Source organism: Macaca nemestrina, chromosome 15, assembly GCF_043159975.1.
Source record: "Macaca nemestrina isolate mMacNem1 chromosome 15, mMacNem.hap1, whole genome shotgun sequence".
Taxonomy (NCBI): Eukaryota; Metazoa; Chordata; class Mammalia; order Primates; family Cercopithecidae; genus Macaca; species Macaca nemestrina.
This window is the reverse complement of record NC_092139.1, coordinates 62,539,967-62,611,473: the sequence shown is the minus strand read 5'-3', so window position 1 is coordinate 62,611,473 and position 71,507 is coordinate 62,539,967. Positions and strand designations below refer to the sequence as shown.

At 46.2% G+C, this 71,507-nt stretch overlaps 2 protein-coding genes across 2 annotated transcripts; one reads left to right on the top strand and one right to left on the bottom strand.

Annotated features, from left to right (window-relative positions):
* Positions 1-16,738: 16,738 nt before the first annotated feature.
* LOC139358369 (kin of IRRE-like protein 2) lies at positions 16,739-21,462 on the bottom strand. The gene is given in 10 exon segments (XM_071078912.1): positions 16,739-16,854; positions 17,139-17,271; positions 17,358-17,485; positions 17,706-17,854; positions 17,969-18,074; positions 18,696-18,846; positions 19,447-19,607; positions 19,754-19,903; positions 20,793-20,942; positions 21,108-21,462. Coding segments are annotated over 10 exon segments (1,599 nt in total).
* A 5,023-nt stretch (positions 21,463-26,485) lies between these two features.
* On the top strand, positions 26,486-51,117 carry LOC139358870 (nephrin-like). The gene is given in 30 exon segments (XM_071080932.1): positions 26,486-26,543; positions 26,651-26,866; positions 26,939-27,061; positions 27,232-27,360; positions 27,875-27,956; positions 28,674-28,777; positions 28,964-29,091; positions 29,180-29,351; positions 29,536-29,693; positions 29,930-30,074; positions 30,161-30,285; positions 31,500-31,686; positions 31,914-32,043; positions 32,168-32,340; positions 33,686-33,826; positions 33,902-34,042; positions 34,551-34,700; positions 35,590-35,757; positions 35,856-36,012; positions 36,282-36,433; positions 38,138-38,249; positions 38,337-38,518; positions 41,935-41,991; positions 45,895-45,974; positions 45,977-46,019; positions 46,134-46,158; positions 46,266-46,338; positions 46,488-46,581; positions 46,664-46,776; positions 50,986-51,117. Coding segments are annotated over 30 exon segments (3,750 nt in total).
* The last annotated feature ends 20,390 nt before the right edge of the window (positions 51,118-71,507 follow it).

Genomic DNA, 71,507 nt, shown 5'->3' with positions numbered 1-71,507 from the left:
GGCCCTGTCCTCCGCTTCTTGCCTACCACATATAATCTCAGTAATTCAGATTTCTCTAAACCAGCATTAGTGATCATTTCAATAGGGTATGAACAAAAGGCTTATAAAAATAGCTTTCCAGCTTGCCACCAAAAATGCAAAAAATGGTAAGTATGTGAGGTAATGCATGTGTTAAGTAACTTGATTTAGTCACCCTACAATGTGGGTGTGTATATATACAGACATATGTATATATACACATTGTGTTGTACACCATAAATATATAGAAATTTTACTAGTCAATTAAAACTACAAATAAAGTGGCTTTCCAGAAAAATTAGATATTGGACTCTATTACAAAGGAATTGCATAAAAATACTTACAAACATAACTATAAGCAGTTGATGAGCAAATTACAAATGACTGTTTTTTATTAAAGCATTCTTCCAAAAGAAAGGGAAAGCAAATTCCATAGACATCCAAAATACTGAAAGTGACAAAACAATACTTCTTTAAAATGTATTTTATAACATATTGATTGATATTCGAATGGTTTTAAGTAGGATAATTTTCCAAAACCTAAGTGCTACATATTTTACAGTGGAAATATCAACCTTATCATGAGCTAAAGATTTGCCATCAGAATGTTGGTAGTGCATTGCTAAGTTACGACAAGTGTCATAGGACAAGGATATTTGGTAGGTATCCTTAAATATATAGATGCTTACCAGTAGGTTTAATAGATGATTTCTGAAAGGTAACCCAAGTTTTTATTTCATTTTTTTATTTTTACTTTTATTTTGTTTTTTTGAGACAGAGTCTCACTCTGTCATCCAGGCTGGAGTGCAGTGACGCGATCTTGGCTTGCTGCAACCTCCACCTCCTGGGTTCAAGCGATTCTCCCACCTCAGCCTCCCAAGTAGCTGGGATTACAGGCATGCATTACCATGCCTGGCTAATTTTTGCATTTTTAGTAGAGACAGGGTTTCGCCATGTTGGCCAGGCTTGTCTCGAACTCCTGACCTCAAGTGATCTGCCCACCTCAGCCTCCCAAAGTGCTGGAATTACAGATGTGAGCCACTGTGCCCGGTCCCAACATTTTAAAATTAAATTTTGGGGAAGTTCATGGAGATATTTTTGACATATAAAAATAATTTTAAAAACCCTTCCATAGTGTGTGCATATATACACACAACTTTCGGTTTAATATACTTGCCATGCATTAGTCAGTTTCGATTCAGGTTACATAAGGGATAAATTATAAAAAGACGTTTTAAAGTTTGAAATATGTGCTAAGTAGTCAGAGAGAGATTTGGCAGTTTTGCCACATTTCAAATGGGCCAAACATTAAAATAACTTATCCATGAATCTCAGGTTTCAAGGAAGGAGGCATATCTAAGGCTATTTTTTTGTGTGTGAGATTTGGTCTCAGTTTTTTGGTCCATCTGAATCCTGGAGGCCCCCAACTATACCAGACCAAAAGCGTGTCTCTGTTTTTTGTTGTTACTTCTCTGTTCTTGATGTAATGAGTTAAGTAGATGAAAGAGATTAAGGGGCAGGGAAGGGCTCTTAGAAGTTTAATGGTTCAACTTTCCATAGTGATTCATGCTTGTGAATCTTCTTCCTCTTCTATTTCAAAGTAGCCTAAACTTGGAAATTTCAAATTAATCTTTGGGCTCCAAAGAGCAATTAACAGGATTAACAGGTTTCATTCTCTCTAGTGGGAGGTGGCCTAGACAGGTGCCCATTTTGGGGAGAGGTGAGAATACTCAGATGTGGGTGACTATTCCTGTTCCTCCCTGAATGTCAGGCCAGTGGTCTTGAATCATTCCCACAGCAACTGCTACAAAAGTGACTATCTTAATCCTTTGACTAGATGGGATACTTCTAGCTTTTCAGAAGTGAGCTGTTGAGTAGTAATGTCCGCTACAACAATACGCTCCCGGAATGGTGGTTCCTAAGAGCAAAGTCAATTAGTACAATTTCTCCAGGTATCCAGCTATCTCCAGGTGTGTGGTCCCATGAAGCACTCTAAGAACTGTAAACAATACTTCATAGGTATAGAAGGCATTTGTAATACTGTTGGTTCAAATGTGCTGACATGTAGCCAGTGGAGGAAGATGTTTCTTTGGAAGCCTGCCATCTTTCTGTAATGCACCTTCAACCTGAGGTGATTAAGAGTCATTATATTTCCCAGTCCTAAGTCATATTGACCAGTTCTGTGGTCCTATGACTAAGTGGAGGACAAAATCACAGGCTGTGAGTCATGAAAAGGGGGTGCAGGTTATAGACAAAGGAACTCATTAGCCAGTTTACAATGACTCATCAACTGACCAGATATAGCTTGACCGTATGTCCATGTAGAGTTGCTCATATTAGTCTGTAAATAATTCTATGCATAGTGAATGCAGCTACTGAATTATTAAACTGAGGCTACAAATGTGAACTGACAAAACCCACCTTTGGTCTCTCTTCATATTTTTCATGCTGTCATTTCTCTCTCCCTTCAGATGTTTTTCCATCTGACTGTCACTGGATAGTGGAATTGCTCTGATTACCGATGTCTTTTTTGTTCTTCGGTATATTAAAAGAGTAGTAACAGTTGATCTGGTGACTGGTGAATACGGTTTAATCTTTAATACCTTGTGATCCAGATACTTAGCAAACACACATGAAATTTACTAAATGACCAGCACTGCGATAAAGACTTTTAAAGCCTATCCCCTTGAACCTTCATAATAACCTAATGAGTAAGTGTTATTTTCTTCCTTTTAGAAATGGGGAAACTGGAGCACGGGAAAGTTACTTGCCAAAGACCAGTATCTACAGACCGAGTATACCTTATCCCAAATGCTTGGGACCACAAGTGTTTTGGATTTCCAGTTTTTAAAGATTTTGGGATACTGGCATTATACCTACCAGTCGAGCATCCCGAGTCTGAACATTTGATATCTAAAATGCTCCAATGAACATATCCTTGGAGTACATGTTGGCGCTCAAAAAGTTTTGAATGTGGGAGCATTTCAGATTTTTGACTTTTGGATTTGGATTTGGAATGCTCAACCTGTTTTCAGAGTCAGAACCAAGGTCTGAATGCTCATCACCTGGCATATAGTATGGTATAATCATCCCACCAAACTTATTCCAAAAGAAGCCTGAGTCATCTGCTGCAGATGCTTCTGGGCCACTAGGCCAATGTTAACCAAATTGTTATAGATACCATCTTAACTGTAGAGGATCCCACAAGACTGTGACCTAATAAAACCCTCATTTTCCCTATGCATTGTGACTAACACAGTATGTGATACATTGTAGGTCTCAATAGATGATGAATAGACAGATGAATGAGCACATGAGTTGAATGGTGAGGAGCAAGTGAAGTGTCATATTTAAAAGAGTTAATTCCCAGATTGATTCAAATGCGGACCTAACACTGCAGCTGTAACTCTGGGTCCGGGTCTTGGTGGCTCCTGCTTTGCTGAGCTTTAAAACTTTAGTAACTGGATGATGGTGAGATCTGGGGGGTCCAGAGGAGGAAACTGGTTCTGGAGTGGTGATGCTGGTTGTCAGAGGGCTGAGGGTGGTGGCCTTTTGCGAACTGGTATGGAAACATTTCAGTATTTTAACAAGTATGGAAGTAACAATATGCATTTTCCAAATAGAAACCTTGGAGGCCAGGTGCAGTGGCTCACACCTGTAATCCCAGTATTTTGGGAGGCAAGGCAGGTGGATCACTTGAGGTCAGGAGTTCGAGACCAGTCTGGCCAACATCGTGAAACCCCATCTCTTCTAAAAATACAAACATTAGCTGGGCGTGGTGGCACATGCCTGTGATCCCAGCTACTTGGGAGGCTAAGGCAGGAGAATCTCTTGAACCTGGGAGGTGGAGGTTGCAGTGAGCTGAGATGGTATGTGAGTCTTGGTTGGACCCAGGAAAGAGAATGCACTCCAGCCTGGGTGACACAGTGAGAGTTCGTCTCAAAAAAAAAAAAAAAAAAAAGAAAAAGAAAAGAAACCTTGGGAGCCACAACAAGTCAGTCCCAGTGCAATATCCTCACCTGATGATGTTTCCAAGCTCCTACTGAGGCTGCTGAGACACATCAATAATTGAAAAACTTTGTGAAGTTGCGTTTTGTTTCAACCAGGTGTACTTTTTTTTTGCTTTATTCCCATACCAACACTAGAGGGCAGTAGCTACCTTGAAGATGTAAACAAGGTTTCTCCAAGGTTGGCCAGCCCTCTCTCCCCGCCTCTGCCAAGGGGAATGAATGGCTTTTGTGAAGCCTGAGTATTGCCCCTCTGTTGTTTACAATGGGTCTGAATGTGGAGATGATTCCAGAAGGCATTTGCTGGAGGGCCTGGGATGTCCTTTAACCATGGATAATATGTTCTTGTCTGAAAGATGGAAACTTTCCCATCAACTTTAGAGGAATTGTAGATTCAGCAATCATTTATTAAACATGGGGATGGGAACACCCTGCACCATCTTAACAGATGACTGGCTTTTAACCCATGCTTATTTAATTGGGACTTCACCATTTACTGTTGCTAGTTAATTTTATATAGGCAAAAAATTTCTTGGTGTCCCCTGGGATTCTGTAAGAACAATGTGCTATGAAGGAGAACTCAGAAGGGAGTGGTGGTTTGTGTATTCATAAGGTGTCTACTCAAAGACTGAACTCTTCCATACATTGGCTGAAAGTTCCTGGCATTAACTCTATTAACTAGTCACTGTCCTAGCTGAGCTCAGGGGAGCAGATGTTTTCAGCACAACGGGGATCCATACAAAGGCAGTAAAAGATACTAGGAGAAGCTCAGTTTGGAAGCCCTGAAGTTCTTGGCTCCAGCCTTAACTTCTGTGACCCGAGGAAAGGCTGTGAGAGCCTGTACTGGTTGCTTAACCTCATTTTCCTTATCTTTAAAACAGAAGAGGCAGACACAATGGCTGTAGGGTCTCTCCAAGTTTTGATTTCTACAGTAAGAACAATATCACTTGGGTATGCATATAAAGGAAGATGCAGAAATATAATTTCCTGTATGTGAGTCTTGGTAGGTCACAAAGGAAGTGCATGCCATGTGAGCTCTGTTTCGTTTGGAGACACTTGACAGGGTGCACCGTGCTTTGATTACTCCTCACCAGTGGTTTCCACAGAGGGAGTGAGGAGCAGGTGATCTGCCAGTGTAATATGAAAGGCAGTCTAGGCTCAGGGCTAGCTTAAAGGAAAAAGGAAAGGAGGTATCCATAGGGAAAATGGAGTTAGTTTTATATTCAAATCTTACCTGAGATGCCAACAAAGTAATGACAGAAAACTACATTTAGCTATATCAGTGGAGGCTAAAAGAAGATAATCAGAGAGACCAGGAAGCAACTTACTGCAGAAGGAGACAGAGAGAGGGAGGGAGGGAGGGTAAGAGAGAAGGCAGGGAGAGAGAGAGAGAGAGAGAGATGAAGAGAGAGAGAAGGAGAGAGAGAGAGGGAGGGAGAGAAAACAGAGAGACACAGAGAAAAAAGAGACAGAGAAAGGAGAGACAGAGGGAGAGAAAGGAAAGGAGAGAGAGATATGGAGAGAGAGAAAGAGAGAAAAAGTGAGAGAGAGAAAGAAGGAGAGAGAGGGAGAGGAAGGGAGAGGGAGAGAAAGAGAGACAGAAAAAGAGAAAAAGGGAGAGAGAGAAAACAGAGAGGGAGAAGGAGGGAGGGAGGGAGAGAGAAAACAGAGGGAGAAGGAGGGAAGGAGAGAGAAAAAGACGGAGGGCAAAGAGGGAGAGAGGGGGAGTGGGAAGATGGGGGAGGGGGAGGGGGGTAGCGAGATGGAGAGGGAGAGGGAGAGGGAGAGGGAGAGGGAGAGGAATTGATTTGTGGTTGGAAAGTCCCGGGTTTAAATCTTGGCTCCACATGGGTAAGCATGGGCAGGTGAGGAAGGTCCCTGAGCCTCCTTTTTCTCACCTGTTGTTCATAAACGTGAGTTGCCTCTCCTCTCCTTCTTTTTCCTCGAATCTATAGTTCTAAGGAAAAAAAGTGTTTCATGTTTCATGCATTCAATAGAAGCTTTTTCCCCTGGTGCTGAATAAGTAGAAAAGGCACCAGAAAGTGTAGTGAAACAATGAGGGTACTCTAAATCTGGCTTGAAGGGACTTCACCATTTCCAGAATGTTCCACAGCTAAAGATGAGCACATAGAGAAGGAGACCAGAAAAGACAGATGGATGAGGGACCTGGAAATTATTTTCATGTGAGTCCTGGCATGTTTCCTGAAATGGACCTTCCTGGCATTAGTTTGCATGAAAGAATTACTTTTCACTGGAGTGAAACAGACACCAAATAGCAATGGTGATGATGTGGAAGGATCACCTCCAGTGGCTTTGTAGGGGGTAGTAATAACAATGTGGTGAACCAGGGCGGGAAGAAGAACATGGAAAAAACACTTATAAGCAAATGTTTGTCACTCCTTGTGAACTTTCAGAAATAACCAGGTGAAACCCCTAATGGAATTAGAAAACCTTTATTAATAGCCAGGGAAAAGCACTAGGAATCAGAGGTGATTACTGTAAATGAAACCCGGTTTACAGGTGACCACATGCTATGTAAAGAATGAAGGAAATTGGGATTTATTCCATGAAATAGAGATGTAGGGAGACTGAATGAAGTTTAGCAGAAATTATGCCTCTTTCAAAATTCTGTTTTTCAGGTCTCCTTGAGTCTGAGTTAATACGTGAGACACCAATAGGCTGGTTTAGAATTACATGTCTTTATGATTTCATCTTTATGCATTTACTTTTTGGGGTTGCCTCATATTAAAGAACTTCAGCTTCATTTTGTTAAAGTAACTTCAGCAAGTGAAAACAGACTATTCACTAATCGTGCATAAAAAAATCAATATTGTATTTGCATCGACTTCCCAGATCTAATTTACACTGCATATAGGGTATCCCCCAGGGAAGCTTAGCCCAAAGGAAAGAAGTTGAAGAGAAGAGGAAGAGAATGACTAGAATGAGGAGGACAGAAGAACACAGAAAGGGAGGAGGCCAGGTTGTGGATCAAGGCCAGGTCTGAAGGGGACAGCTGGTGGTACACATAGAAGCAAGAGGAAGGTCATCATGAGAAATTCTAGGAGTACAGAAGGAGGGTGTGTTTAGAGGTTCTGATTCCTCCAACAGGGGGAAACAGAAAAAGTCCAGAATCTTAAATAATGGGCTTGGGTCAGCCTCATGTATTCCATCAGGTCAGAGGGAGACAGGGTGTGTGTCTGAGGATCCAGGCAGAGTTTCAGGTGATGTAAATCAAGCCCAGTTGATAGTAGTTGAAGAAGATTCTAGAGAAGGAAACAGGAAATAGCATCTCTTGGTCAGAAATGGGCAGTCAGGTCTTTACTACTATACCCTCAAGAAATGACTGAATTCCAGAACGGCATCTTCCTACCTCTGCCCTACCCATTACTTACTCTCTTGCAGTGTATGAGATACTTCCTGTGCACCACCCCACGTGCTCTTGGCTTTGCCTCTTACTTAAATGGCTGCTGCTGTGGCAATCAATCTATGCAGGCTTTGACAAGCTTCCTGCAGCCTGGGCCTCAGGAATTTTTGTCACACAGCATGGCATGCCCAAAGAATTGCTCAATACTCACAAATGCTCAGCTGTGAAATGCAGGGGAGCTTATGTCTCTTGGGGGACCCCTGGACAAATGTGGGACAGGATCTGATCAATAAATGTCTTCCTTCCCTTTCTTACTCCAGAGACTTTGTTCTGACTTCTCAGGTGATTCCATGAGATGTAAGTGGTCCGAGTGAGGGCCCATTGAAGAATGCAAATGTATCCTGGTATTGACTTGCTTTCCCTCCTGCTCTGTCTGTCCTCAGCCCTGCTGCCTAGAATCACCCTTCCAAAGAAACTACTGTCACATAAGCCTTTATCTCAGGCTCTACTCTGGGTAACCCAGGCTAGAAAAACAACAGACCAAGAGAGTGAGAAGGAGATGGGGATATCTTCCCTGGAGGGCTTCTTGAATTCAGCAAGTCGCTGCAGGGAGCAGGGGCTTCTCAGAACAAATGGTGAGACTTTCCCCATCCCTTGCTTTGGAGGGTGGTGAATACCTGGGGCAGGTACCTCTCTGGCTAATGATACTCCTTTTATAGGAGACATTTTTCTGCTTTTCAGAGATCATTTCACATAAAACTCAGACTTTGGGACTTAAAGTCCTACTCTCTTTTCTAGACCAATGACTCCCTAATTCTCCATGGCTTCATTGTAAGATCCAGAGTGCACATTTGCCCACTGACTTGATCTTCTGCCCCTGAATGTGGATCTATTCTTTATTATTCCCCTGAAATCAGTCTCCTGAGAACTGGCTGCCCCAACCCAGGTGTGGCCTAACTGATGCAAATATAGGGGAATTCTCGCCTCTGGTAGTTTGAGATTCAGTCCTTGGTCAGTTAATGGGAACCCAGATTATAGAATGCAGGTCTTTGCTTTCAGGAAATTCAATGACTGTGTTGGAAGCACTAATTACCTGCCTTAAAAACTAACATTATTAGCCAAGAATAATTATTACTGCAAGGAAAAGGAAGACAATCAGGAAGGAACACATCTTTAAAGCCACTTTCAATTTCAACTCACCTTCTAGCGGAGGGGGAAAGGTGCAAATCCTTATTCTCCTCTCTATTAAAAAGGAAGCCTTCAACTGTAAGCAATCTGCCACTGAATCCCATTTATATTTTTTACCTGTGGTGTGAATAGCAATTAGATGTAGTGACAAAAACACAACATGTGGAGGTTCATACAACTTTGGTATTTGTTATTTTAAGTTCCTTTTCAGGATATAAATGATTATTGGAGTTTGAGTGAGTTATGGTTGGTGGGTGAAGGGTGTGAGGTCTGAAGTGTGTGTGTGTGTGTGTGTGTGTGGTGGGGGGTAGCATAGGGAGGCTTTATGGTTACTATGGCTACACCACACAACTCCCCTGGCAACTTGAACAGGGTGTAAGGGCAACAAACAGGGGGAGTTGGAAAAGCATACAAATGAAATCAGAGGGGGTTACAAATTTCCAAAATGGAAGACTGTATTTCCTTAAATACCTCTACCATCTGGGCACGTTCTCTTTTAAGATTCTGTACTCCAGATGCATTTTTGTCAAACAAAGCAGAGTTATCTTTAGTAATATAAAATTCAGGGAGCAATGGCTGAGCGTAACAATTCTAAAGAAACCTTGGGATCGGCCATAGAGTGATGCCTGATTTAACTGGCATTATTGGGTCGCAATGCTACATAAATAAAATAACCCCCGTAATGGGAGCTACCTTGTTGAACTAGGATGGATGAGTGGGTCAGTGGGAAGATTCTCTTTATTATTCTCCTTTAATCTGCCTCCAACGCTGCACCTGCAACATCTCTTCTAGGTCTGCCTTGGCCCCAAAACCCACCAAACTCTGTGGGGAGATAACAAAAGGAAGGGTGTGAGGATGAAGGGTAACCTTGATGACTCTAATTCTGTTTTCCACTCTCCTCTCTCCTTCCACACAGGCCTAGCTCGTGGGTAATTGGATGGAGGAGAGGATGAAAGCAAGTGAAACTTCCTCCTTCCTTCAGGCCATAACAGCCAAATAGTCTCTTGCTTATGTGACATACACTTTGTGATTAATTCACTGCTTACCCTTCTTTGTCTATTGCTCCATCCTTTTCTCAACTCAACAGAGACTTCTATTTTTCTCTGTTTTTTAAAGTCTTAATTTTTAAAAGTTTTGTGGAGGTAAAATTCACATAACATAAAATGAACCATGTGAAAAGACAGGTTGAGTATTCCCTTATTTGAAATACTTGGGACCAGAAGTGCTTCAGATTTTGGATGTTTTTGGATTTTAGAACATTTGTATGTATACAATGAGATATCTTGGGGACAGGACCCAAGTCTAAACTTGGCATTAATTTATATTTCATATACGCCCTATATGCATAGCCTAAATGTAATTTTTATAATATTTTTAACAATTTTATACAGAAAATAAAGTTTGTGGTAAGTACTTTTATGTGCAGAATTTTCCACCTCTGGTGTCAAGGTAGCACTCAAAAAGCTTCAGATTTTGGAGCATTTCAGATTTTGAATTTTTGAATTAGGGATGCTCACCCTGTGTAGCTTTCAGTTGCGTTTAGTATACTCTCTGTGTTTCACAATAAACATCTCTATTTCATTCCAAAACATTTTTACCACCTCAAAAGGAAGCCTGGTACCCGCTGAGCCATCACTCGCCACTTCCCCCCTCCTCCGCCCCTGCCAACCACTAAAACTTTTAATTGTAGTATAAAATACGTGCAGAAAAATGTGCAGGTCATATGTGTGCAGCTCAGTGACTTTCTCAGGTCACACCCGGGGTCCCCTGAGCTCAGATCAAGATGTAATCTTAGCAGCTCCTCCTGTGGCCCCTCTCACTTCTAGCCCAACCTCCAGAGAAGCCACTATCCTAATCATGGATTGTGTGTGTGTTTTTGAGCTTTCATCATATGGGCTCCAACCTTATGTTCTCCTTTGAATCTGGCTTCATATCTTCATCAGTATGTTTGTATGGGTTATGGTTTGCTTATTCTCTTCCCATCTTCATCAATATGTATGTATGATTGTGTTTTGCTTATTTGCATTACTGTATTGTATTTCCTTGGGCAAATTTACTCTAATTTGTTTGCTGGGTGAATATACTTCACTTTACTTATCCATTCTATTGTTTCATGGTGCCTAGTTTCCCTCTTTAGGACTGCAGGACAAATTCCCCTGCTATCTCAGTGGAGGAGAGCTGCTTTGCCCGGGTCACACTCCTTTGCTGGGCAGTCCACATCCAGTGCTGATTGACATGTGGGGTATGAAGGCCTAGCCCCGTCACCCTAACTTGAGACAACTAGGAAGCGCTATCCCAGATTCAGAGCTCTCCCGTGGGGGTCAGCTGAGGCCATGATGACCTGCATTGCAGCCCACCTGGCTTCTCTCTGCCCAATTCTACTCCCTCCCCTCCCACCATGGGTGATGATTCTTTAATTAATGTCCTGCATGTGAGCATTGCTTTCTGGGTAGGAGTGGGCTTTGGATCATTTGTAATGTTTTGCTTTCACGAAGTGGTGCTGCTATGAACATTCTGGTACAGGTGTTCTGGTGAAGATGTGTGTGCATTTCAGTGGGGTATGTATCTCAGAGTGGAACTGCTAGGTTTTAGAATTAGCACTCACTCAGCTTTAATAGATAGTGCCAAACAAAGTAAAGTGGTTGCACCCATTTACCTTCTTGTCAGGAGTCCTAGTTGTTTCACATCCTCACCAACATTTAGTTCTCTTTTACATGTTAGCTAGTATAATAGGGGTCATGATATTTCAATCTATGCGGTTTTTTTTTTTTTTTTTTTTTTTGAGATTGAGCCTCTCTCTTGTCACCCAGGCTCGAGTGCAGTGGTGCGATCATGGCTCCCTGTAACCACCACCTCCCAGATTCGAGTGATTCTCCTGATTCAGCCTTCCTAGTAGTTGGGATTACACATGCATGCCATCATGCCCACCTAATTTTTGTATTTTTAGTAGAGATGAGGTTTAGCTATGTTGACCAGGCTGGTCTCAAACTCTCGACCTCAAGCCATCCACCTGCCTTGGCCTCTCAAAGTGCTGGGATTACAGGCTTGAGCTACAGTACCCCGCCTTCAATGTGGTTTTAATTTGCACTTGCATTGCAGCCTATATAGTTTTTAGGTACCTCTCTTGAGCCATTGGGCAGATACCCCTTTTTTAAGACTAACTATTTTTTAAAAGCAGCTTTAGGCCCACAGCAAAATTGACAGGAAGTATAGAGATTTCCCATATAACCCCTGCTCCTACATCTGCATAGCCTCCCCCCATTATCAACATGCCCCAACAGAGTGGCACATTGACACATCAGTATCACCCAAAGTCCACGGCTTACATCAGCATTCTCTCTTGGTGTTGTACATTCTATGGGTTTGGACAGATGTGTAATGACATGTATCCATTATTATAATAGCACGCAGAGCATTTTCACTGTCCTGAAAATCCTCCTTGGTCTGCAGACACTCTTTACAATGATCACATCCCCCTTTATCCACGACAGGCATACATTTTCTTGTGCACCATTGGGACCAACATTTATTAAGTTTTTTTTTATTTAGGAAAACTATAAATATAATTTACCACAATTATCATTATAAGTATAGAGTTCCATGGTAATAAATACACTTAAATACTTTTTTCCCCTTCATTCCCCCAAGATATTTATTAATTTTAATACTTTTCTACCTACTGGGTACAGGTAAGACCGGTATGGTTTTATAGTGGACTGGAATATTGTTGCCTTATTACATTGCAGCAGCTCCCTGTAGTAATAAGCAGCTGAAGAGGCTGGGCGCGGTGGTTCACGCCTGTGATCCCAACACTTTGGGAGGTTGAGGCAGGCGGATCACGAAGTCAGGTGATCAAGACCATCCTGGCTAACATGGTGAAACCCCATCTCTACTAAAAATACAAAAAACTAGCCAGGCGTGGTGGCGGGCGCCTGTAGTCCCAGCTACTTGAGAGGCTGAGGCAGGAGAACCTGGGAGGTGGAGCTTGCAGTGAGCTGAGATCACATCACTGCACTCCAGTCTGGGTGACAGAGCAAGACTCCATCTCGAAAAAAATAAAATAAAATAAAAAAGAAGTAGCTGAAGAGTAACAGAAACCCCTGGGGCATGCTATCCTAGAGCAAGAGAGGTATGGCTAGTACTAGAAAGGGGCCTGGGGCCAGGGGACAGGGTAACGATACCAGAAGAAGTTGGCTGAGGCAGAAGAAGGTCAAGGTTGATGCAAGAAAAAGAACATGAGTATACATAGAAATAGATGTAGGTCTAAGCCCTGCTACTAATCAGCTTGAGCCACTGAATTTAGACCTCAGTTTCTACATGTATAAATTAGCAGGTTTGGTATAAACAAAACTTCCAGATTGTTTCCTTCTCATTTTACATTTTCATTAATTACAAAAGTTATATATATAAAACTAGTAATTGGAGTCCCACTTCTGGCATGACAGCATAAGGAACTCCAGTGACCTGCTCACCAGTGAAGTGGGTGAAAATCATCAAAAAAAAAAAAAAAAAAAAAAAAAAGCCAAACAAACTAAAGCCTCTATAAATGGTCCTAATGGCAAATGAAAAGAAAAATATCTTCAAGCAAGTCTATGAATATTCAGCAAGAAAGGAGCGAGTCTCTGGTATCTGCCCCAAGACCTCTTCCTTCCTCTCCCCTCCCAGCTCAGTGAGGCTCTTTGCCTCATCCCTCCTGCTCAGCTGAGTGTAGAGACTCCACTCCAGATGGCTGCGGCCAAGAACACAGGGTTCTCTCTTCCCCCAGCTCCCACTGCTTTCTTCCTGGGAGGAGCAGGATATCAGCATTTCTCATCTTGCCCTCAGCTGCCTGTTGCCCAGGCTTAGTTCCAGGCAAGTGCTGGTGAGAGGTGAGGGCTCCCTTCTTCCTCTCAGCCTGTGCTATGCAACAGAGGAGGCTGAAAATACTAGGGCCCTGATCACTCTTGTGCCACCGCAGCTTGTGGGCTGATGGTTCCATATCAGAAGAGGTAAACCAAGAAGACCCCAGTCTGATGTCACACCCTTGATCCCCCAACTCCACTGAGCACTCAGCTAGAGCAGAAAGAAGCTTGTCATCATCCTCACCTCCAGCTTGAGAGCTGTCTCAGAGACTTTGCCTGGGGGAGAAGCAGGCCATACAACAAGTAGCTCCTAATCTCTTCCCAAAGGAACTGACTTCATTTGCAATAGAGAGTGGAGAAGTTCAAACCTAAGGGCCCTCTCTGGTGAGAGGCAATTGATGCATATGGGTCTAGGTCTTAAGACAATACTGTCTACGTGGTAGGCCAACTTGTCTGCAGGAGAGAACTGGAGAATAAAACAGCTGGGAGAAATCCTGTTGGGGTCAGAACAAATCTCAGACATGAACCTCAGGAACTGTGTCTCCAAAGGAGTCATAATTTGATTGGATTACTTTATAAAGAAATTTATGCCCCAGGGAATTGCTGAAAACAACAGAATGATCAGCGGGCAATTAGCAGAGTTAAACAGCTAGGAGTCAACAGGGAAAGAAAGAGAACTGAACCAATATGATTCATCCTACAGTCATCTCAGGGTGACTGTGGTCATACCCAAGTCTGTATCTCCCTAAGGAGCAACATCAGAGGTTTAACACTATGGAGTAGGGATAGGGAGTAGGGGGTGGGAGAAATAGACTTCACTCAAATCTAATCACTGAAAAATAAACAAGAAAATAACAAACAAGTCTTAGAGGGGAATTCCAGTACCCAGCACTGCTACAATATATTATCTAAAATGTTCAGTCTCAAAAAATATTGCAAGCCACACACTGGAGGAACACTGGAGCAAAGAAGGCAATAGAAACTGCTTGTGAGAATAACCAGATATCATATTTAGTAACAAAATACTTTAAGATAGCCATTATACAAACATGTTCACAGAACTAAAGGAAACTGTGATTAAAGAAGTAAAGGAAGGTAGCATGACAATGTGACATCAAATAGAGAACGTTAATAAACAGAAATTACAAAACAGAACCAAAAGCAAATTCTGGGGTTTAAAATTACATAACTGAAATAAAACATTTACCAGAGTGGCTCAACAGTGGATTTGAAGTAGTAAAAAAAAAAAAATTAACAAACTTGAAAATAGATTATAATTCTTTTATGTTCAAAATCTTATATGATGTTGGCCAAACTGATAACATTTAAACGTGAAGACCACAGCAAGACTTGTATTGGAACAGGTTTAATAGATTTTACCGTCATTTGTAGGGCATGGACCAGCCTAATTTGAATATTTAGGTGTGGGAGGTTATAGTGGGAAAGCAAGAAGCATGAAAAAGACTAACTTGTTCAATATGTCATTTGGTTCAGCCTGATTGCCCATGTATCAAGTGAGATTTTGAAAAAGTTTTAGACTTTGATTGTGTTACTCAGAAAAATAGAGTATGGATTTTGAGGTCTGGGTTTGACTTCTAACTTAGTCACTTTTCAGTTTACCTTGGCCAGAACCTAGTGCTAGGTAGTAACCAATCACAAAATTTCAGTGGCATACAACAGTAAGGACTAGTTTAGCTCGTGTGTTGGTGGGGCAGCCTGGGAGTTTGTTGGGTACGGGATAGATTGATCTAGGCATGGCTCAGTGGGGGTGGCTCTGTTTTATGTGTCTTTTTGGGACCGGAAGGCTAGACTGATGATGGCAGAGGGGCAAGAGAGCAGGTCCAACTGTAAAAGCACATTCTAAGCCTCTGTTTGCATCCCATCTGCTAACATCCCGTCAGCCAAAACAAGACACATAGCTAAATCCATAGTCAAAGGGGCACTGTGAATTTACACAGCAAAGAGTATAGACAGATGATCCTATTACTGGGGGGAAGTAAAGACTTGGAACCATATGACAGTCTACTATAGTCAACTACTAGCAAGTTATTTTGTGTTATCTGAAAGAAGGAGATGATACTACCTAACCTTATAATTTTGCTGTGAGGGTTAATTGCAATATTTTATGTACCTCCCTTGACATGTCATACATAATCAATGGCTATGAATTTCCTTCCTATACAAAAGCCATAATGGCAGGGCGCGGTGGCTCAAGCCTGTAATCCCAGCACTTTGGGAGGCCGAGACGGGCGGATCACGAGGTCAGGAGATCGAGACCATCCTGGCTAACACGGTGAAACCCCGTCTCTACTAAAAATACAAAAACTAGCCGGGCGAGGTGGCGGGCGCCTGTAGTCCCAGCTACTCGGGAGGCTGAGGCAGGAGAATGGCGGGAACCCGGGAGGCGGAGCTTGCAGTGAGCTGAGATCTGGCCATAGCACTCCAGCCTGGGCGACAGAGGGAGACTCCGCCTCAAAAAAAAAAAAAAAAAAAAAAAGCCATAATGGATATTATAATTCTTTTATGTTTGAAATCTTATACGATGTTGGCCAAACTGATAACATTTAAAAGTATGAAATAATTAATACATTATTTTTGTAACACGCTAGTAAAATAATGGATTTCTATCTATTATGTTCCCACTAGGTTCCACTTGCAAAAATATTTTGGCATTGTTGAATCCAGAGTGTATGGCCATTCTGAATATTGCTATTTTGAATTTTCTTACATCAAAACATTATCTGAAGCTTCTACACTGCTTTTCTGTGAATCCCTTCTTGTGGTTATATGAGAGTTTGTCATTTGTTGGACCATAATGGGGCAAACTATTTCATGGAGAGGTTTCAAGGCCTCTGGGCTGGGCATCCATTACCTGAGCTGGTGTCCTGTTGGTTTTAGAGTGTTGGCACCTGCTGAGTGATTGAGGCAAGGATCTTAGGGTGCAGGGCTCTCGAGCTCCATAAATCCTCTCTTCCCTGAGAAGAAAAGCTAGCATACTGGAAAAGCAACAAAGTCCTCCATGTTTTATTAGTGTGACTGCTGCCCGTGGGAGGAAAAACAAAGCCATCTGCAGGTGCTGTCAGTGTCAATAACACATGACACCAGGCTCCAACCCCACTGAGTTGATTTGGTGGTCTAAAATATTTTGGCCAGACATAGGACTGCATCTGTGGCTTTGTATATTTGTTGAAGGAGCTACCTAAGCTCATTTGTTAAATTTTTAAAAAGCAAATGAAGCGGACCTAGAATTGGTTTAATGAAGATGTGGCTCACAAGGGCAATGAGCAGCAGGTGGGCTCTGCTATCTGGGCAGGGTTAGTTCAATTAAGAAAAGCTTTGTCAGCAAGCTGTTGATCTCTTTGGGACCCAGATGACAACCCACTGTTGTCGAGACTAGTTCCATGGCTAGACTCAAGGGCTGTCACTACTAGGGGAGCTGGGATGGAGACGGTGGGTCACTCAGAGGAGAGGCCTTGCTCTCCCCAAAGGCTGTAACAAAGCCTGGTCTGGCCAGAGCACTCTCCGCTAACCTTAATCAATCAGGCCATGCTGCCTCCAAACTCTGATTCCTCTAAAAGCCTCGCCTTTAATAGGTCGGTCTCCAGGCCCCGCTGGGTGTAAGGCTCCTTCCAGGCCACTCCCACTGCATTAGCCCTTGCCCCCTCTGTCCACTCCCTATCCCAGGACGGGCTAGATCCCCTAGAAGCCCCGCCTTCTCACCGTTCACAGTCAGCGGAGCCTCCGCGGCGCAGCCCCCCTGGCCCGAGAGCCCAGGCTCAGCCCTGCACACATAGTCTCCTGCGTCCTGTGGTCCCACCGACGGAAGGCGCAGTGCGTCTCCAGAGCCCAGCACCTGCGACAGGGAAGGGGCGTCAGAAGCCGGATTTGCAAGGAAGCCTGGTCCCCCGCCAGCCACCGCCTCAAGATTTAGGGCTGCACCTGCGCGCCACAGCGGCGGGTCCAGATTACCCGTGGAAGCGGGTTCCCGCGCCAGGCACAGCTGAAGGAGGCGTCTTCCCCCACGTCCACGGACACGGGCTCCGGCTTTGCCTGCAGAATCGGCCCAACTGGACGAAGGAGATGAGGGGTCACAAGGCCGGAGAGGAATGCAGTCCCTGACCCGGGATCAGCCCCATAGAAACACCACACCCTCTAGGGGGCAAGAATATGCCCCAAGTCCACTCTCTTCCTCCTAATACCCCACGCCCACTCTCCTGACCCCGCCCCTCAGCAACCCTGAAAGCCTCGCCCACCTTTGACCACACCCACAGCCCCGCCCCAGCTCACACAGCACATCCAGCGCAGTGCTGCGGTTGGCGCTGCCCACGGCGTTGCTGACCTCGCAGGACACGGGCTCAGTCAGGAACGAGGCGCCTGCCACGACCTCCAACCTTGGCCCACGGGTCCCGAGCACCGAGGAGCCCCCTTTTGCCCACCTGAGGAAATGGTGGCGCTGTTACCGTTGTCCCTGCTCTCTGGCACACCTACTCAGGTCCCAGCCCTTCCCAAGCTCACTCTTGGGGCTAGGGAGAGGTGGTCTTCGTCCTCACCTGTAGCCTGTGACTGGAGGCTGGGCTGTGGCCTGGCACAGGAAAGTGACCTTCTCTCCCTCCTGCACAGTGTGTGGTGAAGCAGACAGAGTCACCTCTGGGGGGTCTGTGAGGGTGGGACAATGGTCAGGTGGGCAAGGACCAGGAACACCTCTGTCACTGGCCTAGGGGTCCAGTGCCTGATTCCTCCACCCCAGGAGTCTGGGCCCCTAATCCCCTTCTCCCTTTGAGTCAGGAGTCTGGGCTTTCAGTTCCCAATTCCCCCAGTTAGGGAGTCAAGGCCCAGCTTCCTCTTTCCCCAGGGACCCCCAGCCATCTGTCGTCTCCTGCTCGGAGTCTCACTCTGTTGCCGAGTGGCAGGATCTCAGCTCACTGCAACCTCTGCCTCCGGGGTACAAGTGATTCTCCTGCCTCAGCCTCCCAGGTGGCTGGGATTAAAAACGTGTGCTATCATGCCCGGCAAATTTTTGTATTTTTAGTAGAGATGGGTTTCGACATGTTAGCCAGACTGGTCTCGAACTCCTGAGCTCAGATGATCCGCCCGCCTCGGCTTCCCAAAGTTCTGGGAGTACAGGCATGAGCTACCATACCTGGCCCTCTCCTGCTCTCTTAGATCCAGGAATCCAGGTCCCAGTTTCCTCATTCCCCAGGGGCCACAGTCCCCTCCTTCCTCATACCCAGGAGTCAGGGCCCCACACCCCTCTTTCCCAGGGCCAGCTGCACTCACACTGCAGGCTCAGTGTGATAGCTGTGTCCCTTCCCGCAGGCAGGGCCTGGCTCCAGGCCCTGCAGACCAAGGTGGCTCCATCATCATGGCTGGAAGGGGTCAGGGTTAAGGTGCTCTCCACTGATCCAGGGGTCCCTTCCTTCAGCAGGGTCTGGAGGGATGGATAAGAATAATAATGCCATCAGAGGTGTCCAATCTTTTGGCTTCCCTGGGCCATATTGGAAGAAGAATTGTCTTAGGCCATACATGCTAACACTAATGATAGCTGATGAGCTAAACAGTTACAAAAAAGTCTCATCATGTTTTAAGAATGTGTATGAATTTGTGGTGGGCCACATTCAAAGCCATTCTGGGCTGCATGCAGCCCACAGGCAACAGGTTGGATAAGCTTGCCTTACTTATATAGGGTTCACTATGTGTTGGGCACTCTTCTGGGCATTTATAGGTATTTATTTATTTAATCCTCACCATACCCTATGACATGCATGCTATTATTATTCCAATTGTATAGATAAGGCAACTGAGGCACAGAGAGGTTAACTAAACATCAATCAACTAGCAAGTGGCTGAGACATGATTTGAACCCAGGTAGTCTGGCCCTAGAATCTTGACCCTGCATCATATTTCAAGAGTCCAAACCCTTGAACCCCTGCCCTCCCATGTCTTCTTCTCCTCGGGATGAGCCTGTGGTCAGAGTGTACCCCAAGTTTTCCTGAATGGGCAATGGCTAGCACAGGAATTTGGACCTGACCTGATGGAAGGTGGTTCCATCCAACCGGACCCCATCTCGGAACTACAGCAATTCAGGGGTAGGGCAGGCATCCCCAAGGCTCCGACGTGTCAGGTTCACAGGAACTCCAGCAATGAGAGACACAGAGGGGCCGCCCAGCACCTGGGGGACTTCTGGGGGGACTGCAAGGTGGATTTGGGGTCAGAGATGGATCCTGATCCTCTCAGCTCCAATTGACCACTCCCCTGGGCTCCCTGGACTCTGCTACTCATAGCTAGTACTGGCTGCCCCCTTGGGCTCCCAGGGGACAAGTGGGTGAGGTCCTTACCCAGCACGTGAAGTTGGGCTGGTCTCGAGCGGAGGCCTGCTTGTGTAGCCTGACATTCATATGATGCTTCATCCTCTAGCTCCACGGGCCTAATGTGGAGGTCATGCTGGCCATTGGCTGCATTCCCTGATATCCAGTACCGGGACCACCCTGGAGTCAGGGAGGAGGCAGCACGCCATGGTTCTGACCGGTCCACACATTTGGTGGTAAGACACTATTAAAGAGTGTGTACTGGGCCCATAGAGACTCTAACTCCCTCCCAACCCAGAGTCACTGCAAACTTGGTGGTAATAAATTCAGAAAGGAAAGCAAGAAAATGATTGCCATGAAAGTTAGGTTAGATACTACTTCTGGAGTGAGGGGGAGGGGGGCTATGATAGGGGAAAAGAATACGGGGGCTTCTGGGGAGCTGGCAGTGGACTTGGGTATTGGCTGTGTGAGTGTCTATATTATTTGGTAAACCTTCCGTTTATGTTTACTGTATTTTTTGCATTTATGTTCTCTTTCTTTCTTTTTCTTTTCCTTTTTTTTTTTTTTTTTTTTTTTGAGACAGGGTCTCACCATTACCTGGAGTGCAGTGGCTTGATCATGGCTCACTGCAGCCTTGAACTCCTGGGCTCAAGCAATCCTACCACTTCAGCCTACTGAGTAACTGGGAATACAGATGCACATCACCATGCCTGGCTAATTTGTTTAAAATATATATATTTTTTTCTAGAGATAAGGTCTTGTTATGTTGCCCAGGCTGGTCTCAAACTCCTGGTTTCAAGCTATCCTCTGGCCTCAGCCTCCCAAAGCGTTGGGATTCCAGGCGTGAGCCACCGCACCTGGCCTGTTTACTATTTCGCAATAACATAATAATTCCAAAACTCTATGGGTCACCCTCAAAGAAGCAGCTCAAAAATCAGGACTCCTAAATGTTTACCCAAGCCCATCAATTTCCCAGACTTAAAATGTCAAAATAGAAACTGCAGGTACAGCCGAGCCCAGCAGCTCTACCCCTAGCCAGCCCGTCCCAGGGTGGAGAGAACCGTCTTACCTCGCGGGTCCCTTTGGCCCCCTAGGGCCAGCCCACTCTAAGTCCCCTGAACTAGCCCCCAGTAGGCGCCCAGAGCACACCGCAGCCGGGCTTCCTCCCCCAGCAGCACCACCAGGTCCTCTGGCTGTTGCAGGAAATGGGGCGACCGGTCTAGGAAAGTTGGGGGCAGCAGGGCTGAGCTTAGCACCTTCAAGAGCCCCCTCATTCAGGACCCAGGGGTCCCAGCCCCCAACTCCCTTCTCCCTAGTGAAGGGGCAGCCCGCAAGCAATCCCCCCACACCCACCCCATATTCATCCGCTCCCTTCGTGCGGTACCTGCGCTCCCTCTGAAGCAGAAGAGCAGGACGAGGAGGGCGGGGACCAGCATCCTGAGCGTGTGTCCCCCAAGGTTCACGAGATTTGCAGTCGCACGGGCCTCCCTGTCAACTTCTTCCTCGGAAGCACTCCTCCTGTCACCCTGGCCCGGAGCCCCCTTCGCGCTCGACTCTTCTCCCCAGCCTAGAGAACCCCTGTCTCTGGCCTGGAGTCCTCCAGGTGAGCTCATCCGCAGCCTCTGACGCTCTGAAACGCCTGCCAGTTCCGCGCCCTGGGTCTCTGGGAGACCCCAAGAGGGCCCAATCCAGCTCGCCCCGCCCGGGTCCGCCTCCTGGGAGCTCCGCCCTCTTCCCATTGAGAAACTCCCGGGGCTGGACGCGGATGAATGGGGGATGCAGGGCGGGGTCCCCGGGCGGGTGGACGCCCCCAGTTCAATTGGGGTCTGGGAGCCAGAACACCTGGGTTCCAGGAGGGGGTCCGGGCTGGGTTGGACACCTGCGCCCTGCCAAGGTTGAGGGGCAGGCATGGGGGTGAGGAGGAGGGAAGGGAAAGAGTGGAAGAAACTTGCTCAGCCCAGGTCCTGGAGGGACTGCGCTCAGTGGAAACCGAGCTATTAAAGGGGGCCTCTGGGGCCTCGCCACTTTCCGCGCCCTGGGGAGGCGGGGTCCGGGGCTCCTCTGGCCTGCGGGTCGGGAAGAGGGCACGCCGATACCTGGGGGACAGTTGGGACCCCTGCCTTGACTCCCCCAGCCTCAAAACCCCTCCTCAAAGTGGGGAACAGAGGGCTGTTCCCTTGTTATGGCTGCAAACGTCCTAAGACCGAGGAATCCAGGACCCCGGCCCCTCCTTTCCCAGGACCCCGCAGTCATGGCCCAGCCCCTCTCCCCACTCCGCTGGCCGGGCACCTCGGCCTGGTTGCCTGGCGACGGCTGGGAGGCGGCGGTGCCTGGCCAGGGCAGGCAGGGAGGCTGGGAACCGCGCAGCTTGTCCTGACGCTCCATGCAGCCCAGCCAGCTGGGGCGTTCCCAAGCTGCGCAGCTGGCCAAGCAGGTGGGAGGGACCCCGAGCAGCCTGAAGGAGGGCTGGGGAGCTGGGACCCTGATCTGACATTCCTGGACCTGTAAGAACTGGGGGGTCCACATTCAAATTCTACGCTGTTCTTAGGCTCAGACTCTGTGTCCCTAATGGCGGGGTGGGGTTGGGAGTAGGGGTTGGACTTACAGGATTGTAAGGGACCGGTGGTTGAGGCCTTTGCTGGCTGAGACGCTGATGGCCTGATCTCCTGGTTCCTTGAGAGGCTGGAGACTCAACTCCTAGGTCTCCTGCTTGCAGCATGGTGCACTTGGAAGAGGGTGACAGGGGTCAGAATATCTGGTCTTAAGTCTTAGAGTCGGTGGATTTAACTGCCAATCTCTCCCCACCCCCACATGGGCCCAGGAGGATTTGGAAATCAGACGGTGAACATCTGTCCTAAGTTGTGTGTGTGTGTGTGTGTGTGTGTGTGTCTGTGTGTGTGTGTATGGGGCTGGTGGGGGGCGGGGGGATGCAGGGGTGGGTAGGGTGGCCAGGAGGATCAGAGGCCCAAATTCCTGAGTCCTTGGAGAGAAGGGACTGAGACCCCAGGGTCTGAGAGGGGAGGGGTCTGGGGGCCTACACTCCTGGCTTCTATGTGGCATATCTAGTGCATGGATTTTGAAATAGGATGGCATGGGCCCAGAACTCCTGAGTCTTGGGGAGGAACTCAAGTAGTGGGACTGTTTTTCCAGGCACTTGGTGCAGCTTCCCCTTCCTGGCTCTCTGGGGCCATGTACATGGAAAGATGGAGAGCCCAAGGTCCCAAGAGCACTGGGAGAAGGAAAACAGACAAGGTGGAGGGTGGAAGGTTTGTGCTAATTAAAGGCCCCAGCAAGGGACAGCTCCATGCTCTGGCCCCTTGGGACACCATCTGGCAAGGGCCCCCAGGAAAGAGCCACCGCCCCCCCCAGCTCGGCATCCAGCCCATTTCCCAGGGGGTGTAGGGGGCAGTTGGGAGAGGGGAGGTGGGAGCAGGGCAAGGGGTCAAGCATGTGAGGGAAGAGGGAAGGCCAGCATGGAGGATGAAGCTGGGGGCTGGGGCCAGATGCCTCATCTGGTTCCTGGGGAACGAGACGCAGGTGGGGCCGAGTTCTTGGGGAGGCGGGGAGAAAACTAGCATTTCCGATTCCCGCAGGAGATAAGCAGGCAGAAGAAGCTTATCCCAGGCGAGTGTATGTGCACGCGGGGAGGGCAGGCCTACCAGCATATGGTTATAAAATCCAGGGATGTGATGAGGGGAGCCACTCAGAGATGGAGAGACACATAAGAGAAAGAGGCGTGGTCAGAGTGTGGCTAAGAACAAATATTTATGGAGCTCCTGGTGTGTGTGAGACAGAGTGTGGGGTGAGGGGAGCGACAGAAGTGAGAACAGAGACAGAGAAACAAAAGAACAGAGACATGTAGAGACGGAGAGACAGTGAAATAAAGATTGACTGAGACTTAACCACTTAATACAGAGAGAGAGAGAGAGAGTCTCAAACAGATGGAGAAACATAGAAAGATAAATCGGCTGGACACGATGGCTCACACCTGTAATCCCAACACTTTGGGAGGCTGAGGTGGGTGGATCACTTGAGGTCAGGAGTTCAAGACCAGCCTGATCAACATGGAGAAACCCCGTCTTTACTAAAAATACAAAAAATTAGCCAGGCGTGGTGGCGCATGCTCGTAATCCCAGCTACTAGGGAGGCTGAGGCAGCAGAATCACTTGAACCCAGGAGGCGGAGGTTGCAGTAAGCCGAAATCACACTACTGCACTCCAGTCTGGGCAACAAGAGCGAAACTCCATCTCAAAAAAAAAAAAAAAAAAAAAAAAAAAAAAAAAAAAAAGAAAGAAAAGAAAACAAAACAAAAAGAAAAAAAGAAAGACAAATCAAGGGCTGGGTGCGGTGGCTCATGCCTGTAATCCTAGTACTTTGGGAGGCCAAGATGGGAGGATTGCTTGAGCCCAGGAGTTCCAGACAAGCCTGGGCAACGTAGCAAGACACTGTCTCTGCAAAAACATTTTTAAAAAATTAGCCAAGTGACCAGGCGCAGTAGCTCACACCTGTAATCCCAGCACTTTGGGAGGCCAAGGCAGGTGGGTTACCTGAGGTCAGGAGTTTGAGGCCAGCCTGGCCAGCATGGTGAAACCCCGTCTCTACTAAAAATACAAAAATTAGCCTGGTATGGTGGCTGATGCCTGTATTCCTAGCTACTCGGGAGGCTGAGGCAGGAGAATCGCTTGGACCTGGGAGGCAGAGGTTGCAGTGAGCCAAGATCGTACCATTGCACTCCAGCCTGGGTGACAGAGCAAGACTCCTTCTCAAAAAAAAAAAAAAAAAAAAAAACAGAATGGTGATGTGGGCCTGTAGTCTCAGCTACTCAGGAGGCTGAGGCAGAAAGAACACTTGAGCCCAGGAGGTTTGAGGCTGCAGTGAGCCATGACCACACCACTACAGTCTAGCCTGGGCAATAGAGCAAGACCCTGTCTCTACAAACAAATTTTTAAAAGTTAGCTGGAGTGGTAGTGCGTACCTGTAGTCCCAGCTACTCAGGAGGCTGAGGCAGGAGGATCACTTGAGTCCAGGAAGTTGAGGCTGCAATGAACCAAGATCATGCCACTGCCCTCCAGCCTGGGCAACAGAGCAAGATTCCATCTCGAAAGGAAGATAAATCAAGATGGATAGAGGGAGGAAGAGAGAGAGACATGGAGAAGGAAAGAAGAGATGGGGGAGATGGCAAGAAAAAGAGACAGAAGAAAGCTCATGCAGTCCTTGCCAAAGGGCGTCTACTCTGGGCTCACACTGCACCCATACTGGGGGCCGGCAGAATTGGACTCTGTCTTTTACTCCTGCCCACACCCTGTGCACTCCCATGTAGGACTCTGTCACACACACACACGCTCTCCATGTGCTTATTACAGATTACAGTTCACTCTAACCTTCCCCACTCTCACACCCATGTACACACACGGATATCTTCCCTCTCTCCTACAGTCTCCCAGTCTCTCACACTCACTCTTGCATACTCCCCAGCAGAGATCCCTGACATCATTTAGTCGCTAATGTCTACTCAAGAAAGGAAGGGAGGCTAGGTGCGGTGGCTCATGCCTGTCATCCCAGCATTTTGGGAGGCCGAGGCAAATGGATCACCTGAGGTCAGGAGTTCAAGACCAGCCTGGTCAACATCATGAAAACCCATCTCTAGTAAAAATACAAAAATTAGCCAGGCCTGGTGGTGTATGACTGTAGTACCATCTACTTGGGAGACAGAGGCAGGAGAATTGCTTGAACTTGGGAGGTTCTAGCCATGGGAGGTGGAGGCTGCAGTGAGCCGAGATCATGCCACTGCACTCCAGCCTGAGCAACAGAGCAAGACTACCTTGAGAAAAAAAAAAAGAAAGAAAGGGACTTCCCAAGGTCATGTATCAGGGCAGGGAAGAGCTGGGGGCCCAGCTGGCTGCTCCCCTGCTGAGCTGGGAGACCACCTAGGTCTGACTTCTCCCATCCTCCCAGCCTAAGCCAGGCCCTGGGGCCATGGAGGCTGGGGAGGCACCGAGGAACACGCCTGGCCTGTGCTGACAGGGGATTTTATGCTCCAGCCCAGCTGGCTGGGAGGAGCCTGCTGGGCAGAGGCCGGAGCTGGGGGCTCTGGAGGGCACCTGGGGGAGGTTGCACTGTGAGGATGAGCTCAAGTTGGGTCAGAGAGCAGGGCCAACTCTGCCAGTGCCTGCATCAGCCTCATTGCTCTCCTGGGCTCCTGGCCTGCTAGACTCTGGGCTGCAGGTCCTTCTTGAGAGGCCGTGAGTAGTGAGACAAGGAGCAGGGGTGATGGGTGGCAGGAGAGAAGATAGAGACTGAGAGAGAGAGAGAGAGAGAGAACGAGACAGAGAAAAAATGAGAGAGAATGCCTTAGACAAAGAGAGAAAGATGAAAAGATAAAGAGACAGTCTAGGGACACTGGCTCATGCCTGTAATCCCAACACTTGGGAAGGCCATGGTGGGAGGATGGCTTGAGGGAAAAAGTCTGAGATCAACCTGGCCAACATAGTGAGACCCTGTCTCTAAAAAAAAAAAAAAAAAGAAAAAAATTATTTTAAAGGGACAGAGAAAGAGACTCAGAGATTGAGACTGAGAGAGCAAGACAGAGATAGAGAGACACTGACGGGAGGAGAGGAAAACAGAGAAAGGGAGGAGAGTAATGGAAAGAGAGATTAAAAAAAAGCAGATGGCAGAGACACAGAGAGAGGGACTCAGAGAGAGCCAGACAGACGCAGGTGGCTGGCTGCGGGCACTGTGGGGGTAACAGTAGGGGGACCCATGATGGCCCTGGGGACGATGCTCAAGGCTCCTCTCCTGCTCCTGGGGCTGCTGACTGAAGGTGAGTGGGATCCCAGCCTTGTACCCAGTGCCAAGTGGCCCCCATTTCCCACTTACCTTCCCTAGACAAACCCTCTGCCCTTTCCTTGCACCCTGCTGTGTCCCCAGGCCTGACACAGTTGGCGATTCCTGCCTCCATCCCCCAGGGCTTCTGGGCCCTGCCTGAAAACCTGGCAGTGGTGAAGGGGGCCTCGGTGGAGCTGTGGTGTGGGGTCAGCACCCCTGGCAGTGCGGTGCAATGGGCCAAAGACGGGCTGCTCCTGGGCCCCGACCCCAGGATCCCAGGCTTCCCGAGGTACCGCCTGGAAGGGGACCCTGCTAGAGGTAAGGGATCAGAGCCTGAGACCCTCAGCCACCAGCCCAAGTTGCAACCCTGACCTCCGACTCCCCCTGCAGGTGAATTCCACCTCCACATCGAGGCTGGTGACCTCAGCGATGACACGCAGTATGAGTGCCAGGTCGGCCACTCCATGATGGGGCCCGAGTTCGTGTCTCCCAGAGTGATCCTCTCCATCCTGGGTATGGGTGACAGACCCCCAGGACCCACGAGTCTGGGCTTCAAGCCCTCCCTTACCCCAGGACCCAGGAGTCCAAGCCCCCAGTTTCTCCTCTCCCAGACCCTTGGTACCAAGCTCCAATCTTCAAATCCTTCTCAGTGCTGGAAGCTTACCCCAGACCCTTCTCACCAGTTCCTCCCAAGCTGCTCCACCTGACCCCGGAGGCAGGCACCATGGTCCCTTGGGTAGCTGGGCAAGGGTACGTGGTCAGCTGTTTGTCTGGGGATGCAAAGCCAGCACCTGACATCACCATTCTCCTGAGTGAGTGAGGGTGAACTGGGTGGCAGGGGGCAGCATGAAGCCTCTGGAGTGGGAAGGGTGTGTGTCCCTGACCAGTGCCCTCCTAAGGGCCCCAGAAAAGATGTCATCCCTGGGATGGGGACCCAGGAGAAGGTGTGAGGAGATGCTGAGGCCAGTGTGGGACACAGTGGATGGGAGGGCACATTGAGGAGGCGGCATCCAGCACAAGACTGAGGACCAGATAGAGATACGGGCAGTAGTGCTGGTGCAGACATGAGAAGCTGAGGGATGGGGTACATGGCACAACCCAGCAAGGAGTTGAGAGGAGTGGGGAGGCCCAGGACCCAGCACTGAAGATTGCAGCCTTCAGGCAGTCCAGAAAGTCGGGAGGGGATCCAGCTGTGCCCCAGGCCCTTGTCCTCTAGAACCAGGAGGGAGGGGGCATCACATCCACTCTGAGGACTTCCAGGCCATGCTCCCCAGAATCTATCTTGTGGGGAGCCCAGAACCCCTCTAGCTCTCTTGTTGCCCCAAGGTGGACAGACAATATCCGACATCTCTGCAAACATGAACGAGGGCTCCCAGCAGAAGCTCTTCACTGTGGAGGACACAGCCAGGTGTGGAAACTGAAAAAAAACCCCAACCATGACCCCTAATTTTCCCCATGGGAACCACAGACCCCAGGGATGAAAGCATGAAGCTTGGGCTACGTATGAACATCTGCGACCCAATGCTTCTTCATGGGGAACTCTCAAAGCTGACTCTCAAAGCTTCTTCACAGGGAACAGGGGTGGTGGCTCATGCCTGTAATCTCAACACTTTGGGGGGCTGAGGTGGGTGGATCACCTGAGGTCAGGAGTTCAAGATCAACTGGTCAACATGGTGAAACCCTGTTTTCACTAAAAATACAAAAATTAGCCTGGCGTGGTGGCACATGCCTATACTCCCAGCTTGTCAGGGGGCTGAGGCAGAAGAATTGTTTGAACCCAAGAAGTGGAAGTTGCAGTGAGCTGACATCGCACCACTGCACTCCAGCCTGGGCGACAGAGCCAAATTCTGTCTCAAAAGACAAACAAATAAACAAAAAAACTTCATGGGAACCTCAGTTCCAGAGTCCCAGGCACTAAAGTTTGATCAGATGTGGGTCTCTCTAGGCTCCAGTTCTCGCTGCTCACTCCCAGAATCTCTCCCATGGAACCCCGGATCCCAGAGGAGATCGCCATGGGGACTTAGACCAGGTGTGGGGACCAGAGGCAGCATCCCCGCCTCTTCTCCCTGACTCGCCAGATTTCGGATGATGACTCTGACTCCAGAACCGTGAATTCTCATCCCAGGGTGACACCCCAGAGCTCGGATAATGGGCAGTTGCTAGTCTGTGAGGCGTCTAGCCCAGCACTGGAGGCCCCCATCAAGGCCTCATTCACCGTGAATGTTCTGTGTAAGTGGAGAACTGGGCCAACTAGGGCGCTGAGGATGGGGAGCAGGCACTGGGGGGTGTAGGGGAATCACAGGAATTATGGAAATTCAGGCACTCAGAGAAACATGGGGTTTCAAAAGCAGCTTGTGGGTCCTGGAAAGAGTGGATGGGCTACTCCAGGCCCATTGAGTGACTGATATCTCCCAGTCCCTCCAGGACCCCCTGTCATCGAGTGGCCAGGCTTGGATGAGGGGCATGTGCGGGCAGGACAGAGTTTGGAGCTGCCATGTGTGGCCCAATGGGGGAATCCCTTAGCCACACTGCAGTGACTGAAGGTGAGGGCAGTCGCGGGCATGGGAACTGTGGGGAGAGCGGAGGCCGGGAGCTGGTCCTGAGCTGGCCCAGGCCTGTCCCTGTCTCCAGAATAGCCAGCCGGCGTCCACAGTGTGGGGCACAGAGCACACCCAGGCCGTGGCCCGCAGTGTGCTGGTGATGACCGTGAGGCCAGAAGACCATGGAGCGTGGCTCAGCTGCGAGGCCCATAACAGCGTGTCTGCAGGGACCCAGGAGCGCAGCATCATGCTGCAGGTCACCTGTGAGTCCTGGTGCCAGCTGCCCACCTGTCGGTCTGTGCCTCAGAGAACCATCTATGTGTGCCCCCAAATTATGCCTACTGGATGCCAAAGATCTCAGCATGTGTCTCCAGTCCTGTTGTTCTCTCTGGGCTGGTATGTGAGAAATTCAGCTCAGCTTAATGTCTTCCCTCTCTGTCCCTGCAGTTCCCCCTAGTGCCATTACTATCCTGGGATCTGCATCCCAGGTTGAGAACAAGAACGTGACACTCTCCTGTGTCAGCAAGTCCAGTCGCCCACGGGTCCTGCTACGATGGTGGCTGGGCTGGCGGCAGCTGCTGCCCATGGAGGAGACGATCATGGATGTGAGGCGGGGGCCAGGCTCCTGGGTCTGAGCATGGGGGGTGCAGGGCATGACTCGTGGATTGGGAAGGGGATGGGTCCAGCAGCCTGGGGGCTTTCTCCTTGAGGACCATGGGTCCAACAGAGGGGTGTTAGAGATGGCTCATGTGTCCCTGCTGGAGACTGAGATGGACTCAGGCCTCTAACACAATGGATGGGGGTGCTGCAGTCCCCACATCTGAAGCTCATTCCCTGCCAGGGATTACATGGTGGTTACATCTCCATGTCCAACCTGACATTCCTGGTGCGGCGGGAGGACAACAGTCTGACCCTCACATGTGAGGCCTTCAGTGAAGCCTTCGCCAAGGAGACCCTCAAGAAGTTGCTCACCCTGAACGTAAAATGTGAGTGTCTGCCCTTACCCAGCAATGCCCCCAAGCCTCAGGACCCAGCCCAGAGAAAAAGTCACTCTTCCTGCCTCTCCTCTCAGATCCCGCCCAGAAACTGTGGACTGAGTGTGCCCCAGAGGAGCAGAAGCTCCGGGCTGGGACCCGGGTGAGACTGGTGTGTTTGGCCATCAGGGGCAACCCAGAGCCCTCCCTCACATGGTACAAGGTTGGTGCCACCAGGGCTATGGGGGTGGCCAGGAATGTGGGGGAAGGACCAGGCCCCCTTCTTTCCTTCAGAATCTTGGGCAATCTTGGAAAAAGATTAAATTTCTGGAAAAGTACTAGAGATTCTGAGGTTTGGCAGGGAATCAGGAAAGACAAAAAATGCCATGAGAATTAAATGGAATCCTAGGAAAATTCTGGGGAAACAGAGTTCTAGGATAAAAATTGGAATTCTGAATCAAGATTAGGTATTCTAGAGAAAAGGTAATTTCGTTAAAATTAAGGAAAATTCTAGTGAAAAATCTCAGAATTCAGCTGAAATGTCAGGAATTTTAGGGAAAGACTTGAATCCCAGAAAAAAAGAAAAAGAAAAAGAAAATTTGGAGAAAAGCTAGTAATTCCACAGACTATCGAAAACTCATTAGTATTAAATCAAATTCTTGGGATTTGGAGGTAAGAAAATGAAATTTCGTTAAAATGAAAGAGAAGCCTAATTCTAAGAAAATCCTGAGAAGTTAGGGAGCTGGTTGAAAATGTTGGGGGGAAGACTAGGAATTATAGAAATGACAATGGAATTTCATTTTAATAGGATGGAATTCTGGGGAAGTGCTGAGAATCTGGGCAATATAAAGGAATCTGTTAAAAGACTGGGATTATAAGATATAATATCGGGAAATATTCAGAATCTATGGAAAGTTTAATTTGTGCAGCAGCAACAACAAAAAAAAAAAAGAAAGTAATCTATGGAAATGCACTGGAATTAAGGAAAATTTCAAAGGAAATCTTTGGGGACAGTGGGAATTTTAAGAAAAGGAATTGAGGCATTCTGGGAAAGGCCTGGGAATTTCAAGGGAGTTTCCTGCACTTGGTGTTGGGTAAACAGAGCAGAAATAGATTTTGAGGAGTGCGCTGACGGCCCGCAGGTGGCTGCAGAGGCTGAGCGGGGGTTTGGGTGTGGTACAGAAGAGGGATTCAGATCCCCAAAACTGCCGTGCACAGGGATCCGGGGAGGCCAGAGAGACTCCAGGGCAGGGGTTACTCAGTTCCACTCCCCACTGCTTTGCCCTAGGGGGGTGGCGCTGATGACGGTGTTTCTCCGTATCACCAAAAAGGCTTTGTCTGGGCTGGCAGCACCAACCCAGTGGGCAGGGTGCGGGAGTTGGGGGTTGGTGGAAGCAGCAGGGCTGCCTGCGGCCCCCAGTCACTCCCGCCCCATAGGACTCGCGCACTGTGACTGAGTCGCGGCTGCCGCAGGAGCCGCGGTGCATGCAGCTCGGCAACGTGGAGAAATCTGGGAGCACCTTCTCCCGAGAGCTGGTGCTGGTCACAGGGCCGTCGGACAACCAGGCCAAGTTCATGTGCAAGGCTGGCCAGCTCAGCGCGTCCACGTAGCTGGCGGTGCAGTGTGAGGGCGCGCACGGCTGAGGCCCGGGGGCGGACTCCGCCGGGGCAGGACAGGGTGGAGGACAGAGCCAGGTTGGGCAGGGACCCAGCGAACCCTGGACTCGCGGGGTGCGGGCGGGGGCGGGGTGGGGCACCCGAGACTGGACGGAGCCTGGGGTGCAGGCGGGATGGACGCAGACCAGGCCGCCCCTAACCTCTGAGTCTCGCTCCTCCAACCCCCTCTCCCAGTTCCCCCAACTAACGTGACCATCCTGGCCAACGCATCCGCACTGCCCCCGGGGGACGCCTTAAACTTGACATGCATCAGCGTTAGCAGCAACCCGCCGGTCAGCTTGTCCTGGGGCAAGGAAGGCGAGAGGTGGGAGTGTGAGGGACCCCGCCCCTCTCTGGCCTCGCCCCGCTCCACGCATGTCCGGCCGGTGCCTAGCCCCTCTCCAGCCTCTGGCTCTGCTCGCAGCCCTGGCCTCACCCCGGGTCCACAGGCTGGAGGGCTTGGCCGTCCCGCCCCGGAGAGCCCCGTTCAAAGGCTCCGCCACGGCCAGAAGCGTCTTTCTGCAAGTGTCATCCCTCGATCATGGCCAATGCGTGACCTGCCGCGCCCACAGCGCCGAGCTCCGCGAAACCGTGAGCTCCTTCTATTGCCTCAACGTCCTGTGTATGTGCCCCGGCTGGAAAGGTCCTCTTGATGCCTTCCTGACCCTAACCTACTCCTTGCGTCTCCGCCGCGCCCCCTGCCCCCCGCCCCGCCTTTTTTTTTTTTTTTTTTTTTTTTTTTTTTTTTTTTTTTGATGGAGTCTGGCTCTGTCACCCAGGCTGGAGTGTAGTGGTGCGATCTGGGCTCACTGCAAGCTCCGCCTACCATGGTTCACGCCATTCTCCTGCCTCAGCCTCCCGAGTAGCTGGGACTACAGTCGCTTGCCACCATGCCCGGCTAATTTTATTTTTGTAGTTTTGGTAGAGACGGGGTTTCACCGTGTTAGCCAAGATGGTCTTGATCTCCTGACTTGGTGATCCGCCCGCCTTGGCCTTCCAAAGTGCTGGGATTACAGGCGTGAGCCACCACGCCCGGCTGGCTGGCTGGCTTGCTTCCTTCCTTCCTTCCTTCCCTCCCTCCCTCCCTCCTTCCCTCTCTCCCTCCCTCCTTCCTTCCTTCCTTCCTCTTTCTCTCTCTTTTTTGATGGAGTTTCCCTCTGTGGCTGGGGCTGCAATGTAGTGACGCAATCATAGCTCACTGCAGCCTCCAGCTTCTGAGCTCAAGTGATCCTACCTCAGCCTCCTGAGTAGCTGAAACTACAGGTGTGCACTACCACTTTTGGCTAGTTTTTTTTTTTTTTTTTTTTTTTTTTTTTGTAGCAACAGGGCCTCACTATGTTGCCCAGGCTGGTCTTCAACCCCTGGGCTGAAGCAATACTCCTGCCTTGGCCTCCAAAAGTGCTGGCATTACAGGCGCATCCCACTACACTAGGCTGATTTTTTGTACTTTTAATTTTAAATAGAGATGGTATCTCTCTAAGTTGCCCAGGCTGATCTTGAACACCTTGACTCAAGTGATCCTCCTGCCTTGGCCTCCGAAAGTTCTGGGAGCAGAGGCGTGAGCCACTGAGCCTGGCCTGGGTCTTTGCTTTGACACTATCACTCTATCATTAACCCCATCCTGAAACTTGAAACTCCCTACCTTCATCCTGACCAATAGTCCTGGGCCAAATCCTATCCTGTCCACTCCCATATTGCCTTTGTCCTCTCTCCTAACCCCGATCCCTATCATGACCCTCTTTCCATCCTTCAACCTGATGCTGGCTTCTACTCTTTTCCTAAACTGTATTCTAATTTCTATCCCGAACTTTACCCTTGAATTCAGTTCTGAACTTGTTGCCTTGTCCACAACCTTAAACCCTTAGTGATCTCCCCACTTTAACCCTTGAACCTGTGCCTGATCTCCAATCTGTCCTTGATCCTGACCTTGACAACAATCTTGACTCCCTGTGGCGCCCCCTCTGAAGACCGTCCAGAGTTCCTGGGGGAGCAGGTGCTGGTGGTGACCGCGGTGGAGCAGGGTGAGGCGTTGCTGCCCGTGTCCGTGTCCGCTAACCCCGCCCCCGAGGCCTTCAACTGGACCTTCTGCGCCTATCGCCTCAGTCCAGGTGAGGGAAGTGGGCATGAGGAGGGGTCCCGGGAATGGGAGGGCCTGCCAGATCCTTTATTCTGGCCTTCCCCAGCGGGCGGCCCCCGGCATCGCATCCTGTCCAGCGGGGCTCTGCATCTGTGGAATGTGACCGGCGCGGACGACGGCCTCTATCAGCTGCACTGCCAGAACTCCCAGGGGACCTCGGAAGCGCTGCTGCGGTTGGACGGGCACTGTAAGTCCCGCCCACCATGGAAACCACACCCACCAAAGGAACCTTGCCCAATGTGGAGTCTCCTCCTTGTGGGAACTCCGACCATCCGGGGATAGCCACCCATCCTGGAACCCTCCCGCTCTGGCTCTGGTAGTCCCCGCCGCGGTGTAACCACGCCCACGGCGGAACCCCTTCCACTAGAGAGACCCAGTGTGGAATCTCTGCCCAGAGAGGGGGCCGACGTAGACTCGGAAGCTGCTCCCGTCAGGAATGGGAGCCCATTGTAGAAGGCCCCCCCTCACAATTCTGGAAGCCCACCCAACCCACTCTATCACAGAGGCATAGTGGAGGGTGGAGACAACCTCGCTAACCTTGAGAACTCTCCTCCAACTCTTTCGTATTAAGGGCAGATTGGGTCCACATCTCTAACTTTCCTGGAACTCCTAAGACATCCCTCCCACCTGGGGCCCTCTCCCACGGAGACCTGTCTGGTCCCAAGTGCCTTCCCTAAGCCTCTGCCTTCCACCAGATGCTCCCACCATCCGTGCCCTCCAGGACCCCACTGAGGTGAACGTTGGGGGTTCTGTGGATACAGTCTGCACGGTTGATGCCAATCCCATTCTCCCAGGCATGTTCAGCTGGGAGAGACTGGTGAGGACCCAGCCTTTGGTGAAAGGAGGTGGGGTCCAAGGGTTGTGGTTTCTTGACTGTGAGTTCCTTGGGAGTGGGGACCACCTACATCTGTATGATCCTGTATAACTATATACTCGTCAGGGAATGCTCCCAGAACGAATAACTGTTGGTGGCAAAATGAATGGATGGATGAATGGTAGACAGTCAGGAGAGTGAGTGGGTAGATGGATAGATGGGTCGATAGGTAGGTAAGTGGATGAACAGGTGGATGAATGAGTGAGTGGATGGAAGAACAGATGGACAAATGAAAGGATGGATAAATGGGTGAGTGGATGGGTGAGTAGATGATTGAAGGAGAAAAATCAGTGGATAGAGAGTAGATGGATGAATGGATACACCAGCAGAGGAAAGATATCTATGGAAGGATGATGGATGAATTGATGGATGGATGGGTGGAAAGATCAATGGAGAGATGAATAAATAAGTATCTGGGTAAATATCTGAACAGATGCATGCATTTATGGGTGTGCAATCATGAGTGAATAGTTGTGTGAATGGGTGCAGAGCTACAAGGGTGGATACATGGGTGCAGAGAAAGAAGACAAATGGGCAGAGAAATGAGTGAGTAAACCGATGAGTGGATGGAAAGATAAATGGATGAATGGATAGATAAGCAGATGGATAAATGGATGGATAGATGGTTGCAAGCATAAGTGGTTGGGTGAATGGATGGGTAGGTGGTTGCCTGGATTGGTGGATAAAAAGATGGATTGGGTAAATGGACAGATGGATGACAGGAGAATTTTTTTTTTCTTCAGTACCTCTGTGGAGGGTGATTGTGTCTAGGAGAATGAGGCTACAAAAGGGACAGTTTGGGCAGTGATGGATCTGGGGCTAGACTGGGAGGACAATTCTTGACTCGGGCCTCCGGGGAGAAGAGGAGGAGGACCAGAGCCTGGATGACATGGCGAAGATATCCAAGGGACCCACGGGGCACCTGCAGATTCACCAGGCCAAACTGGCCCAGGCTGGTGCTTACCAGTGCATCGTGGACAATGGGGTGGCGCCTCCAGCACGAGGGCTGGTCCGTCTTGTTGTCAGATGTGGGTATCACCCAAACACCTGACTTTAAGACCTGCCACTGAACCCACAGCCCTCATGCCTCCCACATAGCTCATGTTGACCTCCCATCCCCTCCCAGTTGCCCCCCAGGTGGAGCACCCCACTCCCCTAACTAAGGTGGCTGCAGCTGGGGACAGCACCAGTTCTGCCACCCTCCACTGCCGTGCCCGAGGTGTCCCCAACATCGTTTTCACTTGGACCAAAAATGGGGTCCTTCTGGATCTCCAAGATCCCAGGTGAGCCCAGGCCCAGCCAGGCAGCACTCCAGCCCCAGGTCTGGACCTCCAGCCCCATTTCCCCTCCCTGAGTCCCTGCAGAGAAGGGTGCAGAGAAGGAAGATTAATGCATGGAGGAATGAGTGAGTGAATGGATGAGTGGATTAAAAGATTAATGGATGAATGGATAGATAGGCAGATGGTTAAATGAATGGATGTCTGTATAGATGATTCCAAGCATAAGTGGTGGGGTGAATGAAAGGATGAGTGGTGCCCTACCTTCTCTCTAGGTACACAGAGCACACATACCACCAGGGTGGTGTCCACAGCAGCCTCCTGACCATTGCCAATGTGTCTGCAGCCCAGGATTACGCCCTCTTCACACGCACAGCCACTAACCCCCTAGGCTCGGACCAAGCCAACATTCAATTCGTCAGCATCAGTATGGAGGGGCTGTGAGGGTGTTGGGGAGGGGGTGCTCCTTGGATCCATTCTCACATCCCTGATTGGCCCTGGGCTGCCCATGTTTCTGAAACCTGAGAATATGTGTATATGTGAGGCTGGAGTTTTTGCCTGCCCTGAAAATCCTAGTGGAGACTGGATCTTCAGGGAGACCCACAACAAAGGCAAAAGAAAAAGAAAAGAAAAGAAAAAAAAAGATGGAGAGGGGGTACTTATTAGCTCAAGTAACTGAAAAATAGATTTTCAGGGGTTTCTGGAGCTAGGTTCAGCTGTCATCAGCAACTCTCCATTCTTTGTTGTTGTTGAAACAGAGCTTTACTCTTGTCACCCAGGCTAAAGTGCAATGGTGCAATCTTGGCTCCTTCTGGAGCCAAGCCTACCAAGTAGCTGAGATTACAGGCGCCTGCCACCACACCCAGCTAATTTTTGCATTTCTAGTAGAGATGGGGTTTCACCTTGTTGGCCAGGCTGGTCTCCTGACTTCAGGTGATGTGCCTGCCTCAGCCTCCCAAAGTGGTGGGATTACAGGTGTGAGTCATCACACCCAGCCCTCTCCATTGTTATGTTTGCATACCTCTGTGTTGGCTTTATTCTAAGGGCCCTCATAGTGGTCTGTTAGATTCCCAGAGGAAACAGAATTCTTTCTCTTCCTAACAGTGGTATAAAAATACTAGGATTAGCCAGGTGTGGTGGCTCATGCCTGTAATCCCAGCACTTTGGAAGTCTGAGGTGGCCAGATCACAAAGTCAGGAATTTCAGACCAGCCTGACCAGTATGGTGAAACCCCGTCTCTACTAAAAAAAAAAAAAAAAAAAATAGCTGGGCGTGGTGGCACGCACTTGTAATCCCAGTTACTCGGGAGGCTGAGGTAGGAGAATTGTTGAACCTGGGAGGTGGAGGTTATGGTGAGCTGAGATCGGGCCACTGCACTCCAGCCTAGGCAACAGAGCAAGACTCCATCTCAAAGAAGAAGAAAAGAAACCTAACCAAGCCAGGCGCGGTGGCTCATGCCTGTAATACCAGCACTTTGGGAGGCCAAGGCGGGTGGATCACCTGAGGTCAAGAGTTCGAGACAAGCCTGGCCAACATGGTGAAACCTCGTCTTTACTAAAAATACAAAAAATTAACTGGGCATGGTGGCGGGCACCTGTAATCCAGCTACTTGGGAGACTGAGGCAGGAGAATTGCTTGAACCCAGGAGGCAGAGTTTGCAGTGAGCCAAGATTGCACCACTACACTCCAGCCTGGGCAATAAGAGTGAAACTCTATCTAAAAAAAAAGAATGAAAAAAGAAAGAAACCTAACCTTCATTTTCCATAGAAGCAACCATTTGGTCTTGAATTTTTTTTGCTGTTTCTTTTGGTTTTGTTTTCACTTACTTCTTTTTAAAATTATTTTTAATTGTAATGTTTAATTTGAGAAAGGGTCTTGCTATGTTGCCCAGGCTGGTCTCGAACTTCTGGGCTCAAGCAATCCTCCAGCCTTGATCTCACAAAGTACTGGGATTTTAGGAACAGTTTGATGTTTGCCAGAGGAGTGTTCACAGTGACCTTATAGAACATGACTATACCGTGAACAATGAGAAGCAATTGTATATTTAAAATCATTCCTAGGGAAAACTTGGACAGAATCTTCTGGGATTCTTCTGTATCCTCTGACTGCTTTCCCATCTTTCTCCCCATAGGCCGCCCTGACCCTCCATCAGGATTAAAGGTTGTGAGTCTGACCCCACACTCTGCGGAGTTGGAGTGGAAGCCTGGCTTTGATGGGGGCCTGCCACACAGGTTCTGCATCAAGTGGGTCCTTGTCGAGGCAGGAAGGAAGGGGAGGCAGCCAATGGGCTGGGGCACTTCCCTGAACTTACTATCCCCCCTGTCCTGCAGGTATGAGGCCCTGGGGACTCCAGGGTTCCACTATATGGATGTCCTACCACCCCAGGCCACCACCTTCACACTGACTGGTCTGCAGCCTTCTACACGATACAAGGTCTGGCTGCTGGCCAGCAATGCCTTGGGAGACAGTGGACTGGCTGACTAGGGGACCCAGCTTCCCATCACTACCCCAGGTGGGAAAGAAGGCTTGAGCAGGTTGGAGTGTGCCTCAGAGGATGTGTAGGGTAGTACAGTGAAGTCAATACAATTCCCTTTTTATGATGAGTTACTGAGGCCTAGAGCTGTTAAACAAATTGTCCAAGGTCACACAGCTAGTAAAAGATAAAGACGAGACTGAAACTCGGGCAGATGAACTGGAGACCAGCCGTTAACCACAACTGAATGTGATTAATGACCAAGGGAAATTAGAAAACAGTTTGAATTAAATGAAAATGAAAACATATAAAAATTTGAGGTTGCAGTTAAAGCAGTATTTAGAGGGAAATATATAGTATTAAGTGCTTATTTTAGTTATTTATTTTTTATTTATTTTATTTTTTTGAAACGGAGTTTCACTCTTGTTGCCCAGGCTGGAGTGCAATGGTACGATCTTGGCTCACTGCAACCTTCATCTCTCGGGTTCAAGCGATTCTCTTGCCTCAGCCTTCCGAGTAACTGGGATTACAGGCATGTGCCACCATGCCTGGCTAATTTTGTATTTTTAATAGAGACGGGGTTTCACCATGTTGGTCAGGCTGGTCTTGAACTCCTGACCTCATGATCCACCTGCCGCGGCCTCCCAAAGTGCTGGAATTATAGGCCTGAGCCACCACGCTCAGCCTTATTTTTTATTTTTGAGATGGGGTCTCACTCTGTCACCCAGGCTGGAGTGCAGTGGTGCGATCCTGGCTCGCTACAACCTCCGCCTCCCTGGCTCAAGCAATTCTCCTGCCTCAGCCTCCTAAGTAGCTGGGATTACAGGCATGTGCCACCACACCTGGCTAATTTTAGTATTTTTAGTAGAGACGGGGTTTCACCATGTTGGCCAGCCTGGTGTTGAACTCCTGACCTCAAGTGATCCACCTGCCTTGGCCTCCCAAAGTGCTGAGATTACAGGCATGAGCCACCATGCTTGGCCAGTTTTTGTTTGTTTGTTTTTGTTTTGAGACACAGTTTTGTTCTTGTTGCCCAGGCTGGAGTGCAATGGTGCCATCTCAGCTCACTGCAACCTCCGCCTCCCAGGTTTGAGCAATTTTCCTGCCTCAGCCTCCCAAGTAGCTGGGATTACAGGCATGTGCCACCACGCCTGGCTAATTTTTGTATTTTTAGTAGAGACGGGGTTTTACCATGTTGGCCAGGCCGGTCTTGAACTCCTGACCTCAAGTGATCCACCTGCCTTGGCCTCCCAACGTGTTGGGATTACAGGTGTGAGCCACCACGCCTGGCCTAGTTTTTTTTTTTTTTCTTTTGAGAATCACCTCGAATGCATATTCTAAGTTTTCATCTTAAGAAAGCATGGCTCATGCCTGTAATCCCAGCACTTTGGGAGGCCAAGGCGGGTGGATCACCTAAGGTTGGGAGTTCGAGACCAGCCTGACCAACAAGGAAAAACCCTGTCTCTACTGAAAATACAAAATTAGCCGGGCGTGGTGGCACATGCCTGTAATCCCAGTTACTTGGGAGACTGAGGCAAAAGAATCACTTGAACCTGGGAGACAGAGGTTGCAGTGAGCGGAGATCATGCCATTGCACTCCAGCCTGAGCAACTAGAGCAAAACTCCATCTCAAAAAAAAAAAAAAAAAGAAAAAATAAAGAAAGAAAGAAACTAATAAAAACAAATTAAACCCAAAGTAAAAAGAAAGAAGAAAATAATAATGGTAAGAGCAGAAATGAATGAATTAGAAAACAGAAAAACAACTGGGAAAAATCAATGAAACCGGAAGCTGGTTATTTGAAAAAAAATCAGTAACATTTATGAAGCTGATTAAGACAAAAAAAGAGAGAAGATACAAGTTACCAATAACAGGAATGGAAGAAGGGATATTACCACAGACTCCACAGACATTAAGAGGATAATAAGGGAATATTTTGAATGACTTTATTCCAATAAATTCAGCAAGTAGGATAAGAAGGACAAATTCCTTGAATATGATGAATATGTTACAATTCTGATAGGTATAGTATTGCAATGGTTAATCCTTACAGAGCCTGGTTCAGAGAAGCTTGGGTTCAAATCCCCTCTCTGCTACCTCCTAGTTGTGTGACCATAGGCAAGTGTCTCAGTTTCTAAAAATATATTATATAGCACAGATCTTTGTGGCTCAGTTTCTTTTTCTTTCTTTTTTCTTTCTTTCGTTTTTTTTTCCCTTTCTTTCTTTTTTTTTTTTTTTTTTGTGTGTGTGTGTGTGTGTGACGGAATCTTGCTCTGTCACTCAGGCTGGAGTACAGTGGCATGATCTCCGTTCACTGTAACCTCTGCCTCCCAGGTTCAAGCAATTCTCCTGCCTTAGCCTTCCAAGTAGCTGGGATTACAGGTGCATGCCACCCCACCTGGCTAATTTTTGTATTTTTGGTAGAGACGGGGTTTCACCATGTTGGCCAGACTGGTCTCAAACTCCTTACTTCAGGTGAGCCACCTGCCTCAGTCTCCCAAAGTGCTGGGATTACAGGGGTGAGCCACCACTCCCGGCTGCAAGCTTCTTCTTTCTGTTTTCCTCTTCCTGACAGAGCAGGGTTTTTCTCAATGTAAGGAAGGACACTTTCTCATCTCTACAATCTTCTCTGCTCTTCCCCCTACCCCATTCCTGTCTTCCCTTTGAACACTAAAACATAAAGTATGACACTTGCCTCCTTTGCTTTAGAACTTATACTTCTATTAAGGGATCGAGAGCCCAAAGTCTTTTTTGGTTAACTCAACAAATTGATAATTCAGGTGAAAAGGATCTTGTACACTGAAAGTGCTCATCAACAATTAATTTTTGGGCCAGGCGTGGTGGTGCATGCCTGTAGTCCCAGCTAGTCAGGAGTCTGAGGCAGGAGGATAGCTTGAGCCCAGGAGGTCAAGGCTGCAGTGAGCTATGATCATGCCATTACACTCAAGCCTGGGCCACAGAGTGAGACTCTGTCTCTTTAAAAAATAAAATAAAATAAAAAATAAAAAAATTGGCCAGGCACAGTGGCTCATGCCTGTAATCCCAGCACTCTGGAAGGCCGAGGTGGGCGAATCACAAGGTCAGGAGTTCGAGACCAGCCTGGCCAACATGGTGAAACCCCATTTCTACTAAAAAAGTTAGCCGGGTGTGGTGGCGGGCGCCTGTAGTCCCAGCTACTTGGGAGGCTGAGGCAGGAGAATTGCTTGAACCTGGGCGATGGAGGTTGCAGTGAGCCAAGATTGCGCCACTGTACTCCAGCCTGGGTGACAGAGCAAGACTCTGTCTCGGGGAAAAAAAAAATTATCTGGGCGCAGTGGCTCAGGCCTGTAATCCCAGCACTTTGGGAGGCTGAGGCAGGCAGATGGAGTCTTGCTCTGTCAACCAGGTTGGAGTACAGTGGTACAATCTCAGCTCACCGACTTAGTGTTAAGTTGTAATCTCTATATCCACTCCCCAGGTCTGGACCAGCCTTCCAGAGAACCTGAAGACCAGTTGCCCATAGAGCCGCCTGCAGGCAAGTCCTCTGTCCCCTGATCCCTCCCGTCTCCCCAAAGGAGACGTCTCTTTGTCTTTGACCCTACCTGCTCTGCTCGTAGTCACAGCTGCTTAACAACTTAGTTCTGGCCGAGCTCAGTGGCTCATGCCTTTGGGAGGTCAAGGCATGTGATCTCTTGAGCCCAGGAGTTGAGACTAGCCTGGGCAACATGGTGAGACTCCATCTTTGCAAAAATAAAAAATAGCTGGCTGTGGTGGCATGTGCCTGTAGTCCCGACTACTCAGAAGGCTGAGGTGGGAGGATTATGTAAACCCAGGAGTTGGAGGATGCAGTGAGCTATGACTGAGCCACTGCACTCCAGCCTTGGGAACAGAGGGAGACCCTATCTCAAAAAAATAAAATAAAAAAGGCTTAGTTCTCTCCCTGCAGACTTGCAGACCCCTTAGAGCTTCCTCTTTTTTCTTTCTTTTTTTTTTTTTTTGACACATAGTCTCGTTCTGTTGCCCAGGCTGTAGTGCAGTGGCAAAATCTTGGCTCACTGAAACCTCCATCTCCCAGGTTCAAGCAATTCTTTTGCCTCAGCCTCCCGAGTTGCTGGGATTACAGGCACCCGCCACCACACCTGGTTAATTGTTGTACTTTTTTAGTAGGGACAGGGTTTTGCCATGTTGACCAGGCTGGTCTCAAACTCCTGATCTCAAGTGATCTGCCTGTCTCAGCTTCCCAAAGTGCTGGGATTATAGGATTACAGGCATGGGCCATGGCACCCGGCTTTTTTTTCTTTTTTTTTTTTTGAGACCGAGTCTTGCTCTGTCACCCAGACTGGAGTGCAGTGGTGCGATATCGGCTCACTGCAACCTCCACCTCCCAGTTTCTTCTCTTGCTTCAGCCTCCTGAGTAGCTGGGACTACATGCATGTGCCACCACAGCCAGCTAATTTTTTGTATTTTTAGTATAAATGGGGTTTCATCGTGTTAGCCAGATGGTCTCTAACTCCTGACCTCGTGATTCGCCCACCTCAGCCTCCCAAAGTGCTGAGATTACAGAGGTGAGCCACTGCATCTGGCCACTTTTTTTTCTTTGATCTTTCTCTTGCCTGGAGTGATAAATTTTTCTCTCTTCCAAATTTTGTTTAATTCTGAAAAAATTGGCTCACTCCATGTCCTGTAAGAAGCCTGCATCAGTTAGCATTTGCTGTATAACAAACCACCCCAAACATGGGTGCTTATAGCAACATTCTTTCTCATGATTCTAAGAGTCTGGCAGAACGGTGCTGGTCTGGGCTGGCTTAAGTAATCTCTGCAGTCAGCTGGCAGCTCCACTGGACTGGGTGGTCTAGGGTTGCCCCCTTCCCACATGTCTGATGGTCATCTGGCCTCTTGGTTGGAACAATGGAGATAACTGGGCACGTGTCTCTTCTTGACTTTTTCACATGAAGGTGGTCACAGGGGTCAAAAGCAGCAAGAGAGTACATTCCAATTTACTAGCTGATTCTGTCCCAGTTACTATTGTCTCATTGGAGACATGGCTCAACACAGAGTCAGTGTGGAAAGGCCCTGTACTCAAGGATGTGACTACCAGGAGAGGATTGCAACCGTTTGGCAAACAATCCCCTTCAGAGCCTGAGAAAAAGGTTGCAAGTGACAGAAATACAGCTGTTTTGTTAACACATAAAAGAATGACTTGGCTGGGCACAGTGGCTCATGCCTATAATCCTGGCACTTTGGGAGGCTGAGGCAGGTAGATCACTTGAACCCAGGCATTGGAGACAAACCTGGGCAACGAGGTGAAACCCCATCTCTATAAAACAAAAACAAAAAAATTAGCAAGTCATGGTGGTGCACACTTGTAGTCCCAGCTACTCAGGAGGCTGATGCGGGAGGATTTCTTGAGCCCAGGAGGTTGAGGCTTCAATGAGCCGAGATCACGTCACTGCACTCCAGCCTGGGCAACTGAGTGAGACCCTGTCTCAAGGGGAAAAAAAAGGCTTGGTACATGAAATAAAACTTCCAAGTGTGGCCACTTTCAGGTGCTCAAAAATCTCACCAGCGATCTGTTTTTCACCCTCTCTCAACTTTGTCTTCATCTGTGCTGGCTTCTTTCTGAGTTTCTTCAATCAGAGGGGCAGAGAAGCCCTCCCCAACCTCTGTCTTCTTGACAGCTAGTAGAATTGTCCTAAATGTTTTGTTAAAAACACACATTGGGTCAAATGCCTGTGTCTAAACAATCACTGTGGAGAGAGGAATGGAGACTCTTATTGTTCAGGCCAGGCCATGTGCCCACTATGGAGTCCTGCCTGGGCCCAAGACTGAGAGTGGTGAGTGGCTGTTCTCCCCAGGGGAAAAAAGTGCTGTTAGTAGAAGATAGGGGAGATGGCCACCTAACAGATGCCTACTTAGAGGGATTCAGACTTGTCCTCAGGGATACAGCAGCCAAGTCAGCCTGATATTGACTGGGATGGAAGTTAGTGGAAAGAAGTCATTTGAGGCTGGGCGTGGTGGCTCACGCCTATAATCTCAGCACTGTGGGAGGCTGAGGTGGGCAGATCACTTGAGCCCAAAAGTTCAAGACCAGTCTGTCCAACATGGCGAAACCCTGTCTCTACTAAAAATCAAAAGCAAAACTTTAGCTGGGTGTGGTGGCATGCGCCTGTAGTCCCAGCTACTTGGGAGGCTGAGGGAGAAGAATCACTCAAACCTGGGAGGTAGAGGTTGCAGTGAGCTGAGATTGTGCCACTGCACTCCAGTCTGGGTGACAGAGTGAAACAAACTCTTTTTTTTTTTTTTTTTGAGACAGAATCTCACTCTGTCACCCAGGCTGGAGTGCAGTGGTGTGATCTCGACTCACTGCAATCTCCACCTCCCTGGTTCAAGTGATTTCCCTGCCTCAGCCTCCCGAGTAGCTGGGACTACAGATGCCTGCCACCACACCCGGCTAATTTTTTGTATTTTCGTAGAGACGGGGTTTCACTGTGTTGGCCAGGCTGATTTTGAACTCCTGACCTTGTAATCCACCTGCATCGGCCTTCCAGAGTGCTGGGATTATAGATGTGAGCCACCACGCCCAGCTAACTCTATCTTAATTAAAAAATAAAATAAAATAAAGAAGTCCTTGAGATGGGATTTTTTTTTTTTTTTCCAGAGACAGGGTCTTGCTCTGCCGCCCATGCTGGAGTGCAGTGGTGCAATCATAGCTCACTGGAGCCTTGAGTTACTGGGCTCAAGCAATCCTCCTGCCTCAGTCTCCCAAGTAGCTGGGACTATAAACATGCACCACCATGCTGCTAAACTTTTAAATTTTTTGGAAAGAAGTGGCCTTGCTATGTTGCCTAGGCTGGTCTTGAGCTCCTAGGCTCAAGCGATCCTCCCACCTTGACCTCCCAACGTGCTGGGATTACACGCATGTGCCGCAGCGCCTGACCTTGAGATGGAATTTGAAAGGCAAACAGAAGTTTGCTTGAGAAGAAAGGACATTTGAGGACAAACACTTAGCTATTCCAAAGCTCTAAGGTGCGAATTTGCTTCAGTGATTCCGGAAACAGCTAGTGGTTGGTTTGGTTTGTGTGGCTGGACAATCCAGTACCAGGGTCTAAGTTCAGTGGACATGGCTGGAGGCGTTGGAAGAGGCTGGACCACAGAAAGTCTTCAGTGCCCAGCTAAGGAGCTGAAGCTCCCTCCTGAGTCCGGAGTTCAGTTCTGAGTTTGCAGAGTTCGAGCAAAGAGAGGACATTTTGTTAATGGCTTGACTTAAGAGGCCACCTGCCCTTGGGTGGCAGAAGGGTTGGACACAGAGACCCCTCCCCATCTGTTTCTCTGACCCTGGGGGAGGGACTTGGTTCAGGGGTAGGCTTTCTCGGGGAGACCCACTCCTGGCCTACAGCCTGTTGTCTGGGATTCACTGAGGGGTATCTTCTACCCCTAGGACCCTCGGGGCTGCCCCTGCTGCCTGTGCTGCTTGGTCTTGGGGGACTTCTGCTCCTCTCCAATGCCTCCTGTGTCGGGGGGGGGGGGTCCTCTGGCAGCGGAGACTCAGGCGTCTTGCTGAGGGTGAGGAGAGACCTTCCCTGCGGGGGTGGAGACCTGAGGGTGATGGGGAACTTCCTGGGGCCAGGGGAGGGGCTTGTATGGGGTCACTGAGCCCTTTATTCCTGTTTCCTTCAGGCATCTCAGGGAAGACAGAGGCAGAGTAAGTGGGGATATTTTTCTGTAAAGAAGGCTCTGAGGGAGGAGGTTTGGGGGAGATGGGTGGCGGGGGGCAGCACTCAACTGCCCTCCACACCTCCATCCTGGAAGGTCAGAGGACCGAGTCAGGAACGAATATGAGGAGAGCCAGTGGACAGGAGAGCAGGACACTCGGAGCTCCACGGTGAGTGGGGGTGGCCCTGGAGACCCCACAGTCAGGGCACCAACGGTGACTGAAACCCTGCCGTTAGCATCAGGTTGATCACTGCCCTTCCTGGGACCGTGGGGTCAGAGGATGGAAAGGGCTTTGTCTGTTTTGCGTGTGGGGAACAGGTCAGCACAACAGAGGCAGAGCCGTATTACCGCTCCCTGAGGGACTTCAGCCCCCAGCTGCCCCTGACACAGGAGGAGGTGTCTTATTCCCAAGGTGAGTTAGGACCCCACTCAGAGGTACCCCCAACGCCTGGACCGGGTGCCTTGATCATGTCTCCCTTCCACTCCAACTCCAGGTTTCACAGGTGAAGATGAGGATATGGCCTTCCCTGAGCACTTGTATGATGAGGCAGAAAGAACGTACCCCCTGTCTGGAGCCTGGGGACCCCTCTACGATGAAGTGCAGATGGTGAGGAGCTTTGCATCAGTAGCCATCCTTTCTGGCTAGTGCTGGGAGCCTACCTCCTACTGCTTGTATTAAGTTAGGGCCAGCTAGCTGCTGTAACAAAGAGGCCTAACCATGATCCAGTGGTTTAAAGAAGACAGTTGGCTGGGCATGATGGTTCATGCCTGTAATCCCAACACTTTGGGAGGTCAAGGCAGGAAAATTGCTTGAGCCCATGAGTTTGAGACAAGCCTGGGCAATATAGTGACTTGTCTCTACAAAAGATTAAAAAACGAGCCAGGCATGGAGGTGTGCACCTATAGTCCCAGCTACTCAGGAGGCTGAGCCAGGAGGATCCCTTGAGCTCAGGAGTTAGAAGCTGCAGTGAGCCATGATGGCACCACTGCACTCCAGTCTGGGCAACAGAGCAAGACCCTGTCTGTGAAAAAAAAGATGGCAGTCTATTTCTTTTTCACAGTCAGACACAAGCGGCCCTGCTCAAGTCATCTGAGTCTAAATGAATGGGCTAGTTCACTGGGGGTTCAACCCATGGGAAAAGGTGAAAGAATGTGGAGAAGGCACAACCTTGCCTTGTGGCCCAGGCCCAGAAATGGTGCACACCACTCTGCTCTCACTCCCCTGATGAGAATAGAGTCACACGGTCACATCTGATGGCAAAGGAGGCTGTAAAATATGGTCTAGCTTGGCAGTGATGTGCCTTGCTGCAATTCTGCTGCTGTGGAAGGAAGTAGACATGAATGTTTTTAGATAATTAGCCGTATCTACTCCACTGATTAAAGGGAGAGAAAGAGAAAATTTGGGGGCCCATTCAACTGAAAAATCAAGGCATACAATTGTCATCAGGCCCAGCTGGGCCCAGAATTTTCCTCCCCAAAAATGCTATTATGGCTAGGCATGGTCACGGCTCACATCTGTAATCTCAGCAGGCTGAGGTAGGTGGATTGCTTGAGCCCAGGTGCTGGAGACCAGCCTGGGCAACATAATAAGACCCCATCTTGAAAAAAAAAAAAAAAGCCGAGCATGGTGGCTCACGCCTGTAATCCCAACACTCTGGGAGGCCGAGGCGGGTGGATTACCTGAGGTCAAGAGTTCGAGACCAGTCTGGCTAACATGGTGAAACCTTGTTTCTACAAAACATGCAAAAATTATCTGGGTGTGGTGGCACACACTTGTAATCCCAGCTACTTGGGAGGCTGACGCAGGAGAATTGCTTGAACCTGAGAGGCGCAGGTTGCAGTGAGCGGAGATCATGCCACTGCACTCCAGCCTGGGCAACAGAGCAAGACTCTGTGTCAAAAAAAAAAAAGTTTAAAAAACTAACTGGGCATAGTGATGCATGCCTGTGGTCCCAGCTACTCAGGAGGCTGAGGTAGGAGGAACGCCTGAGCCAGGGAAGTTGAGGCTGCCGTGAGCCCTGACTGGGCCACTGCATTCCAGCCTGAGAGACCATGTTTCAAAAAAGAAAGGGAAAAAATGTTCCTAGAAAATCTAGATTTGTATCCTACGAGATTAGAAATCTTCAAAGAAAGAGAACGCCTATTTTCCAGTGGCCCCAAATGCCCAATGCTGACACTTATTGGTCTAGTTTGGGTCACATTCTCATCCCTGAACACATCCCTGAGTCAGGGGATGGAATATGCTAACAGGAGAGGCCTGGGTCAGTTCACCATGCGATCAGGGAGTAGGGGCCAGCCCCACTCAGTTCACTGGGCTGAGAATGGGAGAGGGACAGAGAGCTCGCAGGGAAGTGAGGATGGTGGCTGTACAGGCAAAAACAACAGACAGGCACTTTGACCACCAGCCAACCCCCACCCATTGCTGCACAGTTAGGGAGATGGGACAGAACCCCTGATTTCTTGTGTGGCCTTGGCTGATGCTCTGGCACCTCTGGTCCAAGGATTTCCTTCTGTCTCTGTGAACGACCTCCAATACAAGGCACTGTTATCAGATCCTAGCTCCTCACCAGCATGGTGCAGAGCGCTGTCCATGGTGCTGGACCATATGCGCTCTCTTTAAGAGATCCGCAGATGGAGGCTGCAGGCTTTTTTCGAAAAGGGCCAGATAGTAAACCCTTTGGAATGTGTGAGACATACGGTCTTCCTCAAACTCTACACAAACTCTGCCACTGTAAAGTAAAAGCAGCCATAGACGATGCATAAATGAATGAGTGTGGCTATGTTCCTACAAAACTTTATTTTTGGACACTGTAATCTGAACTTCATGTAATTTTTCTGTGTCACAAATGTTATCTTTTTTCATTTTTCCTCAACAATTAAAAAATGAAAAACAGGGCTGGGCACGGTGGCTCATTCCTGTAATCCCAGCACTGTGGGAGGCCGAGGCGGGCGGATCACTTGAGACCAGGAGTTTCAGACCAACCTGACCAATATGGTGAAACCCCATCTCTACTAAAAATGCAAAAAGTTAACCGGGCGTTGTGGCGGGCGCCAGCAGTCCCAGCCACTCGGGAGGCTGAGGCAGAAGAATTGCTTAAACCCAGGAGGCAGAGGTTGCAGTGAGCCAAGATTGCACCACTGCACTCCAGCCTGGGCAACAGACCAAGACTCCGTCTCAAAAAAAAAAAAAAAAAAAAAAAAAAAAAAAAAAAAAAAAAAAAAAGAAGAAAAGAAAAAAAGAAAAATAAATGAAAACCATTCTTAGCTCTTGGGCAGTAAAAAAAAAAAGCAGATGGCAGGCCATATTTGGAGTATGGGCCAATTTGCTCTGAAGTCTGCTGAACTAAAATAATCATTTTCTCCCAGCCCTAGAACAAAACACATCCCCAGTTAGGGCCACCTTTCATGTTTTTGGTTTGTTTGTTTTGTTTTGTTTTGTTTTTCTCTTCTATTATGATTAGGGAACTGTTTTGGAAATTCATAGGACAATAGAATCATAACTTACATTCCATAGTTGCCATAGCTGATAACATGGACTTTTAAAGTGTTCATTTTTAAAAATTTTAATGGAGGCTCGCTCTGTAACCCAGGCTGGAGTGCAGTAGCACAATCTCAGCTCACTGCAACCTCTGCCTCCCAAGTTCAAGCGATTCTCCTGCCTCAGCCTCCCAAGTAGCTGGGATTACAGGCATGCACCATCATGCCTGGCTAATTTTTGTATTCTTAGTAGAGACAGGGTTTTTTTGCCATTGCCCAGGCTGGTCTTGAACTCCTGACCTCAAGTGATCCGCCTGCCTTGGCCTCCCAAAATGCTAGCATTACAGGCATGAGTCACCATCCTCAGCCTAAAGGTTTTATATTTCTGACATTTACATTATTTTTCTAACATGAAATCATTGGATATCTTGGGCTTGCTTCAAAATAATCCAGTTAGTGTGGGAGGGGAATAAGATAGAAATATAGATAAATCAATTGAGCAAGGGTTGCTACTGGTTTTTTCTTTTTTCTTTTTTTGAGACAGTCTCACTCTATCAACCAGGCTGGAGTACAGTGGCATAATCATGGCTCACTGCAGCCTTGACCTCCTGGGCTCAAGTGATCCTCTTACCTCAGCCTCCTGAGTATCTAGGACTATAGGCACTCACCACCACACCTAGCTAAATTTTTTAAAAATCTTTTTTATAGGCTGGGTGCAGTGGCTCACAGTTATAATCCCAGCACTTTGGAAGGCTGAGATGGGTGGATCAATTGAACTTAGGAGTACAAGACCAGCCTGGGCAACAATGGAAGCCTCGTCTCTGAAAAAAAAAAAAAAATTCAAAAATTAGCTGGTGTGGTGGTGTGTGCCTGTAGTCCCAGCTACTTGGGAGGCTGAGGCAGGAGAATGGATTGAGCCCAGAAGGTGGAGGTTGCAGGGAGCAACCATTGCACTCCAGCCTGGGTGACAGAGCCAGACCCTGTCTAAGAAAAAAATATATATATATTTTTTGTAGATGCAGGATCTCACTATGTTGCCCAGGCTGGTCTTGAACTCCTGGTCTCAATAAACCCTCCTGCTTTGGCCTCCCAAAGTGCTGGAATTACAGGCATGAGCCACCATGCCTGGCCTGATATTATTGAAGTCAGGCGATAAGCACATGGGGTTCATCATAGGCGTTCATTATAACGCACTCCTTTTTTGTATATTTTGGGGGTTTAGTAAAAGCTAAAACAGTTTTTGTCTGGAAAGTTAAGCAGGGGCGTGTATCCCCCAGATCTTCAATGAAGACCTACAGGGCATCTCTCCATGGTTCTAACTCCACTTTTTGCCTGTCAGGGCCTCTGGAACCTCCGCTGGCCTGAAGACGCATATCAGGATCCAAGAGGAATCTATGAACGGGTGGCAGGAGACTTGGACACTCTGGAACCTGATTCTTTGCCCTTCGAGCTGAGGGGACATCTGGTGTGAGAGCCCTCTCAACCCCCTTGTCCTGCACCTGGAGGAATTTACACTCCACTGGTCCCTTTCATTACAGCCTGAGCCGAGCTGGTTAGGTGAGCTCTATAAAATGCAAAGGGACTCGGCTTTGTCAGGAGAGGACATGGAAGGGGCTGAGTGACAGAAGCTGGTACCAGACTAGAAACAAGGTATATCCTGGGGTTGGCTTTAGATTCTAAACTTTTCCGAAAGGACAGGGCAGATCGTAAATGGCATCTCAGAAATGAAATGCTGCCAGGTGCGGTGGCTCACGCCTATAATCCCAGCACTTTGGGAGGCCAAGGCAGGTGGATCACCTGAGGTCAGGAGTTTGAGACCAACCTGGCCAACATAGTGAAACTCCATTTCTACTAAAAATATAAAAAATTAGCTAGGAATAGTGGTGCATGCCTGTAGTCCCACGTACTTGGGAGGCTGAGGCACGAGAATCGCTTGAACCCAAGAGGTGGAGGTTGCAGTGAGCCAAGATCATACCACTGCACTGCAGCCTGGGTGACAGAGTGAGATTCTGTCTCAAAAAATAAAAATAAATAAATAAAATGCTATTCTGAGGGTCCCTATGTGCTTCATGAAGTAAAGTTTTCAGAAGTGGGAAAAGACATAATAAAAACTCTGTTCATTTTGCATTCCATGACATCTAAAATAGCTAATAAGAAGTAGAATTTATGAACCCATGTTGTATCCTACCTATTATTTTATTATTTCCCACAGTTATCTAACACAGGAGACATAAACTATGGCACATGTAAACATAAGTTTGCTCTATAATCATTAAAATAAACAGACAATCAAAAGAAGCTAGAGGAAAATAATACATACTGTATGCTTTCATTTATAGAAATTCTAAAATAGGTGAAACTAATCTATGGTGGCAGAGAGCAGAGCAGAGGTTTCCTGGGGCCATGAGAGGAGGGTTGACTGCAAAAAGGCATGGGAGAACTTTCTGAGGTGATGGAAATATTCTATATCACGATTGTGGTGGTGGTTGCATGGATGCACAGATTTGTCAAAACTCATTGAACTGTACACTTAAGATGGGTGCATTTTTATTGTACATAAATGCTGTCTCAATAAAAGTGATTTTAAAAACAGGCTTCATAATAGAAGCCCAGTAAGAGGATTCCTCCCTCCCTCCCTTCCTCCCTCCCTCCCTTCCTTTTCTTTTCTTTCCTGTCTCTCTCTCTCTCTTTCTGTCTATCTCTCTCTCTTTCTGTCTCTCTCTCTCCCCCCCGTCTCTCTATCTCTCTCTCTTTCCCCTTCCCTCCCCTCCCTTCCCTTCCCTTCTCTCCCCTCCCTTTACTTTCTCTTCTCTTCCTTTCTTATCTCACTTTGTCACCCAGGAGTGCAATGGCATGATCTCAGCTCACTGCAACCTCCACCTCCCAGGTTCAAGTAATTCTCTTGTCTCAGCCTCTCGAGTAGCTGGGATTGCAGGCGCCTGCCACCAGGCTCAGCTAGTTTTTTGTATTTTTAGTAGAGATGGGGTTTCAACCAAGTTAGCCAGGCTGGCCTCAAACTCCTGGCCTCAAGTGATCTGCCCGCCTCGGCCTTCCAAAGTGCTGAGATTACAGGCATGAGCCAGTACTCCCGGCTCCATCTTTCTATTGAATAGCAGGATAGCTGAGAAGTCTACCTGTTTCCATGAAGAACGGACTTTCTTCACACTACCACTTCTACTTGATTAACCATATTATCAAAATTTTCTAGTTCACGTTTTTGTCAATATATTTATTTTTCTTTGGTTTTGTTTTTTACAAATACACCCCAACTGTTGAATGATAATGCTATTTTTTATCAGCACAGACTAAAATAAGTTTTTACACCACAGCACTGGAATACACAATACATTAAGATCTAAATGATTTCCCTGTAATTAAGAGGTGACTTCATTCCTAACAGTAGAATTTTTCCAATTGTATGTTTTTTCTTTTTTTTTTCAAATAAATCCACAGCCAACAACATGTAATTGTATATTTTCCTTTTCAAAAAAAAAAAACCTACAACATTTTTTTATTTTATTATTATTTTTTTTGAGACAGAGTCTCACTTTGTCGCCCAGGCTGGTAGTGCAGTGGTGTGATCTCAGCTCACTGCATCCTCTGCCTCCTTGTTTCAAGTGATTCTCCTGCCTCAGCCTCCTGAGTAGCTGGGACTACAAGTGCTCATCACCACACCTAGCTAACTTTTTGTATTTTTAGTAGAGATGGGGTTTCACCATGTTGATCAGGCAGGTCTCGAACTCCTGACCTTGTGATCCACCTGCCTCATCCTCCCAAAGTGGTCAGGAGTTCAAGACCAGCCTGGCCAACATGGCGAAACCCCATCTCTACTAAAAATACAAAAATTAGTTGGGCGTGGTGGTGCATGCCTGTAATCCCAGCTACTCAGGAGGCTGAGGCAAGAGAATCTCTTGAACCAGGATACAGAGGATGCAATGAGCTGAAGTAACGCCACTGCACTCCAACCTGGGCTGTGGACCCTGTCTCAAAAATAAAATAAAATAAAATAAAAAAGAATAAAAATACAAAAATTATCTAGGTGTGGTGGCACACACCTGTAGTTCCATCTACTTGGGAGGCCAAGGTTCAAAAATTGCTTTAACCGAGGAGGTGGGGGTTGCAGTGAGCCAAGATCGTGCCACTGAACTCCAGCCTAGGTGACAGAGATAAATTCTGTCTCAAAAAAACAAAGAAAGAAAAGGCTGGGCATGGTGGCTCATGCCTGTAATCCCAGCACTTTGGGAGGCCGAGGTGGGCATATCACCTGAGGTCAGAAGTTCAAGACCAGCCTGATCAACATGGCAAAACCCCATCTCTACTAAAAATATAAAAATTAGCTGGGCGTGGTGGCGCGTGCCTATAATCCCAGCTACTCGGGAGGCTGAAGTGGGAGACTTGCTTGAACCCAGGAGGCAGAGGCTGCAGTGAGCCGAACCCATGCCACTGCACTCTAGCCTGGGGGACAGAGTGAGACTCTGTCTTAGAAAAAAAAAAATAGGGAGAAGGATACAACCACATGTTACTAATACTACTGACTATAAAAGTGCATAACCTGAGCCGGGTGTGGAGGCTCATGCCTATAATCCCAGCACTTTGGGAGGCCAAGATATGTAGATTGCTTGAGACCAGGAGTTTGAGAGCAGACTGGGCAAATTGGTGAAACCCCATTTCTACAAAATAATACAAAAATCAGTTGCACATGGTGGTTTGCAACTGTAGTCTCAACTACTCAGGAGGCTGAGGCAGGAGGATTGCTTGAGCCCAGGAATTCAAGGCTGCAGTGAGCCATAATCACACCACTGCACTCCAGCCTGGGCAAGAGAGCAAGACCCTGTCTCAACAAACAAACAAAGAGTCTGGTTACCTTTGGGAGAGAGGGGAATGGTTATTGAAACTGACACCAGGAAGGCTTGGGGTGAGAATGTTCATAATGTTGTTTTCTTTTCTTTTTCTTTTTTTTTTTTTTTGATATGGTGTCTTGCTCTGTCTCCCAGGCTGGAGTGCAGTGGTGCGATGATGTCTCACTGCAGCCTCCAACTCTTGGGCTCAAGTGATCCTCCCACCTCAGCCTCCTGTGTAGCTGGGACTACAAGTGTATATATATACACGTATATATACACACACACGCACATATATATATACACACACACATGCATATGCATATATATACATATACACACACACATATATATGTATATATGTATGTATAAATATATGGCAGTTGTTGGAAAAAGGATTAAGTTCTTGATTTGATTCTCAGCTTGGTTGTTGCTGGTATATAGCAGTGCTAATAATTTGTGTACATTGATTTTTGTGTCCTGAAACTTAACTGAATTTATGATATCTAGGAGCTCTTTAGATAGAACTATGATTAATAGATGTGGTGAGCAGGCATCATATTCTCAGGGGGAATGCTTTTAAACTTTTCCCTATTCAGTATGATGTTGACTGACGGTAGGTTTGTTATAGATGGCTTGTATCACCTTGAGGTATGCCCCTTCTATGCCAATTTTGCTGAGGATTTTAATCATAAAGGGATTCTGAATTTTGCCAAATGTTTTTTCTGTGTCTATTGAGATGGTCATACAATTTTTGTTTTTAATTATGTTTATGTGATGTATCACATTTATGACTTGTATATGTTAAACCATCCCTGCATCCCTGGTATAAAACCCACTTGATATCATTAGATTATGAATTTGGCTGTTCTTTCTAGATATATAAAATTTTACTTTATATAATTTGAAGTTATATTATTAAGAGCATATGCATTTCAAATTGTTTTGTCTTTTAAATGAATCAATTATTTTATCATTATAAAATGTTTCTCTTTCTCTTTTGTACTGATTTTCCTGTGAAGTCTACTTTGACTGGTATTCACATTAGACTTCATATGTTTTTTATAACACTGGAACTTATTCCAGACACATGGCACAATAAGGACTAGGTTTGCATTCTTGGCTTAAATAAACTAAGAAATTTTTGATAAAATATACGTATCAATGGTCTTCAGACAGTGAACATCAGATAGGATAGGACGGTGACCTCGAGACAGGGAAAATGAAGGTACGAACTAAATCATCCATCCATCTTATTGCCTTTATTGAACACAGAATAATTTTTCTGAGATTGGATCTATGGAAGTATAATCACAAACGCAAGCAAATGGATATAGTACATTGAAGAGGTATTAAATTTTTTATGCATAAGAAACAATATCAAAATGAGTTAAATTTACATTTAAGTCTTTAATTCATCTTGAGTCAATTTTTTTGTATATGATGTAAAGAAGAGGTCAGTTTCAATTTTCTATATGGCTAGCCTCTTATCCCAGCATCAATTATTTAATAGGGAGTCCTTTCCCCATTGTTTGGTTTTGTCTGGTTTGTCAAAGATCAGATGTTTACAGATGTGTGGTCTTATTCCAAATTCTCTGTTCTGTTCCACTGGTTTATGTGTCTGTTCTTGTACAAATACCATGCTGTTAGGATTACTGTAGGCCTGTAGTATAGTTTGAAGTCGGGTAGTGTGATGCCTCCCACTTTATTCTTTTTGCTTAGGATTGCCTTGACTATTTGGACTCGTTGACGGGTCCATATGAATTTTAAAATAGATGTTTCTAGTTCTGTGAAGAATGTCAGTAGTAGTATAATGGAATAGCATTGAGTGTATAAATTGTTTTGGGCAGTATGACCATTTTAACCATATTGATTCTTCTCATCATGTTTTTCATATTTGTGTCATCTCTGATTTCCTTGGGCAGTGGTTTGTGGACTGTAAAAGCTTTGGAAGACCACCTAGGCTATACCATTCAGAACATAGGCATGGGCAAAGATTTCATGATAAAGAAACCAAAAGCAATTGTGACAAAAGCAAAAACTGACAAATGGGATTTAATTAAATTAAAGAGCTTCTGCACAGCAGAAAGAAAAAACAAACTATCATCAGAACAAACAGATACCTACAGAATGGGATACAATTCTGGCAAAATATGCATCTGACAAAAGTCTAACATCCAGCATATACAAGGAACTTAACCAAATTTACAAGAAAAAAAAAAGGCCATTAAAAAGGGGGCAAAGGACATGAACAGACACTTCTCAAAATATGACATACATGCGGTCAACAAGCATATTTAAAAAGTTCAACATCGCTGATTAGAGAAATGCAAATCAAAACCACAGTAAGATACCAACTGATGCCAGTAAGAATGGCTATTACTAAAAAGTTGAACAGCAGATGCTGGTGAGATTGTGGGGAAAAGGGAACACTTTACACGGTTGGTGGGAGTGTAAATTAGTTCAACCATTGTGGAAGACAGTGTGGTGATTCCTCAAAGACCCAAAGACAGAATTAACATTCCACACAGCAATCCCATTAACGGGTATATGCCTAAAGGATAATAAATTGTTCTACTGCAAAGACACATGCATGCATATGTTCCTTGCAGCACTATTCACAACAGCAAACACATGGAATTAATCCAAATGCCCACCAATGATAGACTGGATAAAGAAAATATGGTACATATACACCATGGAATACCATGCAGCCACAAAAAAAAAAAAAGAGATAATGTCCTTTGCAGGGACATGGATGGAGTTGGAGGTCATTATTCTAAGCAAACTAAAGCAGGAACAGAAAACCAAATACTGCATGTTCTCACTTTTAAGTGGAAGCTAAATGATGAGAACACGGCCACATAGAGAGGAACGACACAGACTGGAGCCTATCAGAGGATGGAGGGTTAGGGGAAGGAGAGAAGCAGGAAACATAACTAACGGACACTAGGCTTAATACCTGGGAGATGAAATAATCTGTACAATCAACCCCCATAATGCACGTTTACTTATGTAACAAACCTGCATATCTTACACATGTACCCCGATCTAAAAATAGAAGCTTAAAAAAGAACAAAATGAGTTAAATTCTTGGAAAATTATTTCAAATCAAATTACATATAGCAACGTGTTAAGATCTACTCACTGTAAAGAACTCTTTTACTCATCATACAAGCATTTAGTGTAAGTGTTCTACTTGCTAGGCAATAGGAACTAGAGGCTGGAAAAAGAATGCTGAAGAAAATGCCCATGCCATTAAGAAATTTGTATATATATGTGTGTATATATATATGTATCATGTACTTATTAGAACAAATTAAGACATGATTGAACAATGGTGCAAACAGCAATTAACAATAACAAAAGGCTAAAATACAAAATTATTAAAATAATAATAACCTAACAATTTTTAAATTGAGAGGCAATATAAAAGATACTGAAAAGATCCAAATGTCAAAATGTGTGTGTGTGTTGAGGGGGATAGAGTTACGGGGTAAATGTTTATATCTTTTCATTTCTCTCTTTTTTGTTCTTTGCAATCAAAGTTAAGTTTTCTTCAGTTTAAAATCACTTGTTACAATGATATTCCTTAGCCTCATGGTAACTGGAAAACAAAATTCAGTAATAGACACCTTAAAAATAACAGACACCTAAAAAGCAAGGAATTAAATCACACTACCAGAGAAAATTACCTCACTATAAATACAGACAGTAAGAAAGGGAAGGAGGGAAGAAAAGGAAGGAAGAAAGAAAGAAGGAGAGAGAGAAGAGAAAGAGGAAGAAACGAGCAGAGAAATAACAAAAGACAAAAGAGAGTAGCAAAACGACCAGAAAACAAGTAAAACTGACAGTAGTACATTTTTACCTGTTAGTAATAACCTTGAATATAAATTAATTAAATTCTCCAATTGAGACAGAGTGGCCGAACGGATTTAAAGACAAGATCCAACTATATACTGCCTACAAGAAACTCAGTTCACATATGAAGATATACATAGACTGAAAATGAAGAGATGATAAAAGATATCCCATACAAATGGAAACAAAAAAGCACAGTAGCTATACATATATTCGATAAAACAGAAACACAATTGTATATTGAGAAAGAAATCAACACAGCAGTATCACCATTATAAGTGCAAATGCAACCAACACTCGAGCACCTAAACACAGAAGCAAATATTAACAGATCTTAAGAGACAGATGGACTGTAATGCAATAATAGAGCACCTCAACACTCTACTATAATCAACACCCCACTATCATCAATGAACAGATAATCCAGATGACAAAAAACCAGTTAAACTGTAATCTCTACTGAATGGACCTAACATTTCATAGCTTTCCACTCTGCAAATGCGCAATGCACATTCTACTTAGCAGCACATGGATTATTCTCCAGGACAGACTGTGTGTTAGGCCAAATAACAAGTCACAGCACATTTTTTAAAACTGAATTCGTATCAAGCATCTTTTCTAATCACAGTGGAATAGTGTTAGAAATCAGTAACAGAAGGATCTTTAAAAACTGTACAAACATATGGAAATTAAAATACATGTTCATGAACAACCAATAAAAAAATAAGAAAATAAATTAAAAATTTATTGAAACAAATAAAAATAGAAACACAACATAACAAAACCTGTGGGATGCAGCAAAAACAGGTGTAATAGGAAAAGTGCATAGCTGTAAATGCCTACATCAGAAAAGCAAAAAGATCTCAAATAGTCAACCTGACAGTATACCTCAAGTAATGAGAAAAACAAAAAAATCAAATGTTAAAATTAGTAGAAAGAATATCATAAAGATTACAGAAGAAATTTTAAAAACAGAAAAAAAAACACAAAATGCAAAAAAATACAGTCAATGGAGAGCTGGGGGATTTTGAAAAAAAATAAAAATTGACAAGTTTTAACTAGACTAAGGAAAAGAGAAAGAAAGCTGAAATAAAATCATAGATGAGGCTAGGCATAGTGGCTCTCACTGGGATCCTAGCACTTTGGGAGGCCGAAGCTGTTTGGATCACTTGAAGTCAAGAGTTCGAAATGAGCTTGGCCAACACAGTGAAATGCTCTCTACTAAAAATACAAAAAAATTTACCCAGGTGTGTTGGCAGGTGCCTGTAATCCAGCTACTCAGGAGACTGAGGGAGGAGAATGGCTTGAACCTGGGAGGTGGAGGTTGCAGCAAGTCAAGATCATGCCACTGCATTCCAGCCTGGATGACAGAGGGAGACTCTCTATGACATGCTTGAACTTTCTGACTTGTCCTATCTTTCCCTATTTCCTAAATAATGAGTCATTCTGCTTTAGGATGACTAATTTACTCTAAGAATTTGCCATACAAGATCCTCTCTCACGTAAAATTTCTTTTTTTATAACATTTCTAACCATAAACACATCTTCATATCCACAATTTTCTTTGTATCTTTCCTCCCTACTAATTTCTTATGCCTACCCAAATCAAAAAAGATCAGGTAATGTAAGGTGAAACAGTAGAGCCTTAGATTTTGAGAGGGACCTGTCTGCTTACAGTTCTTGGGATTCCATGAGGAAAAGAGAAGTTTCTCTTAAAAAGGGGTCTGTGGCACCTTCTGTTTTTCCCGTGGAGTCCCAGGCTGTCAGAAATTATCTCAGGTCCTCTCATGTGGGCACTGAGAGTGGCAACAAGACAAGGAAAATAATTCAGACAACTAAGAAGAAAAAGAAAAACTTAGTACTATCTTCATTGTAAAGGCAGATAAACTGAGGCACCATGCAGTTTAAAATTTTATGTTCACATAGCGTTAGACTCCACAGCTCTCTATTTTAACCATCCTGTAATTCTGCTGACTCTATGTCCAGTCACTGATGCACTTGTATGGTAGCTCGTGGCCCCTTACAGCTTGGAACCTGGGTTTCATTTCCTGCTCTACAGGTGTATAAGTTAACAATTTTTCTCCAGGTTTGTTGGATTCTAATTCTATATATCCCAAATTTTATTAATATTACTGAATATTAAAGGGGGCTGTGATATCTTTAGTCTGTAGAAATATTAAACAACCTACAAACAAAGGACTGTATGAGGTTAAACAGTATAGAAATTTCTATATGCTTTAAAACATCGAGGCAATGTCTTGAGAAACACACCTAAGAAACTGCAACCAATCCACTCTGAACAAAATTTAGACACTATTCTTCAATATAAGCTATCTAGTGGCATTTTTACATATCCTTATGTATATCAGAGTAGTTTACATGCTCATAACCTTAAAAATAAAAAGTGTCAAAGTTATAGACCCTATGCATTTCTGTGGGCTTGAAAAATGATACAATATAGATTGTTTCTTTAAAGTAGCCGATAAAATGCATACACTTCTAGAGTAATCACTAAAACAAAGATTTCATACCAAAGGTAGTAATACCATAAATAAAACAGGGTTCAACACTGCAGTTTCTTAAAGGCAAAAGTTAATACTTTGTTTTGGTTGTGAATCTTGGCCTTAAAACATTGTACACATGATTCTCCCCGTCCTTTTCCTTTGCAAAGATGCGATGAACCAGATTTGCTCATGCAGATGACAATACTCTCGAAAATGGTGGCAGAGAAATAAAATGAAGGGAATATAGTTCACTTAATAACCTCATAAATTGGAACTAATTACCCCCGTGGCTCTTGCATAGCTCCAGACTAAGTGAGAGAGATGAAATGGCTGTTTGCTAGCAATATTTTATTTGATGCTTCATTTTTGATTCCTTGAATAACTACTTACATCACATTAACAGGATCATGAAAGTATAGCTATTCAAGTAACCATAATTAGGCAATCAATGTTTTTCCTCATCTCTAAAGCATAGTAATGGACCGATTATTTTATGAATACAACTCACTGACAAGTAGTTTATTTTTAACTCAGTTTTGGTTTGTTGTTTGTTAAGGCCATTGCTTAGGATAATGAAAACAAGAGGAGGAGAAACAAGAATAGAAACAAGAAACTGAAGCAGCAGCACAAGAAAATGAAGACGAACAAGATGATGATTAGATGAAAAAAAAAACCAGATTGAAAGAAAGGAAGACGAACAAGTGCGGGAATTAGAAAGCCCTTTATGATACTTTATTTCCCCTCCTGATTTATGAAATTTGAAAAAAATCCAAGACTTTTCACAACAAAACCAAGCTAAAAGATACACCAATAAGTCACCCCCTAAATTCTGTTAAGAATAAGACAATGTTGTCACTCACACCTGGGCCAGGCACCAGCAGGAGGAGGGCACCTCCAGACACTGCAGGAGAAGGAGGAGGACTCCTCCTTGCGCAGGCTGTGCCTCCCCTGCTGCCAGCACCTGCAGTACAGCACCTGCAGCTTCCTCCCCACCTCAGGCCGGGCTGGGCCTGGTGGGCTCCACAGCATTCCCACTCCAACTTCTCGGATCCCAGACTTGCTGCTGCTGCCACCACTAACGCCAACACGATCACCGCTGCTGTTCCCCTCAATGCACCACCCTACAAGCCTCCTACCACCTGGCCCCCGTCGATAATCTCCTACCATTGCAGTCGAGCTGCAGTCTCTGTCTCCGCCACCAATTGCAGCGAGGCAAGCCACAGAACCACACCGTCTGCAAGCTCCTGCCTCCAGCACGCAACAGGTGACTCCTCCATCTTCTGACTGGAAGCATCTGGGTGGTCAAAGCCAGACATGCCTAGAACAGGACGCAGGGAGTGGGAGTGTTAGAGGCTCACCTTGTCATGCTGGCCACTGGGTGGCAGGGGCTGGTTTCAGCGAAGGCACAACTGGGGTGGGTGTTACTGCCTTTGCTGAAACCGACCCCTGGTTAGGTACAGCTGGCCAGGAACTGCTGGTCTTACCCTGGCTGCACTCCTTGTTGTACAGGAGAAGCAAAAACTCAGACCCAGCCAGCCCTCTCCAACCAAGTGCTAGTTCCTGTTTCTGATGCCTCCACCCAGAGGGCCCTGTTTCCCCGTGGTGCCCACTACTCCATACCCGGGAGACCCAGGTTGTCTCTGCAACACAGTGAGAGGCTGCAGACCTGGGAATCATGGCGGGTGTTGGGGCCTTACCGTGCTCAGGATTCCCTGGGAAACACTGCGTGCCTGCCACGCTCCAATACGAGCAGAAGGAGGTTGCCCTCTAGAATCTAGAGTCTGGGAAGAGGAAGACGGCCCCTTTCTCGGAGGCCACAGCTATGGCTGCCACACCTGTAGACTGCTGCTAGCAGCAGCAGTGCAGTGCAACCCCCAATAGAGCTCCTCCGCCCTATGCTACAGGGCACATAAACCTGGTAGTGCCCCCAAATCACCTCACTGCCCCCATCTGTGCAGCCAGGGATAGTGCCCCTAACTAGCTGGGGGTAGTGACAGCCCAGATAGCGCCCCCAACCTGCCCCCCTGTCATAACAGTGCAGGAGCTGATACCGCCCCTAACCCTCTTCCCAGCTGGTGGTGCGGCCCCAGTAGCACACGCAACCACCCTCACCACCAGGCAGTATAGCCAACCCCGCCATCCCACGCCCCCAACACCCCACCTGCAACCTGACCTTGATAGGACCCTATCCAGGGTAGTGCATCCCTGGAGAGCTCACCTATCCTGCCACCTTTCTACCATGCTGGCCAAGCTGCAATCTCCGTCACCTCCACAAACCTCAGTGAAGCGAGCCCAGGTGCCACAAGCTCAACCCTCCAGCTTGTGGTATGTGGATCCCACTTCTCGTTCTCTAAGCTGGGCTCCCAGCTTCAATTCTGATTGGATGAGAGCAAGTCTTAGGACAACCAATCACAGCATGAAAATAAAGTCCAATCAGGATAGGCCTAGAGGTTTTCTCTCATCCAATCAGAATATGTAGTCCAGGAACCTCATTTGCATAACCTTAGTATATAAAGCGTGCAGCGGGGCCATCCCACCATTTCAGGCTTTTACGTGGCTGTCTGCCCGGCTGCTCCGTGCAAGGCTTAGAGGACCAGGAGAAGGAGTCGTCACTTGCCACGGCTAGAGGCTGGAGCGGCACCACAGCTCGCCTCGCTGTGGTAGGTGCTGGTGACAGAGACGGCAGCTCCGCTGGAGCGGTGGGAACGGGTAAGTAGTTTTGGGGTAGGTAGAGGGATAAAGAGAGTGGTTAGCGGCAAAGGGAAAAAGAGGATGGCGTTCAGGAGAAGGCATTGCAAAAAGACGGTGGGGAAAAGATGGTTGGAAAAAAAGTTTTTGGGTAGATATTGGGGGGAAAGAGGGTGGGAAGTGGGAGGAGGAAAGAGAGGGGGGTGGGAAGGAACGGGCAAGTAGGAAGGAGAGAAAGTTTGCAGTTTTTCGGTATATGGAGGGGGAAAAAAGGGTGGCAAGCGGGAGCAGGAAAAGGAGGGTGGCGAATGGGAGGGAGGCAGGGTTTTGCCAAAAGACAGTGGGCGGAAAAGACAGATGGTGGGGAAAGAAAAGACAGAGACGGTGGGTAAAAAGCGGGTAAATGCAGTGGGAAAAGAGGGTGGCAAGTGGGAGGAGAAAAGAGGGTGGTGAGAGGGAGGGGGGAAAGAGGGTTAGGAAAAAGATGATGGGGAAAATAGTTTTGGGGTAGATGGAGGGCAAAAGGAGAATGGTAAGGATTAAGGAAAGAAGAGGGTGAATGGGAAGAGGGGGAAGGATTTGTGAAATGTGGGGGGTGTAGATGGAGGAAGAAGGAGTGGCGAGCAGAAGTGGGGAGAAGGCTTTGAAAAGACAGTGGGGAGATGTTTTTGCATAGATGGAGAATGGAAAGAGGGTGGCAAGAAGGAGGAGGGGAAAGACGATGGGGAAAACAGTTTTTAGGTAGATGGAGGTTGGAAAAGAGGGTGGTGAGCTGCAGGAGTGGGGAGAAGGCGTTGGGAAAAGACAAGGGGAAAGTTTTTGGATAGATGGAGGAACAAAAGAGGGGAATGAGAGCAGAAGGGAGAAAAAGAGGGTGTCCAGTGAGTGGGGGAAAACAGTGGAGAAAAGTTTTGGGGTAGATGGATGATGAAAAGAGTGGTGAACGGGAGAGTAGAGAAGGCTTTGCGAAATGACAGTGGGGAAAAATAGTGGGAAAAAAGCTTTGGGGTAGATGGAGGAAGAAAAAGGGTGGCGAGAGGGAGGGGGTCAAAGGTGGTTGGGAAAAGAAGGTGGGGGACAAAGTTTTTGGGTAGCTCTTTTTTCTGATTTCTTAAATCAGGTTATTTGTATTTTTGCTTTGAGTAGTTTGAGTATTTTATATATTTTGTGTTGCATTAACCCCTTGTCTGATGCATAGTTTGCAAATACTTTCTTCCATTCTGTGGATTGTTTCTTCATTCTACTAATTGCTTCCACTACTTTGCAAAAGCTTTTAAGTGTAATGCAATTGTATTTTGTCTATTTTTGCTTTTTGTTGCTTCTGCTTTTGATGTACATATTTGGAAATCCCTTGTGCTAGCCAGTTTCACAAAGCATTTTCCTATGTTTTCCTCTCTAGTAGTTTCGTAGTTTCAGGTCCTACATTTAAATATTTATTTTGAGTAAATTTTTGTGTATGGTAAGATAAAAACCTAGATGGATTATTGTACATGTGGGTTTTGGGTTTTCCTAGCACAGATTATTGAAGAGATTGTCCTTCCCCAATGTGTGTTTTTGGTGCTTTTGTTAAAAGTTGACTGTGAAAGCTTGAATTTATTTCTGAGTTCTCTATTCTGTTTCATTTGTCTATGTCGGTCTGTCACTCGTCTGTCTCTCTGTCTCTCTTGTCTCTTCTCTAATTTTTATTTTATTTATTTATTTTTTTTTTTTTGCCACTACCATGTTGTTTTGGTTGCTAGATTTGTGGTGTATTTTGAAATCAGGTAGTATGATGCCTCCAGTTTTTTTTTGTTTTTATTCAAGATTCTTTTGTCTGTCTGAGATATTTTGTATTTCCATGTGAATTTTAGGAATTTTTTTTTTTTTTTTTTGAGACGGAGTCTTGTTCTGTCGTCCAGGGTGGAGTGCACTAGCGTGATCTCGGCTCACTGAAAACTCTGCCTCCTGGATTCAAGCTATTCTCCTGCCTCAGCCTCCTGAGTAGCTGGGATTACAGGCGTGCACCATCATGCCCGGCTAATTTTTGTGTATATAGTAGAGAAGGGTTTGCACCATGTTGTTCAGGCTGGTGTCAAATTCCTGACTTTGTGATCCAAGTGGTTTGGCCTCCCAAAGTGCTGGGATTACAAACGTGAGCCACTGTGCCCGGCGGTTTTTTGTTTTGTTTTGTTTTTTTCTATTTCTATGAATAATATCTTTCCTAATTTAACATGGATTCCATTGATTCTGTAGCTCACATAGGGTGATATAGATATTTTAACAATAATCTTCTAGTGCTTGAACATGGGATATCTTTACATTTACTTGTGTCTGCTTTAATATCTTTCATATATGTTTTATAGTTTTAATTGTGAGATCTTTCACCTTTTTGGTTAAGTTTATCTCTAGGTATCTTTTTTGGGAGGCATTGGGTAACTACTGCAATGAAATAGCATTCTTGGTTTATTTCTTAAGTATTTCGCTATTGGTACATGGGTGTGCTACTCATTTTTATATATGGATATTGTATCTTGCAGCTTTATGAAATGTTTATTATATCTAGTAGGATTTTTGTGGAATTTTTAGGGTTCTCCATATATATATGATCGTGTCACCTGCAAACAGTGACAATTTGACTTCCTTTTATTTCCAATTTGGATGCCTTTTGTTTCATTCTCCTAAGTGCTCTAGCTAGGACTTCAAGTACTGTGATGAATAAAAGTGGTAAAAGTAGCCACACCTGTTCCAGATCTTAGATGAGGAGCTTTTAACTTTTCCCCATTGATTATGATGTTAGTTGTGGGTTTGTCTTATATGGACTTCATTGTGCTGAGATGAGTTCTACTGTTGAGGCCCTATCACGCATTTTTCAGTTCATCCATTGCATTTTTCAGCTTTTGAGGTTTCTGTGGCCTTTTTAAATTACTTCCATCTCTTTGTTAAATTTCTTGGATAAATTTCTGAATTACTTCTCTATATTTGAATTTCATTGAGTATCCTCAAAACAGTCATTTTTACTTCCTTGTCTAGAGAATCTCCCATTTTTTTTTTTAAGATGGTGTCTTATTTCATCACCTATGCTGGAGTGCAGTGGCACAATCTTGGCTCACTGCAACCTCCGCCTCCCAGGTTCAAGAAATTGTCCTGTCTCAGCCTCCCAAGTAGCTGAGACTACAGGCACCTGCCACCACACCCAGCTAATTTTTGTATTTTTAGTAAAGACGGGGTTTCACCTTGTAGGTCAGGCTGGTCTTGAACTCCTGACCTCAGGTAATCCACCCACTTTGGCCTCCCAAAGTCCTGACAGGTGTGAGCCACTACACCCAGCCAAGTCTCACATCTTGAGCTCTCCTGGGTTAGTCACTGGTGACTTATTTCTTGTTTGGTGAGGTCGTATTTCCTTGAATGTTCTTAATGCTTTTGAGCATATGTTCATGCTTGGGAGTTGAATAAGTGGGTATTTATTCCAGTCTTTGCAGTCTGTTCTTGTTGTACTTGTCCTTCTTGAGTCTTCCAGAAATTCCAAGAAATTCAAGACTGTTGAGTTCTCCAAGCCTGTGGTCACTGCAGCTGTTTCAGCACCAGAGGGCACCTTAAGCTCAGGTTCACTGTGACTTCTGCAGACTGAGGTCCCTGGTGGCCGTGACAGACTTGGAGAAGATAAGGGAGGGGCTCCCTGGGTTCCCAGGCAAAGCTCTTTATTTACATGCCTCCTCTTTTCCTTGCAAGGAATCTGGGCACCAAGCTTTGTGGATCTGGGGGAAGTGTGATTTGGGCACTCTCATGGCCACTGCAGCTGGCGTCACACACCCAAAGCCCACGGCCTCCCAGAACAGAGCAGCAGTGGGGCTTGTCTGAGTTCTGTGACCGTTATATTGCCTCACTGCTGCTGACTGACTTAGGTTTCTAAGCCAGGTTAGTCTGCTCGTGATGAAGCTGATAGGGTTTGGGTCCATCCTGCCTGGGATCAGGGCCACAGTGTTCTGCCTGATACTGTGTCCACTGTGGTAGGGCTTGATACAGGGTTCTCCTCTTTCTTGCATAGGGAAGGAATTCTCTCTGCACTGCACTGCCTGGAGTTGGGATTGGGGTAACACAGGCAACCCTGTGGCCACTGCAGCTGATGTCATGTACGAAGCCCACAGCCTACCTGACCAGCACATCGTTGGTTACGGGAGCTCACCCAAGGACTAAAGTGACTGTGGCCTGCCTGTCACTGACATTTATTTCGGGCCTGAGGCCACTTGAATCAGCTGGTAGTGAAGCAAGTCAGGACTCAGGTTTGTCCCACCAGGGCAGTGGATTCCCTTTTAGGCCAGGTCATATCCAAATGCTCTCTCTGTGCACACTGGCCTGGAATCAAAGGCCATGGGATTCTGCCCAGTGCTGTGCTTTACTATAGCAGAGCTGGCATTGGGCTCCAAGGCAAAGTCCCATGGACCCTTCCTTGTTCCTTTTGCTAGAAGTGGACACATTCTCTGCACTTCACTGCTTGGGGTTGAGGGAGGGGCAGTGCAGGTACTGCAAGACTGTCTTTTCACCCTCTTTAATGTGTCTTTTCTTGTTTTTAAGGTAAAACCATGTTCCGTGATCTGTCACCTGATTTCTTTAGCTCTTGTGAAGGTATTCTCTGGCTTAGATTGTTGGATGGTGGTTGAATTTAATGTTCCTGCGGAGACACAATCACTGAGATTCTATGTTCCATCTCCCTCCACCTCTTCTCATTTATTCAGTTCTTCTTCAATTTATTTCAACAATGTTTTGAAGGTTTCAGAGTACGAGTTTTGAACTGCTCTTGTTAATTTCTAAATGTATTACTTGTTTTGTTGCTATTATAAATAGGATTGTTTCTTTAATATTTTAAGGCAGTTCATTGACAGTATGTAGAAATAAAATGAATTTTTAGTATTGTGTTTATATCTGGAAACCATGCCAAATTTATTTTGAATACTGTTTTACTGAATTTCTTAGAATTACATATGTATAAGAGATCATGTCATCTGTAAACATAAATAATTTTATTATTTTATTTTCAACCAGTATGTTTTCAATTTTCTATTCTTTACTAACTACACCTTACTAGAATCCACACTATAATGTTGAGTAGAATTTGCAAGAGTGGACATTCTTGTAACTAGTCTTACCAGGAAAGGATCCAACCTTTCATTGCTGAGTTTGATGATAGCTGTGGGTTTCATAGATAACTACCACTAGTTTCAGGAAGTTATCTTACTGTCCATAACTGGAGTGTTTTCATGATGAAAATATCTACTATTTTCTCAAATGCTTTCCATCTGTTGAGATGCTCATCTATTTTGGTCTTTTACTATATCACTATGGTGTTTGCATTCGTTGATTTTTCAAATATTAAATCAATGGTTCATTCCTGGGGTCAATCACATCTGCACACAGTGCATAATGTATTTTATATGTTGGTGGATTCAACTTGGCAATATTTTGTTGAGATATTTGATTTTATAAAACAAAGATACTGGTCTATATTGTTTTGTGATTCAGTTTTAGTGTCAGAGTAATCCTGTTTGTAAAATGAATTGGGAAGTGTTCTCTCCCCTTTTATTTTCTGCAACAGTGGGTGAACGATTGATATTTGTCAAATATCAAAGCAAGTGTAATAATTTGTGTATTACTGACATTTAATTTATGTTAATATGCTAATATTTTAAATATATCAAGCAATAAAAAACATTTTATATTTGTTTATATTATAATATATATGTGATAAAATAGGAATTACTTAGGAATCTTTTAGAATATATTACATGCTAGAAAATATTTCAGGTTAAATTTCCCACTTAGGAGTAAAGACCATTGGCAACATTATTATCAAAAACATGACAGAGGAAAGAAAGGATTACAGGATATGGTTGCTTTTTTTCTTAAGTGCAGTTTTAGGTTCACAGCAAAATTGAGAAGGTACAGAGATTGCTCATATCCTTGCCCACAGATGCATAGTCTTTAGCATTATCAGCATCCCCCACCAGAGGGTACGTTTGTTACAACTAATGAACCTAGCACATCATTATCACTCAAAGTTCACCATTTACATTAGGGTCCACTTTTGGTGCTGTACATGCTATGTGTTTGCATATATGCATAATGACATGTATCCACCATTATAGTATCACACAGAGTAGTTTCACTACCTGAAGAATCCTCTGTGCTCCACCTAGTCATCTGTCCTTCCCCCTCAACCCCTGGGAACCACTAATTTATTTCTGTCTCCTTAATTTTGCCTTTTAAAGGATGTCACATAATTGAATCACACAGTGTGTAGTCATTTTAAATTGGCTTCTTTCACTCAGTATTATGGTTCTCTTTTCTTTATCTCTTTCTACGATTTGATGGTTAATTTCTTTTTAGTGCTATACAGTATGCTATTGTTTGGATGGAGCACCTTTTACTGAAAGACATCTCAATGCTTCCAAGTTTTAGACATTATTAATAAAGACGCTATAAACATTCATGTGCAGATTACTGTGTGGAAATACGTTTTCAACTCATTTGAGTAAATACCAGGAAGGATGATTGCCAGGTTGTATTGTAAGACGTTATTTCATTCTGTAAATAAACACCAAACAGTATTCTGTCATTTTGCATTCTCACCACCAATTTTTGAGAGTTTTGTTGTTCTACATCCTCGTGAGCATTAGGTATTGTCAGTGTTCTAGACTGTAGCAATTAGTTATCTTATTGTTTAAATTTGCATTTTCCTGATGATCTATGATGGTGAGAATCTTTTTATATGATTATTTACCATCTGAATATCTTCTTAGGTAAGGTATTTGTTTACGTCTTTGGCCCTTTTTAAAAATCTGATTGTGTTCTCCTTGCAGAGTTTTAAGAGTTCTTTGTACATTTTGGGTGTCAGTCCTTTAGAAGATATGTATTTTTTTGGCAAAGATTCTCTCCAAGCCTGTGGCTTATATTTTCATTCTCTTGACAATGTATTTTACAAAGCAGAAATTTCTAATTTTAATCAAGTTTAGTTTATCAACTGTTTTATTCATAGATTGTACCTTTGTCATCACATCTAAAAAGCTATCACCCAACCCTAGAGCATCTAGATTTTCCCCTGTATTATTATGGAAGAGTTTTATGCTTTTATACTTTACAGTTAGGTCTGTGATACACATTGAGTTAAGGTTCATGAGGGGTGGGTATAAGGTCTAGATTCTTTTTTTCTTTTTTTTTTTTTGCATATGAATGTCTAGTTTTTCCAACACCATTTGTTGAAAAACTATCTTTTCTCCATTGCATTGCTTTTGCTCATTAATCAAAATCATTGGACTATCTGTGTGGATCTATTTCTCCATAGTCCATTCCATTAGTTCATTTGCCTCTTTTTTAACCAATACGACACTGTCTTCATTACTGTAACTTTAAATACATCTTGAAATTGAGTAGAGTCAGCCCTTCAGCTTTGTTCTTTTCCTTCAATATTGTGTTTTCTATTCTGGATCTTTTGCATCTCCGTATAAACTTTATAATAAATTGGTCTTATCTGCAAAATAACTTTCTGGAATTGTGATTGGTATCTCAATGAATCTGTATGTCAAGTTGGAAGGAACTGACATGTTGATAATATTGCATCTTGCTTTCCATGAACGTAGAATATCTTTCCATTTATTTAGTTTTTTGATAACTTTGGTTAGAGTTTTGACATTTTTCTTTATTATATCTTATACATATTTTGTAACATGTTTACCTAAGTATTTTTATTTGGGGGGATCCTAATAGATGATAATGTCATCTGTGAACAAAGACAGCTTTCTCTTTATTTCAGACTGTATATCTTTTTTTTTGTTTTTACCATATTGAATTACTAGGACTTCCAGTATGATGTAGAAAATCAGTTGTGAGAGAGGACATTCTTGCCTTATTCTTGATCTTAGCAAGAAAGATTCAAGTTTCTCAATATTAAATATAATGTTATCTGTAAGTTTCTTGTAGCTTTTTAATTTTTTTTGTAT